This window comes from Pteronotus mesoamericanus, unplaced genomic scaffold (genome assembly GCF_021234165.1).
Source record: "Pteronotus mesoamericanus isolate MK-2021 breed Mesoamerican mustached bat unplaced genomic scaffold, CSHL_Meso_final contig_22, whole genome shotgun sequence".
NCBI classification, from domain to species: domain Eukaryota; kingdom Metazoa; phylum Chordata; class Mammalia; order Chiroptera; family Mormoopidae; genus Pteronotus; species Pteronotus mesoamericanus.
Window position 1 is genome coordinate 8,120,755 of NW_026555090.1, and position 71,166 is coordinate 8,191,920.

General features: G+C 44.4%; 3 protein-coding genes across 4 annotated transcripts; 2 read left to right on the forward strand and 1 right to left on the reverse strand.

Annotated features, from left to right (window-relative positions):
* Positions 1-5,192: 5,192 nt before the first annotated feature.
* TMEM220 (transmembrane protein 220) lies at positions 5,193-18,520 on the forward strand. Its single transcript, XM_054571240.1, has 6 exons — positions 5,193-5,377; positions 6,132-6,161; positions 9,910-9,970; positions 11,068-11,191; positions 12,358-12,417; positions 18,369-18,520. Exons 1-6 carry the CDS (start codon positions 5,267-5,269, stop codon positions 18,502-18,504), a joined length of 522 nt encoding a protein of 173 aa, XP_054427215.1. The 5' UTR covers positions 5,193-5,266; the 3' UTR covers positions 18,505-18,520.
* Positions 18,521-19,213: 693 nt separating this feature from the next.
* On the reverse strand, positions 19,214-42,380 carry ADPRM (ADP-ribose/CDP-alcohol diphosphatase, manganese dependent). Of its 2 annotated transcripts, XR_008528952.1 has the most exons (6): positions 42,293-42,380; positions 34,195-34,261; positions 26,202-26,819; positions 25,254-25,370; positions 21,094-22,275; positions 19,214-20,992 (listed from the first exon to the last, which is right to left on the reverse strand). XR_008528952.1 is itself a non-coding variant. In XM_054571238.1 (5 exons), exons 3-5 carry the CDS (start codon positions 26,800-26,802, stop codon positions 21,965-21,967), a joined length of 1,029 nt encoding a protein of 342 aa, XP_054427213.1. In that variant the 5' UTR covers positions 26,803-26,819; positions 34,195-34,261; positions 42,293-42,380; the 3' UTR covers positions 19,214-21,964. The 2 variants fall into 2 exon arrangements, 1 of the variants encoding a protein (XP_054427213.1); XM_054571238.1 differs by having other exon boundaries at positions 19,214-22,275.
* Positions 42,381-42,439: 59 nt separating this feature from the next.
* Positions 42,440-54,869, forward strand: LOC129068805 (protein SCO1 homolog, mitochondrial). Its single transcript, XM_054571239.1, has 6 exons — positions 42,440-42,734; positions 43,691-43,781; positions 45,835-46,032; positions 46,820-46,912; positions 50,386-50,501; positions 53,977-54,869. The coding sequence occupies exons 1-6, from the start codon at positions 42,450-42,452 to the stop codon at positions 54,109-54,111; spliced, it is 918 nt and encodes a 305-aa protein (XP_054427214.1). The 5' UTR covers positions 42,440-42,449; the 3' UTR covers positions 54,112-54,869.
* The last annotated feature ends 16,297 nt before the right edge of the window (positions 54,870-71,166 follow it).

A 71,166-nucleotide genomic window follows, 5' to 3' on the forward strand; every position in this document is an offset into this window, starting at 1 on the left:
TCCCTGCTGACACCTTGAATTGGGGACTTCTGGTCTCCAAAACTGTGAGAGAATAACTTTCTCTTGTTTTAAGTCTTCAGTTTTGTGGCAGTTTGCTAAGGCGTCCCACCCAACGAATTGAATAGTAACTGAAGATGTGACAACACCATTCACAGAGGAAGGGAGCCCGGGAGGGGGAGGGGGCGGGGCTCACGGGGCGGGGGAGGGTGTAAGTTGAGGTGTAGAGATCTAGGACTGGTGGGATCATCAGACGTCAGGGAGGTGAGAGGGCAGCGGCTGGGCTCACGAAAACACTCAATACTTGATAGCCATTATCGTTATTGTTTACTTTTGGAATGCTCTAATAGTACAAGATTTGATTGCTCCTCTTAAGCATATTTGATTTCCCTGTAATCTTGGGACAACACTTTGAAGTTCTTCCAGCACCACAGCAAAGCTCAGCTCTTTCCCTGCTACTCCCCTGTTTGGACACAAATGTTTCCTGGTACAAAGTTCTATTTGCACTTCTTCACCTCAGGCTGACACCTGCTTTGCGCTCACCCAGCGAGTCTACATCACCGTCTTCCAGAAGGAGCCTTGGGAAGTACAGCCAGCCCCCTGCGCAGGCCCCCCACCCCTCCCTGTGCGCGGCTGAGCGGTGCTGACGCCATTGGTAGCAGAAGTCTGCCATCTTGTGGACAATGACAATTCCAGCAGCCTGGCCGTAACAGCAAGATGAGTGCGACTTTTCCTACCTCTAAACATGGCTTCAACTAATCAGGCCCTCAAAGTCAGGGGCACAGGTGTGAAATCCTCCGGGTCTTTAAAATGGCTGAGAGGTCAGCCGAGTGGGAGCAGTGGGCTCCAGAGTCTCTTCATCGCCCTGGGGGCAAAACCAAACATCTTAACCTGCACCTGCCCAGCCTCATCTTCCTCCAGCCGACCCAGCCCTGGTGAGCGCCAGGATCCAGGGCCCCCTCCTGTGCCCCTCTCTGGGATTTAGGCCATGGCCCACACCTTCTGCACCCACAGTGTCTGTGAATATTGTCTAGTCTGTAAGCTCTGCAAGGCAAGGACTACATCTCTTCTGTTCTCGGTCACGTTCTCAGGCCTCAGCATAGTGCCTGACACATAGAATGGCCTGATAAATATTTAGTGACTTGATGGAATAAATAGCCCATGAGTGTTACACATGATGCGGGGCTTAGTGATGGGTAGAAACACACACAGGGTGTGCACTGAGCCCTACATATCCTCCCCCGGAGATGTGCGGGCACATCGAGGATATCGAGGGCCATTGTTTGAGCCGGGTATCTTTCATCATCCATCAGCGAGGATGCTCTAGGGCTTTCATGATATGGGCTGAGTTTTGCTGACAGTAGAAGCCCAAGTCCTTCGTGGGGACTGGGTGGGTTTTGCAGAAACCAACCAACCCTTGCTAGGGGTGGGGTGCATGTCCGACTGGAGAGACTTCAGGAGCAACCGATAGGGCCCAAAGCAGAATCCTTTGCAGTCCTATTCCAACCTGCCTTCCCCCCAGCTTCCCCAACACAGAATCGGCAGACCAGAGAGAGGGGGAACCTTTGCTCATCCAGTACGGTGGGCAGAGGAAGGACAGTATCTGGCACAGGGCAGGATTCATGTTCCCTGTCATCCCTGCCCCCGAACATGTCGCCGGTGGGCATCACCAACACCCACACTCGGGACACCCTGCAGGGAGAGGGTCCACTCACCATGATGACCCTGCCGCAGGCTTTGTTCACTCTCCCTCCCCCGACCCCATCCCCAGGAGCAGACCACACCTGGCGTCCACGGAGACAGTGTAATGGAGACGGCTGCGAAGTAAACCAGTCTGTAAGAAGAGGACAGCGTGCTGTGAGCATATCCTTAGAAATACACCTGCTCGCTGACCAGGCTGTTGGAGCCAGCAGGTCAGCACGCTTTGCACTCCGCAGGCCAGCTGGGTGCGGAGCCCCGGCCTCTGGAATTGGAGCCCCAGGGCCACAGCAGGAGAGGGATGAGCTTATGCAGCGCTCCATCACTCGCGTCCCCAGGGGGATGGCCTTGCCAGTGGAGCACCATGTCCAGGAGAGCAAGGCACCTCTCCAGCCTGCGCTGGGGTGGGCGGGGCCTGGCCCGCCCCCAGGTGGACACGACTCTGTCCCGCTCTGTTGATGCTCCTCTCCTAGATATGTTCACACGCTCGTCAGCCATCTCGCAATCTGGTGGCCCTGCGAGGCCGCCCGTGTGTTTCTGTGAGCATGCCAGTCTCTGTTCCATTTTCTGGCCTGGAATTGGTAATCCCACCCTCAGAGAACAGGCAAGCACCTCTATTCCCCAGCTCATGGGGGGCGGGTGTGCACAGGCGGCCCAGGCACTGCTGGCTTCCGATGGGGAAGCGGGCCCTGCCACCCGCGGCTCTGATTGCTTTCCTGCCCTGTCACTGACCTGGGGGCTGGGGCAGCACAGCAGGATGAAGGCCCCGGGCACCGCCCTCTCTGCAGGCAGAAGCAGCGTTGACAGTCCCCTCCGCCCCACCAACCCTCAGCATCCCTGCGGTAACTTCTGCTGCAGTGAAAAAGCACAACGAAGTGACGCTGCCAGCAGAGCTCTCTGGGACGCTGGATTCATTTAAACTTATTTCACATTATGGTCCAGGTGAAGACTTCTCTCCCCTATCTTTGCAAAATCTGGACAAACATACAGCAGACGTGGGGGGGAGGGGTCGAGGATTTGAAGCATTGGCTTAACGACTGAATCATGATTATATAAGTCATCGTTCTGTGTCACAAGCGACAAAAACCCAGCTCACGCAACTGAAGCATTGAGAGGTGGCTCCCGGCTTCAGGTGTGGCTGGATCCAGAGCCTCAGGTGACGCCATCAGCCTTCTTTCTCTCTGAGTTCTGCTTCCTCTCTGCGAGCTCCCTCTCAGGGAGGCTCTCCCCTGGGCGCTCCCGCCTACATGCCGCCAGCTTAGCACGCTCAGCTAAAAGAAAGCTTCCCTGACAGTCCAGCTGGGGTTCCCACATTTAGCAAATATGCGGGACACACTTGTACTAAAAGAGATCTGGAATTCGAATCTGACTAAGCATCCTGCATTTTATCGGACAACCCTCAGCCGGGCACAGGTCCTAAGGCTGAATCTAGGCAATTTGGATCGCACACCATCACGGACCCAGTTGGGAGGATGGGCTATGCCCCTGACAGGCCAGGGTCCCCACCTATCTCCAGAAAGGGGGGTCACAGTCAGCCGCCTAGTATGCATGCCCTGGCAGAGGACGATGGGGTCCCTTTCACAACAGTTGTGATGCCGGCCCCCGAAGAAGGGGAATTGGCCCGGCGCAGGCAACTACAACAGAGGGCCACACAGTGAGCCTGCCAGTCTCAAACAACAGTGAAGATCGTAAAACCCCATAGTGGTCGTAGAGCACATAATAATTCACGAAGCATCTTCACACCCTTCCTTCCTCATCACCTCCACAGCTCCTGGTTGGCAGAGCAGATATTACGATCACTCCCTGGATTATTTTGCTCAGGCTGCCATAACAAAAACCACCCACAAGGGGTGGAGGTGCTTAAACAATAGGCATCTTTTTTCTGACTACAGTTCTCGAGGCTGGAAGTCCAAGATCAAGGTGTCAGCGCTGTTAGTTTCTTCCTAGGCCCCTCTCTTTGGTTTGCAGATGGATGTCTCCTTGCCGTGTCCTCACATGGTCTTTCTTCTGTTCATGTCTGTGTCCAAATCTTCTGTTCTTATAAAGACACCAGTCATACTGGATTAAGGTTTACCCTAGTGACCTCATGTTAACCTAGTTACCTCTTTTAAGACCCTATCACCAAATATAGTTACGTTCTGAAGTGCTGGGGTTAGGACTTCAGCATACGGATTGACAAGGGGACAAAATTCAGCAGGCAACACTCTTTCCCTCCCTCCCTCCTCCCTCCCTCCCTCCCTCCCTCCTCCCTCCCTCCCTTCCTCCCTTCCTCATTTCCTTCCTTCCTTCCTTCCTTCCTGGACAGTGCGAGCGGTCTCCGGCTGTCCCCAGGCGCGGGGCTCATTTCCTGGTGGAACCCGATAAGCAGCCTGGTCCAGCTGCCAGCAGGGGCAGCCCCTGCCGTGCCCGCCCGCCCTGTGCGCAGCCCGCCCGCCCCGCGGTGGCCACTGTGCAGACAGGCGCCCGCCTGCGGCCGCAGGGCACGCTCCCGTCCTGCAGAGCCCACAGCAAGCTTGTCTCCGCGGTCCCCACCCGTCCCGCAGGGCCAGGCGCCCAGCCGGTGGTGCTGTTGAAATAAGCGTTCCTTGAAAGGAATGAAAACCGCGAGAAAACATTTCTGAAGAGTTTCGGGAGATTAGTGCAAAGAAGAGGAGGACCCGATCCGAAGTGGTAAAAACGCTAGAACAGCAAAAATGATCAGGCCCATGGATATGTAAATGAGCCCGGGGAAGAACTAATCAGAAGGGTAAATTACAAAACAGAAAAAGATGAAAGCAAGAGAAGAACAGTGAATACTTCAGTGTTTTTGGTTCATAAGAAATTCATGAGCAACGCACGTGAAAATGTTGTTGGTTTTGGTGGTGGGGAAGAATTGTAAATATGTATACTATGTAAATACCCTTTATAATAAAAACCCATGAAGATGAACGAGCCTGACTGCAGAAAAGCTGTGAACTGTGTAAGATGCTAATATAGCTGTCGCCCCTGTAGGAAATTACCATAATGCTTAGAGGGATTTGAAAGTTCCTGAGCTTTGAAAAGAAATGCATAAAAACTAATCAGAAAACACACCGAATACCCACTCATCTGTCTCACCCTCTTTCCTTTTTTTCTTCCTTCCTTCCCTCCCTCTTCTTTCTTTCTTTCTCTCTTTCTTTCTCTTTCTTTCCTTCCCTCTTTCCTGTTTTCTTCTCTCCCCCCCTCCCCACCCCCTCTCTCGGCTTTAGTGAAAACAAACATTGGCGTTGGACCTCTGTGGGGTCAAATGCGACCTCTGTGGGGTCAAATGCGACTTCCCTCCAACACCGATGACCTGCGGGGCCTGGGCAGGTCGTCCAGTCCCAGGGGGGTCACTTTGGCCTTCGGTGGTGGGAACAGCGACACCCCACCCCCGCCGCGTTTTGGGGCAGAGCGAGCGGGGGAACGCAGTGCGGCTCCAGCAGGGCTACGGCCCAGCCAGACGCGCGCCCGCGGGCGTGTCGGGGACGAGCGAGGGCGGAGCGGGCGTCGGGCGGAAGGAAGGGTCCACGGGACTGGACTCCGACCGCCCCGCCCCGCACTCGCCGAGCCCATGGCCCTCGCCGAGCCCATGGCCCCCGCCGCGGGTCGCTGGGCGCCGGCCCTGTGGAGGGCGTGCAATGGGCTGATGGCCGCCTTCTTCGCGCTGGCGGCAGTGGTGCAGGTCAGCGGCCCGGCCCCGGAGGCGGGCGGTGGGAAAGGGGCCCGCGGGAACCACTCGCGCCCGGCCCCCAGCTCCGCTCCCGGACCGGCGCGCAGTGCAGACCCGCGAGCCGGCAGGGTCGCAGAGGCGGGGAGTGTAGGTGGAGGGCAGGGTCTGGATGGTGCTTCTGGAACCCCGACCTGCTCCCCACCTGGGACACCGGTGTGTTCCTAGGGCCGCCACAACCCTCTCTTTGGTTTAAAGGCTGGAAGGACCTGGGTCAGAGTGTGTCACTTGGAAAGGGACGGGAGCAGAAGCAGCCCGGGCACCTTTCTTGATATTCTGCTCGCGGATGAGACTAAACGCAGTTCGGGGTCTAGGACAGGAATCAGAACAAAACGTTTTAGAGCACAATTAGGCTTTCACCTCCGCGTTCGGCCACCTTCCCGGTACCTCTCCTCATTCCCTGAGACCGGAATGCCCTAACAACACTCATTCCAGGTTTGGCTCACCCTTTTCAGAGTTCCTTGCAGTTCTTTACAAAAATGTGTGGGCTGCATGTTCAAACCATCTGCTATGTTCAGTCAGAAACCCCTTTTCCCATCACGATCTGCTAGACTATGTCTCATTCCTGCTTCATATCCCCAGTGTCTACGGGTGGCTTGTTGCAGCGCCTGGCCTGTAACAAAAGACTGGGACGAATCAAAGAGCAGACCCAATGGGGGAATGGAACCTGGCAGTGCGTCTGCTAACACCTGATGTTTTCACATTGCAGGTAAATGATCCCGATGCAGGACTCTGGATGGTGAGTATGAGCTGCTCTCCTCTGTCTGAAAGAAATGTGGGCAGCACCAAACACAGCGTTATCTACTTGCTACCACCGCCTGCACTTGGTGTACTTACAGACAGAAATCTAATCCTTTTTATGGTCTTTTCCCTAAATTACTACAGGGGAGTGGGTCAGAGCGATACGGTACTGTGTGTGTGTTAATTCAGAATTTTCCAGAGACATAGGCGTCTTTCAGCAGCATTCCCCTTGAATAAATGGTCCAACTGCGGGTACTTTTTTGAAGACACAGAGTAGAACTCCCAAGGTCCCCATGCATGAGTCTCTACCCAGACACGCCAGCAAACACCTGGCCAGAAAAGGCAGGCTTACGGTTTGTGGCTCTGCTTATTCAGTGAGCTACATTTATAGAAAGTAACTAAAGCCCATGAAACCTACAGTACACATCAAACCAGTGCTCTAATTAAACCATTTGAGGGGACCATGCTATACATTTTCTGAAATATCTGGGTTTTGCCCAGTTTCTTTCACTACAGATACACAACACTGTACAGTATCACTGATAAACTTTGGAATAATGTCTACCATGTACAGATGCAACAAGTGAAAGCATTTGGAATTATAATGCAATATTCTAGTCATTTTTTTAAGTGTAGTAGAACTACAGTCTCATATTGTCCAGAGTCACGTCCCTGAATCAAATAAAATCGCCTCTTGCTCAGCACTCTAGCTCGTATCCTGAGATCAAATACTACTTCCCTGCAGACAAGTCTCAGATATACAGCTCAATGCTGAACTCACCAAGGACTGCGAGGTAGACCCGCCTGTGTGTCACCCCAGTTCCCAAGTACACCCAAGGTCCTGCGCGGCCTCTTTCCCTCCAGAACCCACTCCGCCTGTCGTCAGCAGGATGGTTCTCTGAGTCAGCCTTGCTCAAAACCCCAGTCATCTCTAGCATCTCTCTCTTCCTTACCACTGTCTTTGAGATCCTGTAAAAAAAAAATAGTACCCGAACAACCACCCCAAAAAACCCAATGTAGGTCTAATTGCTTATTGCTTATCCATACAGTACCTTGTACCTATTACCTCTCACTTCATGCTTAGAGGACACAATATGAATAGTAAACCCCATGTCCCTCATCCCCAGTTTAACTCTCCATTACCTCCCACAAGGACCCTTGTGACAGCTTCCTAACTCTTCTAGCTGCCTCTCATCTCTTCCACTGAGAACACTTCCTACATAGAACGTTCGTCATCTCTCAAGATGTCTAAATTGAAACACTCCAACTTGGCATTCGAGGCCCACCGCAATATGGCCCCAGCCCAGCTTTTCAGCGTGGTCTTGGAAGGCCAGTCCATCTATGAAAGTTACTGGGCCTTGCCCCTAGAATTCCTGTGTCATACTCTACTCAAGCTTCAAGGTCTAACTCAAATGTTATCTCATCCACAAAATTCTCTGCCTCTTTCCTGTAGGCTCCAACCACCCGTCCTTTGAGCCTTTAATATGGCACTAATGCATTTTTCTTTGCATTAGAGTTGACTCTACATTCCAGCTCCCAGGGGGACAGGGGCCAATACCTTCTTGGTTCTCAGGCAGCCTAACGTAGTGCCTTCCCTTACCGACTCTTGAACAGAAAGAATGAATGAATGCACTGGTCCTTGGAGGCTTGTCCTGCACCTCACTCATGTCTGAGTTCCCTACTTCATCTTACTCAGGAAGCATACTTGTATCAAGATGCATGCAGGAACAAACAATAGAAAATCTGACTAGCAGGTTGTAAAAATACAGATTATCTCAACAAGAAGTTCAGAGGCTTCATCTTCAATGGCGTCGCCAAGGGCCTATCTTTCTGGCCTCCTTCTCTCATGTTTACAGCCCGGCTGCTGCTGCTGCCAACGTCTCATCCCCAGACAAAAGCATCCCATGTAAGAAGAAACAAGGCAAGAGCAAAATGGGTTTTTCTCCTCTGCTTTCTCCCCTTTTATCAGGGAAGAACCGTTTCCCAAGAAGCACTTCAAGCCGGCTATGTAGTTTGTACACACAAATGGGCTTATGGGCTGGGATCCATTCTGTTTAGTCAGCACCCGTGCATGTTGGTTGTTAAGTACTTTGAGTATCAGCTTTGCCCCTAGAACACTTTACATTTCATTGCCGAAGTGTGATCATCCCTTGTTGCTAAACGAGGCTGGAAAAACAAACTGGCTTTTCAGTTTATACAGTGGCAAGGAGACAAGACAAAACAGTAGTATTTGGAATGACTGCCTTGGGACTCAATGATTATGTGCTGAATTAAACTAAATATTGTAAATAAATATTATGATACCCTTAGTTTAAAAAGTCCACCAAGAGAAAGACAAAGGACTATCAAAATGGGTTCTACCGAGTTCATTATTATTTTACTGTGCATTGTTCTTGTTTTACTAAAAACAATTATTTTCCATCTCTCTGCCCTCAAAAATTCTCATTCAAGGCAGAGAAAAGAATTTAAATCAGGATTAACATGGCATGGTTGCCATGAAAACCATTACTTAGTGTTAAGGGCATTTTTGTTTAAATGTTTACAATATACTGAAATAAGGTCTTAGATCCTTTAATCCATGGTCTCTGTGTGTATAACTTCTGTCCCTCTCCCTCCCTCTCAGTCCCTAAGTCAGGGAGCTTTTCCCCGCCCAGGATATGGAGGGGGAACTACCTCCTCACTACTCTAAGTGGGGTCCTTGGAACAGCAGCAGCCTCCCCTGGGAGCTTATTAGAAAAGCAGTCTCAGGCCCTACCCCAGAACTCTGGAATCAGAATGCATTCTAGTAAGATCTCCAGGCAGTTCATATGCACGGTGAAGGAGGGGAAGCACTCGTCTAACCCGCACTGGCATGGCTGAGAGTCGACCTGCCTTGCGGATGTCCTACTGGCCAACATACCAGTAATCATGAGGGAGGGAGTGGGAAGTCTAAACAGAATCTGAATAATCCAGACTCCAGGGCCCCAGGGCCAAGACAGCAACTCCCTTAAAGTGTACGGCTTTGACAACTTTCAAATAAAACTTTTCTGACATGGGACCACAATTAATGTGGTTATGCAAGTGCATTTCTGGTAGGTATAAACCTACCGTCTCCTTGCTTGACCTCTTTCCAAAACACACATGCAGCAATGGCAGGTGAGGCTGGAGTCTGCTGTGAATGAGGCTTGAAAATAGGGCCTCTTCCGGGCCAGCCTTCCAAACTCCAAACCAACTTACAACGGTTTCCCAGGTGAAGAGCCCGGTCTTCTTCTTGAGCACCTCTGATCCGCAGTCAGCAAACTCTGCGGTCTCACTTGCGGAGATGGGATACTGGGCTGGGAGGCGCGCGGTGCCAGACCCAGCAGGGCTGCCCAGCGGGCTGTGGCTACCCCCGCCCTGCTTTGCAAAGAGCATTTTCTTTCATGCAAGTGGGGAAAGGCCATTTGCGCATGAATGTTGCTTGGGAGAGATGAGGTCAGTGTGTCTTGAGGCCCAAACTCTGCTGACTGCTAGAGCTCAGAGAGACATGAGCCTTTCCTGGGACAGCCTACAGTCTAGGAGGAAGGCAGGTGAAATGACAACTTGATATGGTTAGGTGCCATACAACCAGAGATTACCACTTCCTCAGCTGTTCCCGAACCCTAAAGTAGATCGTGGAGTGCAATGGCCTCCGATGTCGCCTTTCCTTCCTTCCTCGATCTTTCTGAACATCTCCTATGTTGCACGTACTTCTTAACCCCCGCAACTTCCTCCCTTTTTGCCAACAGGCTGTGTATATGATTCCTGCCGGGCTGACCTTGCTCGTTGGACTTGATCCTCTTGTCACAGGTAGGAACGTTGGATTCTGAGTGGAGATAAAAAATGCTTATGAATGAGTGAATGGCTGTAAAACAGAGGGTTTATCATATATTTATTTTGTAGCCTGCTTCTTGGACTCCATACTTACATATGTATCCCAGGCGAGTATGTGTGTAAAAAATTCACACAAAATAGCTGGTCTGTATTGCCCGTAGGATACCTGCCTCAATTATGGGTAAATGTAGCTGCTTTGCCTTTTATGACCCTAAAAGCTCTCAGCAAACCTTTAGTTGGGCAGTTATATACTATAAAACAGTGCCGTAGGAAAAAAACACATTTTACAGTATTTACTAACATTTTCTTATTAATGGGGAATATTAGTCCTGCAAGTTATTCTTCATTCTCTTAAAAGCAGCTTCTACTAGTAGGGCTTCAAAGTTCTCAAGGTCTTAGAATAAAGACTGGTTCCCACCTGGGAGGGGCAACTCCTGTCCGCTTGGTGCTTGGGCTCCTTGTTTGGCCCCTAGAACTCTGTCTGCATCTTCAAAGTGTCTAAGTTGGGGCTCCATTCATTGCAAGCAAGGAAAAAAACTCAGATGGTCTCTAAGCTAAAAAGTAGATGTAATGGGACACCTGGCTGGAGAGGCGAGGGGGGCGCTGGCGTCGGGCCCTGCTGGGCTGGGACTTAAACCTCCCTGTGCATTCAGGTCCACCGTGGACCGCAGGCTTCAGTCCTGGGCTCCCCGAGGTCGTCTTGCAGCTCCGTTCGCGTCTTCACCACAGAATATAGAATCCACGATATCTCCACCAAAGTCCCAAGAATTGAGCCATTGGCCCTGATTTGTCATCTCTTCATCCTGAGCTAAACTGCTGTCACGAACAGATGAAATGCATTGGGTGACCCAGCTTAGATCCATGTGACCGGTGTGTGGGAGGGGTGGATTCCCAGAGAAAACAAGGGTAGTCTCAAAAACAATAAATGTCCACTTAAATTTATAATTACTGCCTTAACATCTGTGACGTCCCTCAAAACAAGACAAAGCCCAGACTGTTCTGAATGCTTTGTCTGAAAAGTCCGTACAAGATCGTTTTCCTCTGGGATGTGATTCTGTGATTTCCATTTTTAGGTAACTTGATTTGGAAGAGTGTCTCTGCGATACACATCTTCCTCTGCACGGCGTGGGCTGTCCGCTTGACACACTACCTGGTGCTTCATACGCAGTGGAACCTCCTCCATGAGGAGGAAGGCAGGTGGGCACTGACGGGCTCTCCGCAGGGGTGGGAAGAACCGGAAATCGGCTCCTTTCCAGCATCTCATCTGTGCGCAGGGACTTAGTATCTCCAACTGCGCCATGAAAGGCAGGGAAGGTGTTACCTTTTTTACAAACTGAACCTGAGAAATGATGGAACCACGGCCACTTCTCTGGGCAGCCATCGCGTCCTATGTTAGATAGCCATCAGGCAGTGGGTCCTTGTGAGCAAGGATACTGTGCATGAACAGTCCCGTCTAACACAGTGAAAACTCCGTCAGCACTGATTCAGTTCTGCCTCAAGCCAAAATCTGACCTACAAGTGTGATCAGCCACCTCAGGGGTCAATTTCCCTTTGTCATAGCCATTCATTCTTACCGGCTCTTCCTTTGCTTCCTCCCACCTGTCTCACTAGGAGCCCAACTGCTTTCCTTTCCATCCCATTGCTAGCATTTGCCAATACGAAGATTTAAAGACCTGTAAGTTAAGCGTCACTGCTGAGGCGCTGCTACAGTGTAGGATCAGGTTGGACCAGTCAGTGGGGGTGTAAAGCCAACAGCTTGAATCACCTCCACCGACTTGAAGCCTACAAGCCATGGTGAACCCAAAGTGGGGCTTCCAGGGGTACTGTGATCAAATACAGTTGTCTTCTACCTTATGTAAATGATGAGTGCTTTTAACACATTTCTAGCATGAACCCAGCCCAAAATCATTAGTCTGGCTCACACAGCAAATCATTTCTCTCCGCAAAGCTGTGACCCAGTCTTCGCAGCATGTGCTCAAATTATTACTCAACACCTGAAACAATGTAAAAAAGTGTGCTTGATCAAATTGAAGTTGTATTCTTGGTTGCAGTATTCCACCCAGTGACATGAAATGATTTAGCTGTTTTTGTTTTATTGGTTTCTTACTCATTTCTAAGTTGGGGTCAGTCATGGAGTTGTGTATTTGCTTCGTAAGGCGGTATTTGTTTTTATGTAGGGATTGTTAACTATCTGTGGAAAGTAAATTATGAATCCGGCCAGACTTGAAAATATCCTAGGGATGCTATGTATCTTGAGGGAAGCCATCCAACCATCAGCAGAACCAAGCGTAATGGAGATAGTGGGATGACGTGGCTCTCATTGGCCGCCGCTTCAGATGTACGCACTGCCTGCTATTTTACAGGGAGCTGTTTGGCCTGGTGATTATCACAGCGTGGATGAGCCTGTGCCACCATTCATCAAAGTAAGTTTTCAAATCGGATGTGTTCAAGGTTGATCAGGATCAGACCAGGTAGGTTAAATGAGCTTTTTGAAACACAAATAAGAACAGGAATCTTTTGAAATATTTCTAAGGAAAGTTCATAGTAGTTGACTCAGTATCTCATGATCATTAATACTTTCATGAATACTATGGTTCCCCACACGGCCAGGAGTAATCACAGGGTGTTGCCCGTGGAAAGGGTGTTCTTCAGGGAGAAGGAAAATGATCTCAGAAAGAACCTTGGAGATTGAGGGAAGAATAAAGAGCAAATTTTTTTTTAAGTGTGAATACATATAAGGAATATTAATGTTATAAACAATAACGATGTTTTGTGGGGCTTAAACATACAGGGGAAAAAATACATGACAGGAGTAGCATGTAAGTCGGAAGGTACAGTGTTCTAAGATCCTTAAATTGTCTGGGAAGAAGTAAAAGTAGCAATTTATATTTGACTTTGGTAGGTCACAGATTCATGTGGTAATCCTCAGGGTAAACACTAAAAAAGAAGAATGAGTACAGGCAGCAGGAAAAGAGAAGAGAAAAAGAACAGATTAGGAAAAATAGGAAGCAGATGTTAGGAAAATAAACCCATGTATGTGAGAAATTACATTAAATGTAAATGTTCCAAATATTACAATTGAGTCAGAGATTTTCAATGTGGATAAAAATATTAAAAACCCACTAAACAAATGCTTACAAAAGATAACCCTTAATTATATAGATACAGAAAGTCAAAAGATAGAAAAACTACACTTTACAAATACTAACTAAATGAAAGTTAGCATAGCAATTTTTAATTTAAAAAAATATAGACTTTAAGACCAACATTACAGAGAAAGGACATTTTGTGATTATTTTAAATTTTTTATTTTAAAATATTCAGACATACAAAAGCAGAGACTAATACAATGAATGAGACATACCCATCACCTAGCTTAAACAGTATTTGTCCAGTCGTTTAATCTGTATCACTGTCTTTGCCACACTTATTTTGAAATAAATTCCAGATATGTTTTATGTGTAAATATTTCAGTATGTATCCTTAAAAAAAAAACTGCTTTACCATCATCACACACAGAAAATAAAAGAATTCCAAAAAATTGAGTTTTCCAGTCAATGATTATCTTTCCCAAGTTGTTTCTCTGTGTTTATTTCCAATAAACTGGTGGTTAGATCCATACAAAATTACTTCATCGGTGGTATTTATGTACTTCCATCATAATATACATAATGCCCGGCTGTTTCTTCATAATGTTAGTCTTTGATGATCATTGCCTAAGTCCATTAATTCATTTGCGTTTCAAAACGGTGCTATTCTAATTATACCATTCCTTATTAGCTGGAAACCTTCTATAAAGGGAAACTTCCACTTAACAGTTCTTTAAGATACAGATCATAAGAGGAAAAGGAAAAATAGAGTTGGTTCTTAATTTTCCAAGTTTTCAAAATAATGAGTCTTTCGTGCCTGGGAATCTTCCAAAAGTGAGTCTTGTTTATGTTGTGTGAGCAGGATCATTGCGAAGTCGTGGATTTCAACAGAGCTGATCTTGTTTCAGTCCCTAGACGTCGTCACCTTTGTTGATGCTGCCGCTGCCTGTCCTCCCCAGTGGCATTCCTTCTGGTTTGCATCCTGAATTTTTTTCTTCCATAACCCCAGTTGTCTTCTATTGCTTTCTGGTATGACCAAATGTTCCAAGATAATGTCGTACATGTAACACCCCAGACCCGGAATCAACCACTTGTCCAAGCAGCCCTGGTTACTTCTGGAGGGTAACGGTATTTAAAGGTCACAATCTAGGCACGAGCAGCACGCGCTGCTGCTGGATTGGTCGTTGGTTCTTTTCAGTGAACAGAGCTAGGAAATTCACATACGTGTGCAATATGTGTATATATAACATATAGAAAGATAATTTTACACGTGTACTTAAAAATAAAATGAGTTCATATTGATCCTAGCAATTCAAATGGAAGGACACAGATTTTCATGTAACCTTATCAGCAATCTTTTATTTCCTTTTAATCATCTCTAAAAATCTCTAATCATCTTTAATCATCTTTAAAAATCTCTAATGCCAGCGCCCTTAACATAACTCATTTGACTTACCCCACAGTACACGCACAGTCTCAGAAAAGCAGTGATTACCGGAAACAGATTGCTGGGGGGTTCGTTTGTCGTCGTTGTTAGGCAGCACTCCTCTAAGGCAGGGTTCGGCACCGCCTGGGCCCTGCCCTCTGCCCACCCACACCCGAAGCCAAAAAGGGTGGGGACCCTGCTCTAAGGGATATACATTCAAATTACTTGGGATCATGAGCCTGTGTGCCAACCAGTGAATACAACTACGTTTATTTTACTTTCATTTCCAAGGATAACTTTATTAAAATGTATTGTCTTATAATTATGTAAAATAGCTACCTGGTCCCAAAGTCAAATCTCCAAAACATATTCAAAGAACTCTAGCTTCTTGATCTCCCAACCCTACACTCTCCCTTTTACAGGTAAAACTTTTTTCAATTTTATGGTTTATCTTCCTACGGTTTCTTAATGGAGCAAATATGTGCATTTATTTGTACTCCTGCTTATCTTAAGTAAGTGGAGGCATAGTATACACAGTTGTCTTCTCTTTGATTTTTCCCTGACTACATCCCAGTGATCATTCTGTTGTATATAAAGACTTCCCTTATTCTGCTGATAGGTCTACAGTGTATCAGTCCTCTGTTCAGATTATAGCCAATCTTTTGCTATAATACCAACAGTATATTGTCAAAATTTTGAATTTTTACTAATCAGTTAAGAAATGGGTAGTTTTAATTTGCATTTTTCCTATTAGGATCAAAGGTGAGCATATTTTCATATCATTAAGAGTCATTTGCAATTCTTTTTTCTATAAAATATTGGTTCATCTCTGAGATACAGGTTTTACCTGTTTTTAAGGCTGTTAGTCTTCTCTTTTTAGAATCTCTTTATATACTATGACTATTAACCCTTTGTGACATAAGCTGAAAAAATTTTTTTTGCAGTTTCTTATTGTCATTTTACTTTGCTTATGAAAAGTATACTTTGCCATGAAAATGTTTTGTTTTTAATGTAACCAAATCTATCAGTCCTTTCCCTTACTGCTTCTGGATTTGGAGTCCTAGGAAATCTTTCCTCTCAGCATTTAAAGAAAAGTAAGTTTTCTTCTAATACATGTATTTACATTTAAATTTTTGATTTAGTTAGAATTTATCCCAGTGTGACAGTATAAAGAATTGATCCAAAATTACCTTTTTTCCTTTCTGCTACACTGTAATCTCAACACCACTTGTAAAAACTGGATTTAAGATGCCAAAGAAAGACACCTTTTAATGACTAAGGATTCATTAAATCAGGAAGGTATTATAAACCATTATATCAGATATAATAACAATTCTAAATTTGTATACAACAACATAGCCTCAAAATAGATAAAACAAAACTAAAGTTGGATAATCTACAGCTATCTTGGGAGACTTTATCAGACTTCTTCCAGACACTAACAGTCAAAGAAAACCAACCAACCAACCCAGGAGAGATGCAGCTGATCTGTGCTACCAGGCACATGCGAACACTGGCACCAGGAGCGGTGGAGCACACGTTCTTGTCAAGCACACGGTGCAGACCTGCAAAAAGACTACGGTGGGCCATGAAATAAGACCCCCAAAATTTCAGAGAATATCCTTTCACCACAGTGCAATTAAGCTAGAAATACTTGACAAAAATAATTAGACAATCATTTATGTCTGGAAATCAGGAAATATACTTCCAAATAATATCTGGGTAGAACAAATCACATGGATTTTAGAAAATATTTTGAATGCAATGATAGGAATACTACATATTACATTTTGTGGAATGTAGCTAAAATTATGCTTAGAGGGAAAAGTATAGCCTTCAATATGTGTATTAAAAAAAACACACAAGGGTGAAAATTAATGAGCTAATCTTCCAAGAATTTAGGAATTCTCCAATTCAGGAAGTCAGGAAAGTACATCAAATTAAACCCAAAGAAACAAGAAGAAAGTAAACATAAACATAGAAACCAATGAAATGAAAAGTCACCATAAAAAAAAAATAGAAGACTGAGTAGGTCAGGTATTCATTCTCTGAAATGATTTATAATACTGCTAGCCTGGGTAAGACTAAAGAGGGAAAATAATAAGAGTGAGAGCAAAGAAGAGGAGGTACAAAGAGCCAATATCAGGTATGCAAAACATCGTTATTATCTAGTAGATATTGCAAAAATCATTAAGACACTATGAATAACATTTTGCCAGCAAATTTGAAAATGCAGACATAAATGAACAAATTCATTAAAAAATACAATTTATCAAAACTGAAACAGGAAATACTCAGAACAATCCCATAAATATTAAAGAAATTGAGTCCATAATTTAAGTTTTTCCTAAAAAACTCTAAACCAAATGGTATAATTGGAGAATTCTACCTTATATTTAAGGGGGAAAAAAATGCCAGACTTCAACAAACTCTTCCAGAGAATGAAAAAAGAACAAACACTTTCCAATTCATTTTATTAGGGCAGAATATTCTTGATACCAAAACTTGACAAGATCATTACAGGAGGAAAAAAAAAAAAGGAAATTACATGACAATCTCACTTATGACCACAGATGGAAAAATGCCTTTATTCTAGGAATACAACCAGTTTAATGTTCAAAAAGCAACCAATGTTTTCTACTACAGTAACAGAATGAAAGAAGAAATCAAACTATCTTCTCACTGTATACAAAAAGAGCATCTGATAAAATTCGACATCCACTCATGACAAAAGCTCACAGAACAGAGGTGTGCACGGGAACGCAGCCAGATGAGGGCATCTATGCCAAAGCATGATGCTCCCCAGTGCGCAGGAGAGGATTTCCCTGAGGTCAGGAACGAGATGAGGTTGGTCACTACTGACATTTCTACTCAACGCTGTCCTAGTTACTGTCCTCACCATACAAGAAGGCAAGAAAAAGGAATAAAAGGCCCAAAGGTTGAAGAGGAAAAATTAAATTTTCACTATTCATGGGTGATATGATTATAAAGAAAAGCAAAAAGGATCTAAAAAGTTTTTTGAATAAGTGAGATTAGCATGACTGCTGGATACTAGGTCAATATACTAAAATCCACTACATTCTTATGAGCAAGTAATAGAAAATAACAACCAAAAGTTATGATTTATAGTAACATTAAAAAAAATCAACTCCCTAGGAATAAATCTAGCAGAGACATGCAAAATATCTATATTCAAAACTGTAAAATATTATGGGAGAAATTAAAGACCTAAATAATTTTTCTGTGGCAGTATAGGCTAAACATATTATTGGCAAAAGGATAAATTAGTGAAACAAAATAGAATTTAGAAACAGATCCATCCATCCATCCAGAGACGTATGTCATAGCGGCACCGCAGGGCAGCAAAGAAAGGCAGTCTTTAATAAGTAATGCTGAAGCATTTGGATATCCATGTGGGGAAAAAGCCAAACCACCCCTACCTTACAACTTTCAGAAAAATTAATTCCAGGTGGGTTACAGATCTAATGTGAAAGCAAAAAGTAAAACTTTTAGAGAAGGTAAGATTTTTGAAGACCTTCGGGAGGGGAAATGTGTCATACAAGACTCTCAAATCATTATGAAAAGATAAATTTTAACACTGCTTAATCAGTCAATGACTTCAGTTCCTCAAAAGACATGACTGAGTGGAAAAAGCTATTTGCAACACATATAAACAAAAAGGATTTGCCTTTAGAATACATAAAGAATTCATAAGATCAATGTTATATTTCAATAAAAAATGTTTTTAAAAACGGATCATACCAAAAAATGTTTTACCAAATTCTATCTTTACACTTGTTTCGAAAGCAATCTGTAATTTTAACTGGGTTTTTATGTATAATAATTTCTGTCTCTACAGGAACCCGGGGGGTGGAAGAATCCGGCTGGCCGTGGCCACTGCCGTCGCCCTCCTCCCCGCCGCGGCCTGGGCCTACGTGTACATTAACACAGAGCTGCGGTCCTCCTGGCCAGCCCACTGCAGGACAGTCATTTGAATGAAGAATCCTGTTCTTAAAATGAAAATTTTCAGTTTTATAAACATGGATTATTTTCTCAATCCTAAGAACTGTTTGAGGCTGACGACAACACATCGATCGGGCTGGGTGGGGCTAGTAAGAGACGGGGTCTGACATTCCATTGGGTCCAAGGGAAGCAGAAAAGGCAGTCAGAACAGAGCTAAGAAACAGGGATTCTAACTCAGCTTCCTCACTGTCTGTGTGACTTGGGCAAATATAAAAGTCTCCTGGTGGGTATTTCTTTCTCGATAAAACAGGATCAATACTATTTATATAGTTGCAAGGATTAAACCAATAAAATAAGAGCACTGTGAAAACGTAAAGTGCTTACAAAGGGCTGCACATAATTAAAACAGAGGGAAGCTGGGTTTGCTTAGTTATGATAGAAATGGAGGCTCCTTCCATTTAACGGGTACAGTGCCATGAACTAAATGAGGACTCCAGATGAACTGGCAAGCATATCTTAAAAAGAAAGTTATATAAAATAAAAAAAAACTGGAAACCAAAAGGACAACAGGGAGTATTAATTACATTGTAAATGAAAAATAAGACCAAAATCTACACACATTTTTTAAAACTGCAAATTTTTTTCAACTGATTTTATATCTAAATACAGATCAAGTGCTTCCAATGAAGTTAGTGCCCAAATGGAAAAGATCTAAGTATAAAATATACACTAGATTTTAAAGACATCGTATTAAAAATGTAAAATTTTTTGATTACATGTTGAAATATTTTAGATATACTGGGGTAAATAAATTATTAAAATTCATTTTATCTGCTTGTTTACTTTTTAAACACAACTGCTAAAATATTTAACCCCCCCCCTCCGGGGGCACGCGTTGTATTTCTGCGCATCAGCGCTGCCGAGTGCAGATGGGGGGCCGCGCTTGCGCACAGGCTGCCCTCCAGCTTGGCGGCCAAGGCCCTGCTTCGCGAGACCTGGGAACTGTTTCACCAAAAAGCGTGAGCACCAGTCGTATGTCAGGAGAGCGGGAGTGCGCCTGGTAGTCCGTCTCTATTAAGTGTTCTATTATAAATGTTTGTTAAAGGTATGCGTGTGTTCTGTTTGGTTTATGCAATGGCCACCGGTCAGAAATTCTTGATTTAAAATTTGGATAACATAAAATGAAAAAAAAATCTTGTTGATATGAAAGCAATTGAAGTGAAATTTGAGAGTCAATAAAGTATTTCAATGTTCCAGTATACACTTAGGTCGTATAGTATTTATGACTTTTATACCTTCTAGTATAACTATGAAGGTCATATATGAAGAAATGGACTTACTCGCAAATGCTACCTATATGGGACCCGCCCGTCCTCCGAGTAATGCTTGATTCTGTGCTTAAGAGATGGTAATGCTCCAATTTGAAAAAAAGAAGTACCACACTTTCATCATACCTACATCGCCCGTAACACACTGAATTCTGGAAATATATAGTTCCTTTTAAATCTCCATAGGTATGTAAAAGGAGAGTACTGCCTTTAATTGCTTTTAAACTCTACTTTTCAGATGAATTTAAGTATTATTAGTAAGTTTAGTATGTCTATTATCAAAGCCTGTCTCTCACCCCCAGTCTTTTCCTGCCATTGTCACCGTTCCACACCAGCCTCCCGTTCCCTGCGGCCTGGACTGAGACGCAACCCTGATCGCACAGCGCCCCACGCAGGCGCCCGCGGGTCCTCGCACTGGAGGACGAGATACATCCCAACTCTGGGCTGGTCATTCGAGGCTGCTCCCCACACAGCCGAAGCTTAACCTCTCCCTGCTTGCTCTTCTGGAGACCTCACAGCAGTACGTGCCGCTCCTAGATGTGGCATATCCTTCCCGGCCTCCGCCTGCGCTGTTCTGTCTACTTGAAATGCCCCTCCACACCCATTTAAACCATTTTTGTTTCAAGTCATCCCTTCAAACAAAATTAAACTTCTGCCCCACATTCCCACAGTCCTGTCTTCACACACGTACATCCAGGGATCTGTCTGTTCACAAAGTCGGCGAAGCAGGGAGTACAGTACAGCCATCGCTGAGGTAAGCCGAACGGCAGCCCTCGAGATATCCAGGCCCTCATCCCCACGGTGTATGACTGTTACCTTTTATAGCAAAATGGGCTTTGCAGACGTGATCAAGTCGAGGCTCTGAAGATGAGATGGTCCTGGATTATCTGGTGGGCCCTCAATGTAATCACAATTGTGAGACAGAGAGAGAGGAAGAGAGACACAGAGACTTGACTAGATAGAAGAGTAAAAGGCAATGTGACAACAAAGCAGAAAGAGATCTGACAGCGTGACCTTGCTGGCTGTGACAATGGAGGGAGGGAGCCATAGGCCAAGGAATGCAAGAGACGCAGCTCCAGAAGCTGGAAAAGGCAAGGAAACGGATCCGCCCCCAGGCCCCCGAGGGAGCACAGCCCTATCACCATCTTGGTCTCAGCCCAGTGACAGTAATTTCAGCCTTCTGACTCCACAACTGTAAGAGAACAAATGTGTGTTACTTAAGCCACCCAGTTTGTGGGAATTTGCCACAGCAGCCACAGAAAGCGCCCGTGCCTGTACCCCCACCACGCACACCTGTGTCGACTGGCACTGGTTTCTCTCTTGCTGGTTTTAAGCCCTGAATCAGACTTCCTCTCCACTTCAACAGGCCCCCTTGGCCGCCCAGTGCGTGTTTCTGCAAGTAAGCCTTAGCAGCTACGACAGCGGAGTTAACGTGTCCCGCTTATCTGTGAAGGGAGTCAAAGGTACATTCACTTGGCTGCTGTCCTCACGCAGCACTGGCCGGTGGCCCAGACAGGCCACGGCAGCAGGCACAGAGCTGCACTGGCACTTGCTTCTGCTTTGGTTGGAGTCACGAGAGTCACATACCTTCCCTAAAGGCCCTTTTTATAGCCTCACACGGGAGGGCACACATTCACCCGTGTGAATGGGAGCACCATTCAGTCACCTGTGAAGCAACTTGATAGCTTTGGTCTACAATATAGGAACGCAAGTCTGTAAAAGTACAACATGATGGATATTCTGAGCAAAAATATGTCCAAGGCTCATTTGCATAGCAGGGTTAAAAAAAAAGCTTTACCTGAGCTTACTTTCTTTTTTTATGAATTTTAAGTTTCATAGCTACTACATGAGCATATTTTCCTTGTACAAAGGAAAAAAATTTTTTTAAAAACTCAGGTAAGGCTACAATACAGTCTGTTTCGAGGACTCTCACCACCCTCCCCGCCCCGCCCCCCGGTCTCCTCCCTGGGTCACATTCATTCACCTTCTTTCCGATTTTCAGCGCTAGATATATGATCCAGAAATGACATTTCAGAACGCCTTGTGAGCTGACACACGCTGAAGCCAGCAGAGTAACAAGGACACTGAGGATTTAGGGGTGGGGTAGGGGAACAAAAACACAAACCAAAGCCATCCTTTTTCTATAAAGATAAAACAAATCAGACTAAAAATGGAAAAGGTTTTTCCTCTTATAATTCATGACCCTATCTGTGACGCGGCCACTCCCTCTCAGCACCATCCTGTCAGGATAGACATAAACGGTGCCGAACGCCTGGCTGTCTGGAGCGGTCTCGATGACGCCTTCCACGTTGACGTGGTGCACACCACACGGGTCCTCGGAGTAGCCACCATCGTGAGTGTGACCGGCGAAGAAACACACCACACACTCATGAGACCAAATGACTGCAAGGGCGTCCCTGAAATTCCAGGCCAGGCACACGGCGTCAGAGGCATTTGGGTAAATAGGAAGGTGGCCTGTTTGTCAAAGAGAAGAAGAGTTAGGAGCCAATTAGGATACACCCCTTCCACCAAAATAAACGGCTAAAAGCTAATACTCAGAAAAACATGTGTACTACTACCTCGTTACAGACTGAGACCAGCAAGAGTTCACACACGTGAAGAACCAGATCCTCTACAGCCATGTCTCCAGCGTGTGAAGGGTGAGACAGTCCACACGCAAGGGCAGAGAGGCCCCAGGCGAGAGAGAGCCCCGAGAGTCTCAAGATGTTCAAACATCAAGGGAGACCACGGGCGCCCTGCACGGCGCCGTCTGCAAAGGCAGCCAGAGGCAAGCCAACGCCGTGCGCGAGCCCAGGCCCGCCGACCTCCTTAGGTATACCCATGGTGTATGCACACACGGCAGACTCCTCAGGGAAAAAACACTTTAGGGACGGGCCAGTGGCTCAGATGTCATTTTTATAAATGGTCAATGTTTTATAAAAAAGTGATTAATGCCACTTTAAACACCTCCAGGAGAGCAAGGTAGCCACAGCCACTTTACGGATGAGGAGGCTGAGCTAACGTGAGAAACACTCACACTGGGCCCCACAGGTCATATGTGGAAGTGGAGCCAGAAGACTTTCAAATTCCTGATGCCAAGACACGTATGAGGCCACGTCATGGATCAGGCCACATGTGCACTCTGAAGTACGGGTACAACAGCTCCCTGGGCTTTGCTTCCTCTCATTAAATTACTTTTCTCTCTGTTACTGTTTATTTTTATTCTAAATATTTTTATGCTGCTTAGTATCTATTAGTTTGTATTACAAGTAAAAAAAAGAAAGGCGCTAACAGTACTTGCACTGTTACTTGCACGCACGCACACACTGAAGCAACGCAAGCTGCGACGAGGGCTAAGGGCGCAAAGGGGCTGTGCGGCCTCCCGGGTCTAGATACCAGAGGGGATCGTCTGCCAAGTCCTGGCTGCTCCCTTCTCACCGAGTCCAGGACAGAACCGGTCCTCTGAGCTTCCCCGCAACCTCAGGGTCTACTAACTAAGCCTCACTCTCCTCGGCCGGTTCCTCGTTTCCCCTGTATTAGAAGGGCCTGCATGCTTGGTTCTTGGGCTTCACTTCTCTGTCTACACGTGAAGACTTGGTGATCTTAGTCATGTACGTACATAGTTTCAAACATCATCTGCAGTCTTTCGATTTCGACATTTGTACACCCCGCCCAAACTTCTATTCTGAATTTCAGATTCATTATCTCCAGACTGCTTGCTCAACATCTCCACTGATAGGTAACAGGCACCTGAAACTTAGTATTTTCAAACTTGAACTCCTAACCCTCCACGCAAAACCTCCTCCTGCCGCAGGGCTCCAGAGCTCCACTAAGAGCAATTCTGTCCTTCCAACCTCATGGCCAAAACTTGAGAATTGGGCAAAATAATATCGGAGTAGCCAAAAGGACAGTGAAAAAGCAAAAGAAAAGAAAGTTTCTATTAGTCATTTTAAACTTTGCTAAAGAAAGTCGGAGACACTCAGTTGTTAAAGGTTGTTCATCCAGTTTCTAAGGTTACAGACGACAGAAGAAATTTAAGAGATGGATACTGCTGATAAGTGCACTGACAGAAAACACGAGAAGACTATAGGACAGAGCGGGAAAGGGGCTGGGAATCAAAACACACTCTCTAGTCTCAGTTCTGTCAGTAGCTGTGTGATTTTAGTTTAACCTCTTTTGGTTCAGTTTCCTTATCTTTAGAATTAAAAGGTTTGACTATATGATCTCAAGGTCCCTTTTAGCTCCAGTACTCTCTAAAGTAACAAGTCCAAGCTAGCAGTGAAAAACTTAAAAGCAGAGACAGTCAGGAGGTATCTCAGTTTCTGAGACCACTCATTGCAAAACCAAAATACTGTCACATCATGCAAATAACCCCCAAGGGTACCTTACAAGTTCCAAGCCTTGAGTGCCATTTGATACACTGATGGTAGTAGAAACACCTCTAACTCCGTCTACATGTTTTTATGACATCAGTGGAAGATAGTAAGTAAAAAACTACATATATAGATAGACACCTAATTTTTTATCAACTATTTGGACAGCTTGTCATTTTCAAAGTTTTCATGTTCACAATTTCATTTGATGCAATACTGCGAAAAGCAGAGTTTGTAGGCTGGACATTTGTCCAGAGTCACACAGATCACAGACGTAAGAGCCAGAATGGCATTCTGTCCTTGTCCAGTATCCTCATCTGTTATGCCACATCAATTAGATCCCTCAAACCACCTCAGGATCTAATCCTGTGTCCACTGAACTACTCCAGGATCTAATCCTGAGGTTCTAAAGGCATCTAGTCTCAGCCCCCAAACCAAGTGCACCAGCCACAGTGCAAATTCCAGTTCAAGTCTTTGTGTATACGTGAACGTGCACACACTCACATCTGGGTGGATTCTAAGCACTTGGATTCCTACAATCTCTGATGGCAGTACGTCTGTAAACATGATTCTGAATGAAAATAATAATGACATCCGGGCTCCCTGCCAGTAGGGTCTCTAACACTCATGGCCATTGGACCGGCTTTGCTTTCATCCTGGCGGCAGGGGCCTCTGGCTGGTGGCCACTGCACTCACAGGTAGGTCTCCGAAGGTTGGGATTTGGGCCGGGGCCTGAACTGAATTTTTCATTTAAATTTCACTATGTAAATGGATCCCATTTGGGGAAATTCTACTATGAAACCTAAAAGGCCAACTCACAGGCTCTAGTATATGGCAAGATATGTTTGCTATTTTACAATTCAATTCTTCCCTGACTCGACCTTAAATGTTAATCTCATACTCAGATTGTTTTTCTCAATAAAATATCAGACTTTTTTCAATAAAAAAATATTTAAACTAAGCATTCATTTTATAGAAAGAAGATAGCGCAGTATAATAAATGTTATTAGTACATTTTAAAAATCTAACTTTTCTCATTCTGTAGAATGCTAGTAGTTAACAAATCATTTAAGTACTTACTCACGATCACCACCTTTTCCTGGTTTCTGTCAGAGAATGTAAGGACTTCATTCAACCAGTTCAGTTGTTCTTGGCTGAATCCTCCATTAAACTGGACAAACTGAGGCTCGGAAAGCCCTAAAATGAATTCTGTAAGTTAGATCCATCAAATATCATTTTCTTCTCATTAGGACATTCAAACTTGGCTAATATGGGTACACTGCTCTTTAGGAACATTTGGCAGCAATTGAGTTAAAATAGGAAACCACCACGATTTACAGTGATATACAAATAAATCACACTGTATCTTATTCCTAGTCTTGACATTCTGCTTACTTCATTAGCTTCCTATCACACTGAAAATAAAATAGACTCTTTAGTGTCCACTGAACTACTCCAGAGCCCTCCTGCTGACTCTTTCCCGCGTTCGGCAATGCCGAAGTCCTCCTATGCTCAGTGCCTCTGCATTCGTTTCTCCCTGTCGCAGGTGTTCTTCCCAAGGTCGACTCCCTCCTAGTCATTTAGGTTTCGGCTTAAGTGTTTTGCTCCTTGGAGAAGCTCTCTCTGATCACCCGAGCTAAAACAGTCCCCCTTTATTTTCTTGGTAGCATATATCATTGTGGAAATAATCTTGTTACTCTGTCATTAATTACCAGTCCTGCCTGCTTCCTTTTCTTGTTTCCTCCACTCTATGCCTTAAAAAAGCAGCTCTGTCAATACTGCTTACAGTTCTAAGCAGCTAAGCTCTAGGAAAAGCGCTCAGCCCCAAGCAGGCATTCAGGTATCTGTTAAAGAAATCTTGAACCAACTGCAACCAATCCATGTGCCATGAGGCCTGTGAGAAATCCTGACCCTGAACGACAGTGACAATATACTTTTACCTTAATCATCCATCTTCCTGCTGAATAAAAGGTAGCTGGAGAAGTTAAAGACAATGTATTAGATTCTCAGCTCAAAGGAATAATTCACCTTGAGGACTATTCAATTCCAAATTTGGATTGTGCTCCTTCAGCATCTTCAGACACTGCTGGTATTTTGGAGAAGACTGATCCACGCCCAAGACACTCAAGTCATAAGCATCGAGTAAAATGAACCGGAATTTAGGGAATGGCACAAAATGGTAAGCGTAGTAACTCCCTGTAGGCACAGTCTCAGGATGATGTACAATGTGATCTTCTAGAAACTTTGTGTTCAGTTTAGAGTTTGTTAAATACTCTCTGCTGAAGTTATAGAATTCATGATTTCCCCATGTATGATGAACTGGGACTTTAAGCATTTGAAACACATTCATAACAAGTTCTAGTGACTTCTCTGACGCTTTATACTGCGCATTATAGCCATCAATGATATCTCCGAGCTGAAGTACACAACAGGGCGGGCTGCTTTCTTTATTCCAGTGTTTGATAGCATCCTGTAAGTGAATGATACTATGTCTGTAGTATCTTCTTCTGTTTCCTTGGTAATTATAGCCGTCTTCTAGGTTAGCATATTGAATATCTGCTATGACTCCAAAGGAGAAAAGCAGCTCTGAGCTCTCACTTACAGTGCCAGGATGGGGCTTCTCATCCATAACCTCCAAGAGGGTTTCTAAATAAAGCAAAAAGGTAACTAAGTTATAAACATCTTAATTTTCCAATGGTAAAATGGATATTAAATGTAATAGTCAATCCACTAGGAAGCTTGTTATAGAGGAAAGTACAAGGGCTTCATAGTCTGATGGTCTTAGGTCCAATTACCAAGTCCTTGAAATGCTTCAGTTTTATCTGTGAAATACACAATAACCTGTACTCTTTAGAAGAGTAATAATTTACAAAAGAACATTATCCTATTAATGAACGGGCATTTTAATTCTAGTAAAGTCAAACTCAAATTTGGAATAATTTGTAATTTTTAAGAAATATACAGTAGTTTTACACACGCGCGCGCGCGCACGCGCGTGCACTTTCTTCCACAAACATCAATAATTTTACCGAAATTTCAGGGGTTTTTTTTGTTTGTTTGTTTTTTAAGTCATACATTACACTCACTCATTGTACTTTATACATTAGATTCCCCACTGTGGGTCATTCTGTGTCTAGCTAGATCCTTTCTTTGTTGGTGGGTAGGCCACCTGAAATAAATTTCTCACATATTATATCTGGAATAACAGGGTAAAGATATGAGAATAATTTTAAACAAAAACATCTGGCACAGAAACTATGATATTGATGTAATTATTCCCATTTCTGAGATTTCCTGGTTTTTCAATAGTTGGATATTAATCTGAACGAGCTTTTCAAAACCTGAGTATCAACTCCTCTTCTTTACACCTAAAGCTGACCTGTGCAGTCCCAGCTGTCAGAGAGCCCTGCCACAGGTGGGGGCGACACCTCCGCAGCTGGCAGAGGCCAGGCTTCTGGGGGACTCACTGGAGGAGGGGCTTCCCCTCTGTAACTGTGGACCCTAAGGGCACGCTTTCCACCTGATCCCCCCAATCAGGAGCTTCAGCTACTTTCCTTTCTTCCTTCATCTGGTTGGGTATAATTATCCCTAACACAGGTAAAACAGCACCAGAAAAAGCGATGGAGATCCTAAACATGGCTTGGTGTTCTTACTCTGGGTTTTTGTTTGGTGGTTTGCTCCTTTCCCCCTGCAGTCCCTGCTTGGAAACCCCACTAGATAGCAAGTCAGTCTATATACAGGAGGGGTGGTATGCTGGGGTCGTCTGATTGGGCCGGTAAAGAACTCAGATACCATTACAGTAAGTACAAAACTCACCTAAGTTAGCTGAAAATCTCCAGTTCCATGAGATTTCAAGTATTTGCAATTCCAAGTACAGATTAACAGAAGAATCAAACCAGAAGATAATTTAGCAAGGGTATCAGTCGAACATTATATTACCAAAGCTTAAAAGAAAACTTTCTGGGAGTTCTTTTATCCCCTGTCAAATGAGCTTTCATTTTTGTCTTTGAACTCAGAGCCTTTAGGGTGTAATGTGTACTGAGGAACTCCTCCGAGAGCGCATTCAATCCCAGTTAGTTTCATCTTCTCTCCAGCGGAGAGTGGTTCTTCTGCCGGCCCGGCACCCGTTCCCTGCTCTGCTGGTGGCAGCACCCCAGTGTCTCTTCAGGTATCTGTCTACTTCCCCGCCTTCACGCCATGTGACCTGAGAGGCAGGGACACAGGACCCAGGCTTGGCCTCTACAAACCTGGTTTCCGGTCTGGCCAGTTACGGGTAGGCACGCAGCCTAAGCTGGGCCACAGTCAGCCCTGGGACTTTTGCTGGAACTACTAGCAAAATCATCAGAACTACCTCTGCGAAGCGGATAACTAAGACTAGAACTGCTGGGGAAATTAACTGAGGAGAAACCTGACTGATGAAAACAAGTAGAGTCCTGAGAATTTGCTTTTGAAAAGAAAGGAAAACACCAAGTTTTTGCTCTGAAAGTTTTGCCTGGGCCATTTATAATATGCTAAGTTATCTAAGTTTTAGTTAAGAGGTATTACACTGAACTTCTGAAAGCTTTGAAACTGAGAATCTGGAACTGAATTATAGTCCCAGTTTTTCCTAGAGCAAAATAATCCTCATCAGTTGCTGGCAGAGTCAACTGAGTTATAATACACAGTAATCTACTCTGTAAATCATAAAGCACTATATATTAATATTATTTTTTTATTACAATCTGAAAAAATATCTGCCTGGTGAACCTCAAAATACATGACGCTTTTAAAAAAATGTTATTTATTTACTTTCAGAGACAGGGGAAGGGAGGAGGAAAAAGAGGAAGAAAAACATGGATGTGAGAAACACTGTTTGGTTGCCTCTTGCACACTCCCAACCAGGAACCTGGCCTGCAACCCAGGCATGTGCCCTGACTGGGGATCAAACCAGCAACCTTTCGGTTCACTAGCTGGTGCTCAATTCAACGAGCCACACCAGCCAGGGCAAAATATATGAAACTTTTCATGGAACAGAATAATGCAGAAAGCTTTTCAAGTTTTTCTCAAAAATTCCTATAAGTCGTCACGGTGCAGAATAAGCAGCCATCAGTTTGTGAAAATCACCGGAGGCATCAATGTTTTTTTTAAGAATAAGAGGAAATATTTAGGGATGCTTAATTGCTGAAACCTTGCTCCAAGATGATACTAATAAAACTTCCGTGAATAACTAGGACAGGCCAGAGGCTGAAGTTCCTTAAGCATGTACGATGACCTCTGAGGACAGCCCTACATTGAAAAGAGTATTTCCTTCCCACTACTGTCAAAGAAATCAGCAGGGGTGACGAATCCAGAAATGAGGAAGGACAGACGTTGGTAAGGGGAACTACTGCAAGAGAGATGCTCTAGGAGGCTGGAGGAGGGGAAAGGCAGGGGGGAGGGGCCCTGGAACTTACCTGAGCTGCATACTGCAGGGCAGCCAAGTGCAGGGGGAAATTTTTGTGGTGAGGTACATGGGGCGGGTGTCTCAACTCAAGATGAAGCAAAAAAGCTACAGTGCTGAGGTTTTCTGAAAATTAAGCCTAATTGTCCTACTCAAAATAGCCTAAAGCAAGCATAAAATTTGATTAGCCTTGTCGGATGATATTATGTATCCTATCTCTTTCAAAAAAGTATCTAAATTGAAAGAAAATTAAAAACCTCATTTGGGAATCTTGGTGGTTTGATAGTAGTAATAAAAGTGACAGGTTTACACTAATGTTTTAGGTATCTTTTAACACTGAAAGTTTCACAGGTCCATGAAATTGGGCTCAGAGGTGTTACCAGCAACTCATATGATGTATAGTTATAAAATGCCTGCTTAGAGTCACAAACCGTTTTAGAAGCTAATGTTTTATTTAACATTACAAATCTGATATGAAGAGGTTGAATAAAAATGCTCTGGAAAACAAATAAAGGTAAAGCTATTAAAAGAATCACTCCAGAACAAAATTTAACAGACCAGCTAAAAACACCACTGAATTCAATTTTAATTTATATGATGTGTGTTTGATGAATTAACCTACAACTGAAAATGATGAACAATAGTTTTATATGCTGACTGCCTGGATAAGCAAGGTGCTTTACTTGGCTTTCTGTCAATTTGAGGAAAAATTTCTCCCTGGGTAAATACAGAAACATGAAGGTAAAAAACATCCTACTACCCACAGGCAACTCCAGACAGAAAATTTAGTTCGATTAAAAACCATCTGAAGTGCTGAGCAAAAATTTACTTTGAGCAGAAATTCCAGAGAATTCTAGTTCAACTCCGGAATCAAGACACAGGTGACACCAGACTACAACTGGTGTCTTTTGGAGAGACAGTGTCCAAGAGGAGCACGCTTAGCTAGTTACGCCAGCTCACAGGAAACGCCTCACTTCGGTCCCGCAATCACAAATGCCGACTTCTCCCGTTTCCTATCTTGGAAACTCTGGTGGAACACTGTGGGGCTCTCCAGGAGCCTGGGTGTTTGGCAGGGAACCCCGTTCGCTGCCTGGACGGGGGGGCCCTGGGCACGGATTTGGAGGCTCCCTCGCAGATGCCATGTGATTTCACTGGGGACTCTGCTTCTCTGATTCCTGGCACTCCCCATCGCCTTCACTCTTGAGTGACTTGCGCACATTCTGCTTTGGAACTGCAGCCCCCGGTTAACTAAGGTGCCTTCTTGTTTTTGGGACATTACAAAGCTCTGTCTGGCAGAATGGGGTGGGGAGGCACCTCCATTCCGGGAAAACAGTCCTTTCAGGCGAATGCTGGCTGACTGGTCGGCCTTGGCTTACAAACTTAAGAAAATGGTTTTTCATTGTAATACTGCTTAGCTTATGTATAACCTGGACTCAGAAGAGCGCTGGCTGCTGAATGGGTATTTAAACTACTGTACTATACTGCAATTAGGAGTTGTTTTGTCAAAGATCATGGAAACGGGAAAATAGTCCAGAGGAGAGGGAATCGCCTGTGGCAGAGAGCGGCAGCTCAGGACAGAGGGATGGGAATGGCAGGGTGGCTGCGGCGAGCATGGCCCCGCTTCCCACGGCCCCTCCAGCCCTGGGGGTTCTCCTCCTCACTCGGCCGAGGGAGCCAAAGCAGTGAGCCCGCACTGGCCTCTCCGTGCTGAACCCATCAGGGAACCAAATTCAGCAGAGGACAAGCCCCTACTGGGGCAGGGCAATCACACTGCAAAGGAAACGGGCGCTGGAAACATGAGAGCCCAAGTGAAGGAAAATGAAGCCAGAGCCTGAGACGCTGGGTAAAGCTGATGGTGGGAGGACACACTGTAGACTTTCATGACTGATACTGGAGTGACATATTCCGTGATCAACAGACCGCTAACTAAACTGTAAAACTGGGATTTCTGGACACCCTGGAAGCCAATTTTTCTTGAAGCCATTAGAATGTGCTGTGGGATATATGGTTTTCCTCTCCCTGGAAGGGATTTGTTGTCGAAACTCCATGTTCAAATCACTTTCTCTCCAAAAGAACAGTTGCACCTACAGGTCCCTTCAGAGCACACTCGGCAGTTCCTTATGAAACCATGGGAAGGAGGAAAGCAACCCTGGACAGAAGAAATTGCGAATCAGGTAAACCCCATTGTGTGGGCGGCTGGAAGGCCGAGGAAGGCTAAGAGATCCTCCCCTGTGAAAGCTGACCTCAAACCAGCAGCAGGGAGCAGGGACTCTCAGTAAGAGGCAGTGTCTCTTGCGAAAGGAGGCCCTAGAAGGAATATGCCCAATAATTCAGAAGTTTCAGGAATATGGACTCATTTGGTACTGCTGCTCCCTGTAAAACACAAGATTTAAGGGCCACAAAGGATGTTGTATGTAGCAGTACACCCGGGGACAGCCTCTGGTTTTCAGTATTGGACTTAAAACATGCTTTCTTTTGCATTCTGGTTGACCAACACTCTCAACTGTTGTTTGCTTTTGAATGGCAGGACCTGGAATATCAGGTCAAGACTCAGTACTGCTTGACAGTCTTATCACACGGGTTCAAGAACTCCCCCATGATTTTTGGGGAGATCCTGAGCCAGGACTTAAAAGGTCCAAAACTAGAAGGAGGAACTGTTATAATACGTACATGCATCATCTAACTAATATGACAGCTACCTTGAACCATCTGGCATCTTGCAGCTATAAATTATCAGCACAGAAGGCCCAGAGTTGCCAACAAGCAATGAGGTCTCTTAGGTTCCTGCTTAAACCTGGCAGAAGTCTTATCGGGCTTGTCAAACAAACTAGATCACACTGTCCAGGGGTGGCCAGCCTGCGTGAGAGCTGGCTACCTGCAAGCTTCTACAGGAAACTGACGAGTTTTCCTTGGGAAGGTAGAGCAGATGAATCACATCTTGAGGAAAATTAGAGCCAAACTGTGTCCAGAAATTCATCTCCATTGGAATCAAGTATTACATATCGCCCTGCACAGAATAAGGCTCTTTGAAATGGAATTCAATTGAGTCCTTATGAAGCTGTGTACGGGCATCCATCTTAGGCTATGATTGGATGAAAAGATGTGTATATAGATCAAGAAGTGAAGGTACAGAACTATGTACCACATTTAAGTCAGACTCAGCTGTGATTCATGACGTTCGCTGTATTAGAGAGCTCTTCCCCACAGGTTTGCTACATTCCTTTGAGCCTGGAGATAGGTGTTACTCGACTTGGAAGATAGGTCTCAGAAAGCCAACTGGAACCTAAGTCGAACAAACTTTCACTTCATGTCTTGTAGGCATTTGTACTCCCCTGGGAACCTATGACAGCTCTAAAGGACAAGGAGACATTTTCTTTAAAACACTAACGTAGCCCCACCTGGAAAATGCACAACTGTTGTCAGCTGCACTGAAAACTGTTTTAGATGGATTGCAACACCACCACTAATGTACCGTCTGCCTTTAGTCATCAAACAGCCTGCAGAATGGTTTCTAATATATGGAAAGACTGTTTATTCAACAGCAAAATTATTTTTAAATGATCTTACCTGCTTTTATGTTGTTTTAGTTTGTATTTAATTAAACTGATCTTATTGAAATAAGATGAATAAAAACTAACGGCAGGGGGAAAATGATAGGGGAACTCAGGGTTAAAGATTTTAGCCTTAGCTATAGTTGGTAGGCGTAAGTGACTCATGCCCGTGGAAGTGGTTACTGCAGGAACTGGAATGCAGAGCTGGAATGTATGTGACTCCAGGAAGTTGACTAGGAATTCAACCTTTGTGCCCCAAGAAGTCTGCAAGCCATTGAGAGAGCACTTGAACCACTGTGTTCCAGGGAGGAAACGCAGATAAAGAGTTGTTGATCATACACACTGAAGACAGCAGCTGAGCAGGTGGAAGCTGAGTCACTTGCTCCTGGCCCCAACCTGGATTTTCAGCTGAACTTCCAAACAACCTGAAGAATCAACTGGATCTCAGCTGATATGAAGTTTTTCAGCCAAGAAGTACAGAGGATCCTTCGTGCCATCTGGTAAAGGGATTTTTATAAGTGGTAGAGGAAACACCCTGTGTGTGGCTCCTGTCACGGCGGAGAGACCAGACAGAAATCGCAGCTTTGGAGGTCCCTCGCCCCTCGGAGCCAGGGGCCTCCGTCCCACATGGGGATCTCCAACCTAATCAGGGATACTTAGGGGGATCCGCTGAATCTGTGAGATTCAGGCTGCACTCACAATGAGCAGAGCTTCTACTGCTGAGGCAGCCACCTGGAGAGCTCAGAACAGAGACTCAGACTGCTACAGGGACCAGGCTGCCATTGCAGGTCCGTCAAAGGCACCTACCGGCTGCAGCCAGCCATGACTGTGAGGGACATGTACATCTCACTCCTTGGGAGGGGGTTTATGCGCAGGGGGCCAACCAGTGACGCAGTGCTGCAGTGTGGGCGCTACATACAGACTTTTTCAAAGGAACTGAAATGTGGCTGGCAAGGACCCTGTGCACAGTTGCTCTACAAACAGAGTCCACACTGGAATCAGAGCAACAGAGCTCCCCCTCTTTGAACTGTGGGGCCATAAAAATACTCACAGCAATAGAGAGGGAAGGGGAAGCTGTGGGGTCTCTGGTGGCGGGATACAGTGAGGTTCCAGGACACCTGTGAAAATGAGAGATTGCAAATTCAGCGTGAAGTGCAACTGTGGTTGGGGCACCCGACACAGAAGAGTTCACTATATGAGATCAGACTAAGGGAGAAACCACACAAAAACAAAAGGGCTTCCGAGGGTGGCAGACAGCAGTGGCATAAAGGTGACCTCTGGCTGCAGGAGAGGCTCAGGGGGAGGCCACAACAGAGAACTAGTTGAGTGGTATGAGAAAAAAACCCAGCTTTCCCACTCTCAAGGCTGTGGGTGGTGCCCTGACCCCCTCCCCGCACCGCTGCGAGCAACCCCTGCTGCTGAGGCTGCGGAGAGGTACCTAGCAAAATGGGAAAGTAGTTTTTTGGCCCATTCTAAACTTTTCTCAGCTGTGCCAAGACTCACTGGATCTTCAGGTCCTTTCCCACTGAGACCGGTTGGGCAGAGAGATCAGAAATTTGTGTAACCAGGGATTTTTGAGATCTGCCTAGCTCGGCTTGCAAGCAAACCGGGGGCTGGATGGAGCAGAGAGTTCAGGACTGTGTCTCCTACAAAGGCTGTAGGCTGTGAGTTAGAAAGGTTAAAGCTGAGTTCCTGGGATACTTTGCAGCAGGCAAACCTACTCACAGCCTGCAATCCCCTGGGAAGGGAAGGGAATGCCCATTCCCCTCCTGCAGGGTTGCAGGCATGACCTCCAAAGGGGGAACCGCAGATCAGGTCTGCTAGGTCCAAGATGCCCCCACTGGGTGCATTTCCAAAGGAGGAAGAAAGAAAAACTTTGAACAGGGACTTTAAACTGTGAGACTTTTAGGGGATATCACCTGGGAACTGGACAGAGAGCTTTGCTGAGGTCTTAGAATGAGAGAGTTGAGCCCCGACCTGAGGTCTGGTCTTGCCCGAACCCCAACAGGAGGCTCCCTTGATCTACCCGTGAAGTCCAGAGCTGCTGAACTCACTCCTGCAAAGGGAAAAGTTGAATGTACCCATCCCGAATCAGCAGTGAGTGGCCCCCGAGGAAGCAAGTGCCGGAGGCTCTGGCAAAGACTGGAGGGGTTGGCTCTAAGTAGGGGCCACTCTCCCCTCACTGAGGACCTTACAGACTGCAGGGCCAACAAAGTGGAAGTCTGCTAGTCCTGGTATCTACTTACAGACCCTCATCAGAAGGCTCTGGAGAAAAACCAGGCAACCTCAGTGAAGGGCAGAGTGGCTGAAAGAGGCCGACCTCAGGGAGTCTCAGCTCCTTTCCAGGGCTGCCATCAGCTCCAAGCAGGAAGAAGCTGACTCTTTTATACAGACTGGCCCCTCACATGCACAAGCAGGTCCAGTGAACACAGAAAGGAGCAGCGAACAGCCTGGCAGCTGCAGAGAGATAGCCTAGGGCCAGATTCACCCATTGTCTAAAAGCTACCTTTTCCTGAATCCCACCCAACTGGACCAAGAACCAACAAAACCAGTGGTGGCCTTCCGCCCACACCAAAGCCTGAACCAACTAGTCACACATTCAGTACACCCCAAGGGGGACTGCTGCAGGCTCCAGACCCTGCTGGGAACAACGCCTCATCAAGGGGCAGCAACCACACAACATTCCACACACGGTCTATGGTTTCTCCTACGGTCTCCCCAACTGAAGGGATAACTCTACCCACAAAAGAGGCACCAGCATTTAAGATGCAACTACAACAAGGGTGTCAAAGAACTCAAAAGAAACACTCCTGGACCACAGAGTTCAGGTGTTCCTAAGGATTGGGCAACTAACCCCAGCAAGACACCTATATCATAAAACAAGCAAAGTAGGTTCAGAAGACATAGCACACCTACCAAACACAGAAATCAAATGGGGTAACAATGAAAAATGCCCCAAACAAAACAACAGAAATCCCTGCAAAAAGAGTTAAAAGATACAGATGAAATGGAAGCAACACAAATACCAGGTGCAGAGTTTAAAATAATGGTTATAATGATACTCAAAGACCTTATGGGAAAACTAGATGATCTCAGTGAGAACTTAAGTAGATAGTAAACATTAGGATATAGAAACCCTAAATAAGAACCAGTCAGAAATGAAGATTACAGTATCTGAAATGAAGAATTTGCTTGAAGGAATCAATACTAAGTCAGTTGAAGCAGAGGATCGAATCAGTGAATTAGAAGACAAGATGACAGTATCCACTCAAAGAGAAAATGAAAAAGAAATGAGGAAAGCCTCAGGGACCTTTGGGACAACATCAAGTGTAACAACAGCCGCATCACAGGAGTGCCCGAAGGAAATGAGTGTGAGAGAGGGATAGAGGACCTGTTTGGAAATGTAATGGCAGAAAACTTTTCCAACCTGGTAAAGGGAAAGGGCACACAAATCCAGGCAGCACAGAGTGTACTGATAAAGATGAACTCAAAGAGACCTACACCAAAGCACATCATAATTAAAATGGCAAAGCTTGAAGGCAAAGAGAGAGTTTAAAGGTAGCCTGGGAGACAGTCAGTTACATACAAGGGCTACCCCATTAGAATCTAAGCAGATTTCTCAACAGAAACATTACAGGCCAGAAGAGAATGGCAGGAAATATTCAGAGTAATGAAAACTACGAACATGCAGTCTAGACTGCTCTACCCAGAAAGGTTATCATTTAAAAACTGAAGGCCAAATAAAGAGTTTCCCAGACAAAGTAAGTTTAAAGGAGTTCATTACCACCAAACCAGCATTGCAAGCAATGTTAAAGGACATTCTGTAATAAGAAATTGAAAAACATACATACAATATTAAAAATGGCAATAAGTACTTATCTATAACCTTAAATATAAATAGATTAAATGCTCTACTCAAAAGACACAGAGTAGCCAAATGGATAAGAAAGCACAACCCATACATATGCTATCTATGAAAGACCCACCTCAGAGCAAACAATCTCCACAGGCTGAGAGTAAAGGGATGGAAGAAAATATTCCACACAAATAGAAACAAAAAAAAAGAAGTGGGTGTAGCAATCCCTATATCTGAAAAAACAGTCTTCAATACAAAGGCCATAAAAAAAGATAAAGAAGGTCGCTTCATAATTCTTAAGTGTTCAATCCAACAAGAGGACGTAACCCTTTTAAACATATATGCACCCGATACAGGAGCATCTAAATATCTTTTAAAAATCTTGGTGGACCTTAAGGAAGATAGAGACAACAATACTGTCATAATAGGGGATTTTAACATCCCACCATCAACAACGGACAGATCTTCCAGACAAACTATCACAATATAGCAGCATTAAATGACACAGTAGATCATATGGATTTAATTGATATTGACAGAACATTTCACCCCAAAGTAGTATATACCTTTCTTCTCAAATGCACATAGATCATTCTCAAAGACAGACTACATGTTAGGCCACAAAACAAGCCTAAACAAACCCAAGAAAATTGAAAAGATATCAAACATTTTCTCCAATAACAATGGCATGAACACCAATAAAAAGATTCAAAGACATTCAAATACTTGAAGACTTAATAGCATGTTATTAAATAATGAAGAGGTAACCCATAAGGTCAAGGAGGAGATCGAAAAACTGGAAACAAATAAAAATAAATACAAAACAACCCCAATTCTATGGGACATAGTAAAAGCAGTCCTGAGAGGGAAATTCATAGCCCTTCAGGCTTACCTCAAGAAACAAGAAAAATCTCAAATAAACAATCTAAACCTGTACCCAAAAGAACTAGAAAAGCAAAAACAAAGTCCAGGGCAAGTTGAAGGAGGGAAACAATCAAGACTAAAATGGAAATCAATGACACAGAGACTAAAAAAACAAATATAGGAGATTAATGAAACCAGGAGCTGGTTCTTCAAAAAGATAAACGAGATTGACAAACCTTTAGCCAGACTCTTCAAAAAAAATAGAGGGCCCACATAAATAAAATCAGAAATGAAAGAGGTAAAATAATAACTGATATCACAGAAACACAAGGTATTATAAGAAATTACTATGAACAACCAAATACCAAGGAATCAGTAATAAAGCAAAAGAGATTCAAACTGTATCATTAATACATAAATTAATAGCTATTGAACTTATATCCTGCAAAGATTCTTTCTTAAGTGTCTGTGACTTTTACAAAACTGATCATATACCAAGACCCAAATCAAACTCTAGTGAATTCCAAATAGTAGGAAGTATACAAGTCACTGTCTCTGACCAAGTCAACCTGGGCAAAATGGACAAATTTCTGGAAACATACAATCTCCCAAAACGGAATCAGGAAGAAGCAGAAAACCTGATTAGACTGGTAACAATGAATGAAACTGAGGCAATAATCAAAAACTCCCAACACGTAAGAGCCCTGGACCAGGCTTCGCAAGCGAATTTTGCCAATCACCCAAAGAACTGTGACCAATTCTTCTCAAACTATTCCAAAAAATTCAAGAGGAGGAAAGACTTCCAAGTTCTTTCTATGAAGCCAGTATTATCCTAGTTCCAAAACACAACAAAGAAAGAAAATTATAGGCCAATTTCCCTGATGAACATAGATGCTAAAATCCTAAACAAAATATTAGCAAACCAGATTAAGCAATATATCAAGATCATACACCACGATTAAGTGGGAGTTATCCCAGGAATGCAAGGTTGGTACAATATTTGCAAATCAATAAATGTGATTCATCACATAAACAAAATGAAAGATAAAAATCACATGATCATGTCAATACAAGTAGAAAAAGGATTTGATAAAATCCAGCACCCATTCATGATGAAAACTCTTAGCAGAGTGGGTATAGAGATCATACTTCAACATAATAAAGACCATATATGAAAAACCTACTGCTAACATCATTCTCAGTGGCCAAATCTAAGAGGGTTCCCACTAATGTCAGGAACAAGACAGGGATGTCCGCTTTCATCACTCTTATTCAACATAGTACTAGAAGTTCTAGCCACAGAAATCAGATAAGAAATAAAAAGCATACAAATTGGAAAGGAAAAAGTAAAGCTGTCATTATTCACAGACAACATGACATTGTACATAGATGGCCCTAGAGACTCCACCAAAAAACTACTAGAATATATAAATTTGACAAAGTAGCAGGATACACAATTAATACCCAGAAATTAATGACATTTTTATACACCAATAACAAGGTACCAGAAAAAGAAACTAAGAAAACAATTCCATTTACTATTGTAACAAAAAAAAAAAAAAAAAAAAGGTACCTAGGAATATATTTAACCACAGTGGTAAAAGATATGTACTCTGAAAACTATAGGCCCTGCTGAAGAAAGAAATCAAGGAAGATACAAGTAAGTGGAAGCATATACCATGTTCGAGGATGGAAGAATTAACATCATTTAAATGGCTACTCTACCAAAAGCAATCTACACATTCAACGCAATTCCTATTAAAATACCAATGGTATACTTCACAGAACTAGAACAAATACTCCAAAAATATATATGGAACCAAAAAAGACCCTGAATAGCCATAACAGTCTTACAAAAGAAGAACAAAGCTGAAGATATCACGAATCCTGATATCAAACTATACTATACGGCTACCGTAATAAAAACAGTACTGGCACAACAGACATATAGATCAATGGAACAGAACAGAGAGCCCAGGAATAAATCCATGTCTGTGTGAGCAACTGATATTTGACAAGGCAGCAAGAGCATACAAAGGCAGTCTCGTCAATAAATGGTGTTGGAAAAATTGGACTGGTACATGCAAAAAAAATGAAACTAGACCACCAACTTACACCATACACAAAAATAAACTCCAAATGGATGAAAGATTTAAATGTAAGTTATGAAATCATAAAAATGCTAGAAGAAAATATACGGAATAAAATCTCAGATATTCAATGTAGAAATATTTTTGCCACTCTACCTCCTAAAGCACTGGAAACAAAGCAGAAAATAAACAAATGAGGCTATTTCAAATTAAAAAGCTTCTGTACAGCAAAAGAAACCATCAGCAAGATGAATAGGGACCTCATTCTATGGGAGAACATTTTTGCCAATGATACATCTGACAAGGGTTTAATCTCCAAAATATAAAAACAATTAATACAATTCAATGCCAGGAAGACAAACAACCCTATTAAGAAATGGGCAAAAGACCTAAATAGACACTTCTCCAAAAAAAACATAGAGTAGCTCTAGATATATGAAAAAATGTTCAACATCATTAATCATCAGAGAAATGCAAATTAAAACCTCAGTGAGATATCACCTTACATCTGCCAGACTGGCTACCATCAATAAACCAACAAGCAAGTGTTGCTGCAGTGGCGTAGAAAAGGCAACCCCAGTGCACTGTTGGTGGAATGCAGATTGGTGCAGCCACTCTGTAAAACAATATGGGGATACCTCAAAAAATTAAAAATGGAACTCCCTTTTGATTCAGCAATTCCACTTCTGGGAATTTACCCCAAGGATTCCAAAACACCAACACAAAAAATACATGCATCCCTACGGTTATAGCACCACTATACAAAAGCTAAGATTTGGAAACAGCCTATCAGAAGATGAGTGAACAAAAAAGCTGTGGTACATTTACACAGTGGAATACTATGCAATAATAAAAAAGAAGCAACTTTTATATTTTGCAACAGCATGTAGAGACCTGGCGAAAATTATGCTAAGTGAATTGTGCCAGTCAATGAAAGAAAAATAACACATGATCTCCCTTATATGTGAAATCTAACGAACACAATAAACCAAGGAACAAAATAGTAACAGAAGCTTAGAGTCATAAAACAGACTGACAGCTGTCAGTAAGGAGGGGCGGGTGGGGGTGGGATGAAAGTTGGTGAAGGGATTAACCAAAGAACATTTACGCACAACCCATGGACAAGGACAACAATATGGGGGATCGACTTGAGATTTCAAAGTGGAGAGGATGGGGCTGGGTGGAGGCAGGGAAAGGGAGAAAAAGTGGTAACAACCGTATTGGCATAAACAATAAAAAAAATTTTTAAAGCAATCGATGGAATTATTTTAAAAAAGAATTATTGATCACCAGATAAAGAATTACCAGGAAAATCACAGCAATTCTTAACCCATTAACCTTTTTTTCCAAACCCCTTACCTACTCTTCCTTCTCCTTATAAAAAGGCTGGCTTAGGATGAAACGTTAAGACAGTTTTTGAGGGTACGCAACCCGCTGTCTTCTGAGATCACTGGCATCTGAATAAAATACCCATAAAGACTCAATCCTTGTCTCTGCTTATTGGTCCTGGTAGTGACAGACAGCATGAACACGGACTTTTCTTTTTTCAGTGGGATATAAAGTTATGGAAGAGAATTAGAAGGGATTCTTTTTCCTTTTTCTGAATTTTGCAAATCCATCATGAAAGTAGGGAGGGGTTAAGATCGCAGATGAGGAGACAAACAAAGGCAGACAAATAAATGCAAGTGAAACTTTCAGAAAGAATGAAAAATAAACTTTCATATGCCCTTAGTCTATTAATATGGCGCTATAATTCCCAAACAACAAAGACGAAAAACTCATCAACAAACTTTAAGCAACAAAACTGAAGAGGCAGGAGAGTCAACGAGAGCACTTTAAGAAACTGGGACCCAGGGAGATGAAGTTAAGAGATGGGATAGGACACAGTACATACTACTTCGCACTGTGTTATTTACAGTTAGGTTACAGTATAACCTGTAACTGAACGCGCCAGGCACTTCAGTCATATTTGACTCGCCCTTGCCACCCTAAACACTCAAATTATCCTTATTAGCAATAAAAAGTCAAATTATTTCAAGTGCAATGGGCCGGCTTGGAGGTGCAAGGCGGTCAACAGCCTAGCAGTTCCAACTGGCCGGCCTCCACCCACGGCAGGAGGGCGCCGAGAGTGGGGGCGGGGGCGGCCAAGTCTAGAGGGTCTGCCGACAGTGTTTCCTTTTTTCTGAGGCTGGGGGTGCTCAGCCAAGCGAGGAGCCCCCAGCGCTCAGGACCGCCCGGCCTAGGCCCCACCGCGCAGCCCGGACCCCTAGTAATCCCCTCGTCCGGGCCGTGCTGCCCAGCCCGGGCCGACCCGCCCCCAATCGCGAGGAACCGCTTACCGCGCGCCAGCGCCTACGAGGAAGGGCTGCCAGACTACCAACCAGGCGACGGCGTCACCATCGAGCCTAACAGAGAGAGCGGCTCTTCTGACTTCCGGAGGACGCGAAAGGGCGCCGGAAGTCTAGGGGCGGGGCAAAGGCGTGGTCCCCTAAGCTAATGGCGGGTCTGTTACCGGTATTGGGCCGGATCCTGAGGATTCCGGGTGGTCAGCTTTGGCTTCACTTGCCTCGCGGTTTCGGGGTTTGGGGCCAAGCAGCTGGGACCGAGAGGGTCTTAGTGAGGCAACTCTGCGCGCAGCGAGAGAACCGGTGGCGGGCCTCAGGGCTCGTAGGCAGCTTCCTGGGATGCCGGCTGCTGGGCACCGCCATGCCGCCACCCCCGGGGACATCAGGACCCGAAGGGAAAGGCCGCGGAGACCCCACGCGCCCCTCGCAGCCCGGGGTGAGTGCACACCTGGAGCAATTGCTTTCCTCATCGCGGCTGTCAGACCACCCTGTGGTCTTCCCATCCCACTTGGTCGCAACTTCAGAAGTCACTCGGTCTGGCCTTAAATTGTCCGCGGTCAGCCGGCTTACCTGGGTCAAAGCGTCAGGTATTCTTAGAGGTCTCTACCTGACATCAACCATTATTGAGGAGTCAGAGCAGTTTTATAATGTCTGACATTTGGGTCCCCATTAGAGGTTCTGTGTACCGCTGAAATTGTGCAAAATAAGGACCATAATTGCATGCCGGGTATGCCTTTTTGTTTTGTTTTGTTTTATTTGTTTCTGTCAGATTCTAGTCCTGACCCAAAAAGACAAAAGCCACTACCTTCTTCTCGTTGATAGGTAAGAGAAGTGGTTTTCGGAGCTGGGAGAGAAGGTTAACGAGTTAGGCCCAGGTGGCCGACATCTTACTTTGGGACTTAAAAAGAGTACAAAGAAATAACTTGATGCAACTTGCAAGAAGCTCCACTTTTAGATCTCGTCTACCTTGCCTTTATTACTTTGAAAGCCAGAGTTGGTTTAACCTAGATTTTATTTGGTTTATTTTTATTCACGATATCAGCCCAAGCAGGTAATTTACTGGTTTTTAAACCAGCAATTGGAATCACGGTCACACGTAATAACAGTCAGGGTGTTTGAGCTTTGAGTCGTTTTTTTCCACGGGAAAAGAAATTGACTTAGCAAACCTTCCCAGGGAAACACATCTTTTCAGTTGTGTTAGGAGCCCAGATGCAACCGCATCCACAGAAACTTTCAGTGTTTTCTCACCCTAAATAACATGAAACGTTCTGCACATTTAACAATATCAAGGCCTCTCTGTATATATATATTCAAAACAACAATATAAGTTTAGTATGAGTAAATGCTTGCATGGTACTAGTGTTTTTATTTTTGAAATTTCTGACCCAGTAGCCTGTTTCCTGGAAGTCTTTAGCAGTCACATTTGCTATCGGAGGAGCGTTACTGGCAGGGATGAAGTACTTCAAGAAAAAGAAGATGGAGAGTAAGTAGATGTCATTTGGTCAGCTCAGCTCTGAGTAAAATCCTTCCTAGGTACAGACCAGCATCTTTTTGTTATTTTTAGTCTTTTTGCCTTGGAATAATTTTAGATTTGCCAAAGAGTTGTAAATATGGCATAGAGATTTCCCATATACCTTTCACCTAGCTTCCCTTAATGTTAACATGTTATAGAACCACAAACACTAAGAAGTTAAAATTGGTGTGATACTACTCACAAGCCCCACACTTTATTCAGATTCCACCTGTTTTTTGTGTTGCCTTCTATCTGTTCCATGATCTCCTCCAGGATAGCACTGTCCAGCAATATGAAATGACTTACTTTTGGACAGATTTGAGTGTGGGTAGTCTGGGGTCCAGAGGGTACAGAGAGGACTAAGATGCAGCCCAGCCATTGAGACCTACCTGTGATAGGGAAAGAGACTCAGAAGATTTTACTAGATGCGGTTCTGTCAGGCCAGGGGGAAGTTCAGGGGCTCTGGGGGCCAAAGGGAGGCCCAGCCTTCGCTGTAAACCACGGAGCGTCCGCAGAAGGAGAAGGGCCAGAGGCTGACACTGCAGGCGGGGCAGAGGGAGGACCGCGGGCAGGAATGCTGGAAGCCGCTTTGGATAGACACTCGAAGTATTCAGAAAGTGTTACAGGAAGTTTATATTTTAGTGACTATTTTAGGACTTAAAAGTTTTGGCTTAGACATTTTCTGTAAATCTTTAGAAGTATCACTTAAGTCTGTTTTGATTACTTCAGAGTCTCTTTTGATGCCCTTAGACCAATGATAATGTTTAAATCTGGGAGTGAGAATTCATAGGCTTTAGAACCTTAGCAGTGTAAGATCCATAGTGGTCCTTTGGTATACCCAGCAGTATTTTGTTATGACTTTCATATTGTAATAAACAGTTAAGTTCCTTTAGATTCACAATGAAACAAAACTTAAAACCCAGGAAGGTGGTCATAGAGTCACAGAAAATGCAAGCTTCTTTTGACTTCAGTTTGGAATTTCACCTAAGATTAATAACATTTTTTATTAAAAATGTATTATGATACAATATTCAAAGTGTTCCTAAATCATTTGAGAATATTTGCTGACATGACGCCTCATCATCTCCAAATAGTTTATTGTATACTTCTCCAACATAGTCACAGTACAGCCATCAAACTCAGGAAAAGAACATTTGATATGTTACTACTGTTCAATGTTCAGACCTCATTCAAGTTTTGCAGCTTGAAGCCTTTTATAGCAAAAGTTGTCCAGAACCACACCTGATACCTGGTTGTTCTTAGGGTCTCCTTCAATCTGTAACAGGTTTTCAGTTTTTACTTGACTGTAAAACCTGGTATCAGCCATTTCTCTAAAAAACCCCATTTCATTTTTGTGGAGGATGGTACCTAGAACTCAGGGTATTAGTTCATTGTTATTGAGATAAGTCTGCCATCATGTACTCTCAGTAGAGAAAGCTTTGAAGGGGCCGGCGGAGACGGACACACACACACACACCCCCACCCCCTCGCCCCCCAGTTGTTTTTTTTTTCTGGAACTGCAAGTTTCGTTCTAGTTTCCTTTCTTTCCATTGGTCTAACTCCGTGTCTGTTTGTGACCCTCTCATCTCTAATATAGCTAAGATCCCGTTGCCGCTGCCCCGCCCCGTGCGCTGCCGTGCGCGCACTCAGGCTCGGGCTCCTCCGCCAGCCCGCGCTCCTTGCCCGCTCGGGCTCAGACATCCTGCTCGGCTGTGTCCCCGTCCCACCCCCGTCATGGCACACCTGTTGGCTCAGGTCTGAATTGTTGTAGAAAAAGGAATATTTTTACCACTTTCCTTACAGTGTTTACTATATGATGTAGCATTTAATTTGATTAATTTAATTTTATTGTTTTAAGCTTATTTTCCTTAAAAGAATTTTTAAGCTTCTTGAAAACTGAGACTATTTCTTCTACATTTTACACATAGTCATTAGCATAGTATGGATGATCTGTCTGGCATTTGAGTGCCTGTGGTTACATCGACATTTTTTTATGTGGTGTGCGTATTCATGTCTGTTTAAGAGCTGGAGAAGGAACGGCAGCGAAGCATCGGAAAGCCTCTGCTTGGGGGACCGTTTTCCCTCACAACTCATACCGGAGAGCCAAAAACCGACAAGGACTACCTGGGTCAGTGGGTGCTGATTTATTTTGGTTTCACTCATTGCCCTGATATTTGTCCAGAAGAACTAGAAAAAATGATTCAAGTCGTGGATGAAATAGGTAAGAAAGTCATCACTTGTACATATGTTTACTTAATGTTGCTATGCTTTTCAGTTTTATATTACTGTTGGGTGGAGGGTCATAATTACTTGGTTTGTCAGAACATAGAATCTCAGTGTTAGGTTCATTTGTTGCTTAGATTCCGTGACCTGTAAGTTCTCCGCCAAAAGAAGCTTGTTATGATGCTAAATACAATATTAGGTTGCTTAACAATGTCGGTGTGGTCTGGGTCTCCCTTAACTCTGCTCCGTGTCCCTTCCTTTAATGCGGCCTTCCGTCACTGACACCGCCGCTGCCTTCTCCCAGGGGACTGTGGGCTAGACTGTGAGACCTGTGGGATGGCCCTTGATGTGCAGGCGGGGGCATTTATTAGGACCAATAAGAAGACGGGGCACATCCTTTTTAAACTGACTTGTCCAGGATATCCAATTCTTATGAATAGTTTACTCTGCCCTTGATGTTTGGTGGGCGGGGGGAGGTGGATAACCTACACATAAATACTGGATTAGGAGACAAGACGCCCGCATGGTGTGATCGAGATATCTGCATCCACGCACTGGCGCAGGTGTTTGCTGGGGTATTTATCCGATTCTGCCACAGGTAGCGGGCAGATCTGTTCCCTCTGCAGGCCGCCACCTGCTCCCGTCACGGTGGAACACCGGTGTTAGCTGCGCCGTTGTGTTTCTTCACGCCTTGCTGTCCGGATTACTACCCCCTCCTGGCATTGCCGGTTTTCTTTGTTTTTTTTCCCTTAGAATGTGAATAATGGCTTACAACTTTCTTTCAGATAATATTCCAACTCTGCCAAATTTAACTCCACTTTTCATCACTATTGACCCAGAAAGGGACACAAAAGAAGCCATCGCAAGTTATGTGAAAGGTATGTTTCATTAATAATACTGTGTATCTGTTTAGCTCTACAGTTTTTGAAAGATCAACTTATGTGACTCTTTTAATGCCCTGTGAAATAGGGAGGGCAAGTGTTATTACAACCAGTTTTATAGACCAATAAAAAGATGAGGCTCAGAGTTGTAACTGGCAAGTAAGTAAATAAATGAAAAACGGGTTTCCTAATTCCTGGTGCAGGGAGGGCTCTTTTTATTTTGTCACAGCAGATGAACTGAACTTGGCCTTCATGTGTCAACAAAGTTAACAGAGCCTTGAATTGAGAGTAAGGACACATTGCTTCTCATTCCGGCTCTGTACCTCATTCTCACCTTTGTAAACCTAGCATACATGCATTCTGGGAGCATGTACATTGGGAGATTAAAAATGAATTAGATGTAAGTACATTTTGAACTCAGCACATGTTTTATTGTATAAATCTAAAACACTCATTATGACAGAAACACATTACTGTTAATGGAAGAATTTCAATCCAAACATCTCAATATGCAAGTTAAAACCTATTAGTAGGTACTTTTAAAGGCCGTAAATTATGGTAGAGTTAAAGATGAAGACCTAGGTCTCCTGAGCTTCAGTGAGTGGCTTAATTTCTCTGGATTCAAGTTTTTTTTCAGCTGGGTGCTTAAAGACCAGGAATTTAAATTTTAATTATGGTGAAGTCTCCTTAAACTACTGGACAGAAGGACTAGTTAATAGTCTTATTTTTTTTTTTATTACATGACACATTCTAATGAACGTGTCCTCCAAAGCTTTGCAGTTATTTTTAAATTGTGTCCTGTGAAGGGCCTGCTATGTATTTTATTATTAAACAGATTTATTGAAATGTAATTGACCTAAAGTGTACATATTTAAAGTGTACAATTTGTTATGTGACGTATGTGTGCGCTGCGAACCATCACCACAGCAGCAAAGTGACCGTACGCATCAGCCCTGCAGTGTCTTCGTGCCCGCCCGCCCCCGCCTTCGGGCCACCGCTGGTCTGTTCTCTGCTGATGCAAATTAATTGGCATTTTCTAGAAATTTATGTAACAGAATTGTAGAGTATATACTCTTTTTTTTTAATGGCTTCTTTCAGTGTAATTATTTTGAGATTCATCCATGTTGTAGAATGTATCAATAGTTCATTTTTATTGCTGAGTAGTATTCAGTTTTTGACTATTACAAATAAGCTGCTGAGAACATTCAGATGCAAGTCTTTGTATGGACACGTGCTTTTATTCCCCTTGAGTAAACTACCTAGGGGTAGAGTAGCTGGATCATATGTAAAGTATATGTTTACCTTTTGAAGAAACTGACAAACTTCTTTCCCAAAGTGGTTATACATTTTTACCTCCCTCCTATCATGGGCTTCCTGGCCCCTCCACATCCTTGCCCCACCGGGCATGGTTAGCAGTCCTTTTAAGTTTAGCCACTTTCGCGGGTATTTAGTGGTGGGTACCTCATTGTGGTTTTAACAGGCATTTCCCGAATGTTAAGCATCTTTTCATGCTATTCTTTGCCATTTGAATGTCCTCCTCAGTGAAAAATGTCTCTGCCCATTTTTATGGGACTGTTTTGTTTTTTTTTTATTTCTATTTCTGATACAAGTCTTATTAGGTGTGTGATTTGCAAATAATTTCTATGTGTCTTTTCAGCCTTGTTTTTTGAAGAGCAGTTTTGCGTTTTTTTGAAGTCCAGTTTATAAGTTTGTTCTTTATAGATAATTGTTTTGGTTTTGTATGTAAAAAAAATCTTTGCGTAACCCAAGATTACAAAAACTTGTTTTCTCTTTTAGAGTTTTTGTATGTAAACGTAGAATTTCTGTCCACAGTTTGTTAGAAATTTGGGCAATAGCGTGTTTTCTAAAGTAATAAAAAGCAGGTATAACTCACTGGGTGATGAACAATCTTCAGTTGAAATGTATGTTATATTGGCAATTATTTTTCATCACATATTAACCAAACTATAAATGTCCCCAAATGAACAGCTATCTGACTTGCTGACCCTAACTAAAATACCAAGGCCTTATGGTGATATTCATCAACATCACCTGTGTACAGTAATTTATAAGTAATCATTATTAATTGTATTTTGGGGGGGATTTTTAAATATTTAAGTTGATTTAGAAAATTATTGCAATTTCGACAATTTTACAGAAGGTCTGGATGTGCACCTCAATCAGGCTTTTTTTTTTCTTTTTTTTAAGATTTTATTTATTTATTTTTAGAGAAAGGGGAAGGGAGGGAGAGAAACATAGATTGGTTGCCTCTTGCGCGCCTGCAACCCAGGCATGTGCCCAGACCTGGGAAAGAACACGCGACCTTTCTGTTGGCGGGAGGGTGCCCAGCCCCCCGAGCCACACCGCTCAGGGCCGATTCAGGCTTCTTTCACCTTCTTCTCCATTTACTCATAGAGTGGAAAAGAAGGATGAGCCATCTTGCCTCTTCAGTACCTGAACAATTTTTCACTTTAGAATAAATTAGTCCAAGGAATGATACTGGCTTTCTCCATCTTTAGTAGATGATACTGCTGTTAAATGGTGGACTATCACTCTAGTAGTCTGATGCGTCCAGGTGTTTTAAGTGACTTTTACCAGCTAACTTACATAAATTCCAAAACCTTAACAGCAAATGCATGCTATGAGATTATTTGCTGGAAAATGAGATAGATACTTTGACCTGGTATAAATGAATTATGCAGGAAACTTTTTTCTCTTACAATAAAAACTATAGTGCTTAATTCATGATTATATTTTTAAACTTTAGTGTGTCTTAGAGCTACATCTAAGTATTTAAAACAGCTAAATTAATTTAAAAATATGATTTAAATAATTAGAATATATTCCATCTTTACTAGATAATCATGAAAGGATTTGACGGATAGGTTACTAAGAACCAACTTTTGGTTTCGTTGATCTTTATTAATACACTCTTTTCAGTTCCATTTATTTCTGCTCTAATTTTTTTTTTTCCTGCTTGCATTGGGTTTCATTTGCTCTTCTTTTTGTAGTTCTCTAATGTGGAAACTTACCGATTTCAGATCTATCTTCTTCCCTGGTATACGCATTTAGTGCAGTAAACTTCCCTCTTAAGCGCTGCTTTTGCTTTGTCCCACAAATCCGGGGGAGTTGTAGTTCCATTTTCATTTTTCAAAATATTTCTTACTTGAGATTTCTTCTTTGACCTATGTATAATTTAGAAGTGTGTATATCTCCACATACTTTGGGATTTTCCAGATATTTTTGGTTACTGATTTCTAGTTGAATTCCAATGTGACTTACATATTACAAAGGAGAATCTTCATTTGTTCTCTGTAAACTTGCTTTCTTTTAAATCAGGAGGAAATGTGTAGGAACTCACTGGAAGAAAGGCAGTAGGGCCCCTTTATAACTCACACTGCGTTTTGATGGCGGCGTGGTGGTTTTCGTGTGCCACTCGCTTTTCACTGTCTTTCTCATTTTTTATTTAGAATTTTCTCCCAAACTGATTGGCTTGACTGGCACAAAAGAAGAGATCGACCGCGTGGCCAGAGCTTACCGCGTGTATTACAGCCCGGGCCCCAAGGACGAAGACGAGGACTACATAGTGAGTCATTGCCCAGGCCCGGCCCGCAGGCCCGCTGCCTGCTCCACAGGGCGTCGAGTGACGGCTGTCTTCAGGGAGGACAGAGAACCTGACGCCGTTGCAACTGCCCTAGCAGTGACAGGTGTCCGAAAGTAGAGTAGAAGTTCAGTTTTTTTTTTTTAAGGATGCTCATTTAATATGTATTCACTGTTCCCATAATTTAATTGCCTGTTTTCCTTTTTTCTAGTAACACGTAAGAGTATAGGGCAGTATAAAATCAGCGGTGCCATTTCCCTCCTAGATTTAGGGAAACTTGGATTCATGGGGAAAAAAGACAAAAATTCGCATTTTTTAAGCCCTAAGTTTAAGGAAAGAGAAACCCTGCGGCGGGTTCCTCGTGCTGCCCGTGCAGCCCAGCCCGAGGAGAAGGGGAGAGGAGCCGAGGGGAGCAGGGGCCGAGAGAGGGCGCCGTGGGAAAGGCTTCCCCACTGCCTCACTCCTGTGAGAGAGCTGCGTTAACTGCTTTTGAGTTTGAGCACTGGGATTTGTCCTGTGTACATAATCCAGATTGTGGGTATTAATTTTTTAATCTTAAATATTGAAAAGCAAGTGTTTACTTCTTATAGAGACTACTTGGACCCTCTTGAAACCATCCTAGACCCCTTTTAGAGAAATACTGGTCCCCTACTGTAAGAAGTTGACATTCGATAAGAACCAACGTGGAGTTCATTGCTCTACATTTGCCAAAGCATCCAATAGGGGGAGACACTCTCCAGCTTCTGGGTTTCTCATTAGTATGACTTCTGTCCCTTGAGGTCACAGATTTTCATCCACGAGATGGTGTAGGAAACTTCTGTTAAGATTTACGGACCTGCAAGGAGTGAGGGAATACCCTGAAGTTTGAGACGTAATGGAATGAGGCTTTCTTAATCTGCAAGCACCACGGCCAAAGGCAGGCTTCTGGCTCTTGAACGCGCTGGAACCCTCGCACTGGCAGTGTATGCGAACCGGGCGCGCCGAGCATTTAGGGTTCCACTGAAAGCTGCGTGTGCGCATCATTGCATTTTATATATGTGATACTACGTTATTTTGTACATATTAAAAACTATTTTTGACAAAGGCTATAAGTGGCTTTCAAACCTAAAGAAAAAGATGTTTAGTTTCACTCAAAAGAAATATGAATTAAGTAATGTGATACCATTTTCACCTGGTAGAGCAGCAAAGTCAGCAGTTTGAGCTATTTTGTCAAATGGATTTGGGGCGAGAGCCACGTGGTTGGAACAAGGGGCTGGTGTGTGTTGCTGGTGGGGTCGCCCTCCCCGGGGGCGGTTCGCCAGCCCATCGACGCTCCAAGTGGAACGCGCGCAAGGCTAGGGACCTTACGTTTTGGAATTTATCCTACAGACACAGCCTACAACATTGTTCATAAAAAACACTGAAAACCAAACAACCATTTTTTAAAAGGTTACTCTGTATGTACTGATGTACAACAATGTCCATATCATTAAGTGAGGAAAAAAGTATAGTTTATTGTTACTTGTGGGAAAAGAAATAGGTGGTAGGTGGTAAAAGAAACCCGTGGCTATAAACTCACACTAATAAACGCAGAGAACGTCCCCAGGAGCGTGCAGAAGGCGCCGGCAGCCAGCTGCCCCGAAGGGGAGAACAGGGGACGCGGCTGGCAGGGGAGGGGGACTTCCACCACGCGAGGTCACTGTGTATTCTTTTGTCCTTCTTTATGAGCATATATGACCTTCTAAAAACTTGAAAGATATGTGTGTATAAACGCACATTAGGGGAAACTGAGTCGCTGCCACCAGTAGAGACAGTGGCATCGGGGCGACATTGCAAGACTGCAAGCTTTGAAATCGGACAGATCTAGGTTCTGAGGTCTGGTGTTCTCCAATTCCTGAACTTACCTCCGCGAGCCTATTTTATTGTTCGTAGAGGTGTACGGTACCTACCCTCTGGGTAAAGACGGCACAGGAAAGGGTTTGTCAGTACGTGCTGGCTTTTTTCTCTGCGAGGATCTGCTAGAGCCTTAGAGCACGTTGTGCTAGAAACAGCTGGCAGTTTGCTCTGCCCGCGCCCCGATGGACGTTGACGCTTGACCATTGACAAGTTTGACATAATGGATAGAACATTTTTATTGTGTACTAGGAAGTAATTTATATTAAGAACTGTCATAAAATTAGCCCAGTACACTGAAATTCTGTTTTCAAAGGAGGGAGAGAAGAGAGAAAAGGAAGAAATGGGGAGACAGAGGTGCAAGCTACAGGACAGGGTTTGGAAGTGAACTGGGGACCGACCTCCGACCTGTGTGTTGCGAACGTGTGGAGGGACCCCCTGCCCCGCTCCGGCAGCAGCAGTTCCGGGGCGGGAGCCCACCAGCTGCTGTGCCCGGGCGGACATTCTTTCCTTATGGCAGCAGGCAAGTGGCTCATTCCATTTGCTGTGTCTTCATGGACGCGTGTGTATAAAAGAGCAGTGACCTCACAGGCATCTAATGTGCGTTTGGCTCTGTTTGGGGGTGTCTCCAGTGTGGCATGCGTGATCACATTCCTGGCTTTCAGTCTCGCCAGGCAGCAGGCAAGCCTGCGGTGAATTCCAAGGAGCCTGAGTTCCAAGTCCTCTGCTCATTTAAAGTTGGATTTTATCTAAGCATATAACTAAAAAAGACTGACGACTAATCTAAACCTAAGGTAGAGCTAGGACTGTTTCAAGAACTTTGCCTCGAAAATGGACAGTGGATTTCAGGTGGTTCTTTGGAGGTGTAGCATTTGGGGCTCCTCAGGAGTTTCCCGGTGATTCACTTCGGGTAGGATAGTTCAGAGAAAAACAACTTGTTTTCATGTTTCCCTTGAAATTGCTAATATAAGAACTAAATACTGTGCAACAGTTCATGAATTATATATTTAGTAGTTGGTTTTTCTGGTTTCTTACCAAACTTGGGAAGCAGAATTTAGGGAGTAATGAATGACCACCAGTTCTTCCTAAAACAAAGGACCACACCCAAGAACGTATTGAAGAAAAGTGACTTCTCCCCAGCATGCCTAACTCCATGTGATATATCTTTACAATATGGGCAAGGGGCCGGGTGAAATGTCTTACTCACGGGTGTCAGCTCCGCCCCAGCGAGCATTCCTGTTCCACAAGCCTGCACCGTTGTGCGAAGATCGGCAGTAACCATTGCTTAGAATTGGCTTCTTTTCTCATTGGGTGGGTAGGTATGTTAAGGATTGAACCAAAAGAAAGCCACAATCTACCTGCTGTTTCAAGTAATGGTCAGTGAGGGTTTCTAGAACACAAAATATTATAGATCATTTGTTGCTGTGAATTTACTGTAATAGGCTTAGGCCCATTCCATAAATAATAAATGCCACAAAGATTATTTAAGCATTAATGTGAAGTTCTCTGATCCTGTAGCATTTTTTCAGCAAAATAAGCAGCTTATTTTGGTAATCTTTCTATTATCCCGCCCCCCCCTTCTCTGCAGGTGGATCATACCATCATAATGTACTTGATTGGACCAGATGGTGGATTTCTAGATTATTTTGGCCAGAACAAGAAGAATGCAGAAATAGCGGGTTCAATTGCTGCGCACATGAGGGAACACAGGAAAAAGAGCTAGCCAGGGCAGCGTTGCCAGGGCAGTGTTCTCCTGCTAAAGAGGAAGGAAGCTTTGTCTCCCTCAGGAGAAAACGTATATGTACATTTATATATGCAACCTACAGAATGGCCTTAATACCATGAGAACATCTGCGTTTTGGATAGGGCACGCTACCCTTGGGATCCGCCAGCATCAGCGCTTGGAACTGTAATGATTACAACCAGAAGTCTCCCAAATAGCCATCGTGAGACCAGAGGACCAAGTTAACATGAAGCCAGTGGCATGGGCCTCGGGGAAGACACTCCGAGGGGGCGCAGCCTGTGTGCTCCTGCGCGTGAGCGGGCCCTTGGCCAGCGTCGCTGCCTCGCCAGTGTCATGGCCCCTTGCTCATCAAGCTGTGGGCCTGGGTTTCCAGGAGGACTGTCATTTCCCCAGCTGTGCTGCTTCCCCTTCGAGCACTGGTGGCTGATGCGTTAGGCTCCTGCTGTTCAGTTAAGCTCTGTGCTTGAACACCGAGTGTGGGCGTCCTTAAGGAATATCACCGTCGGGCTTGTGCTGGGGTTTCCTCTCAGCAGGTGCTGATTTGACCGATGAAGAGGGAATCTGCTGTTTGGGGAAACCATCAGATTAATTTCTGTAGGAATCTTTCATGTGATGTTTGGCCAAAGGATGTGTTAGGTTTTTAATGACATATCAAATGGGAACAAGGGAACCTTGATCATTAGTGTAATGCAGAGTACTTGTCTGTCTATACTGGATTGCACTGTGTGAAAAATAAATGTGTGTTCAGTTTTGCAACTTGGACAGGTGTGACTTTTGTCATGGGTGGATGGCAGCACACAGCTCTCGGGGGGACACCCATAGACGGGAGTGGCCGGAGAGGCTCCCAGTCCCAAGGCTCCCAGTCCCAAGCCTCCCTGTGTCCTAATCTCTTTTTTGAGTCTCTGAGTCGGGTAGGATGTGGAGACCTGTGTTCCTGACAGACATCCAAAGCATCTCAGATACTGGCGGCCTGGGACCACGCCTTGAGACAATTGTGTGAGGACACACGGTTCCGATCTGGCTGAGTGAAGACTTAAGCCATCATTTAGTGTGTCAGTAAGAGTGTACAGACAGCCAGGAGCTGATTGTCAAGTGAGGGAATGGATCTTTTGTTCTGAATTTCCCTTTTTCCACCTGAAGCTGCTGCTAGGGCAAACTTCTCTGAAAGTTTTTCAGCGGATCCAACCACAACACGTGTAGTGCCCAGACTGCAGATTCTCTTTGCACATCAGGTAGGTTTTACGTGCGCATGCAACAGGCCTATCTTTTGGGTTTTAAATGTCTTCCTATAATATCTAGTTAAACCTGATATAAGGACATGTCAAAATAATGTGAAAGAGAAAAATTAGGAACTCTATAGTGGTTATGAACTGAATTATGTCCCCCAAAATTCACACATTGGCATGCAAGTGCTTAATGCGTCCAGCTGTCCGAGGGGCAGCTGGTGGCTTCGGCGTAAGAGCCGAGATGCCCTGAATACCAGTAAGACACGTGTGAGTTGGGAGGCTAATGTGAACCCAGTAAAGTGATTTGAAATTGTCAAGGCATCTGTGTAAGATATTTTAAAATTTCTTGTTTTAAATGTAAGGTTAAAAGAAGTACGTGCAAGTCCTACCCCCAGCGCCTCAGGATGTGACTGTTCTTTGGAGACAAGGTCTTTAAAGGGGTGATTAAGTTACAATGAGACCGCCAGAGTGGGCCCCAGGCCGCTGTGACGGGTGTCTTTTCAAAAGAGATTAGGACACAGAAGACCACGTGAAGGCACGGGCCTCCAGAGGAAACCAGCCGTGACGGACACCTCGATCTGGGACTTCGGCGGGCCTCCAGACGAGGAAAATAAATGCCCTTTAAGCCACCAGGTCTGCGAGCCTTCATTACTGCAGCCCTGGCAAACGAGTACAGTAGCCATCCTTTGTTGGGGATGCCACCGTATTCCCTAATAAACATCCTTAGTAAGCAGCTACCAGATTTACGGTCGTTTATGTAAACTTGAATGCCTCTCCTAGGAACCATATCTAGAAGGTGAGGAACTTACCGAAGGACTAGTCTCAGGCAGTAAAGAAGACATAAGTAAGTATCTAGAAAGCCAGCCGCTTTGAAAGATGGTCTGTTTTCAGCCACCACTGGAGTGGGCTCTTCCGCAGTAAGCTGGCTTGGTAAGATTGGCCGCATTCTCAGCTGCTGCAGGCTGGCACTGTGGAATGTTCCAGGGAGCGAGCGGCCGCTTTTGAAGACACCTTTGATTTGCTCTCCATTCCAGTGTCAAGTTTAAAGGCTTAGATCAGGGTGTGAGAAGCAAGGAAGGGGCTCAGAGATGACGTCCACGTGGCTGTGTGTGTGAGAAGACGACCCCGGGGATTAAGGTGTGGCCCTTCTGAGCCTAGATTAGAATTCGGGTCCCAATTTCTAGTCAGGTCCCTGCTTGTGTGCCACTGCTGTGGGGTGCTTGGGTGACCGTAGGAATCCAAAATGGCAGTGTCGTCCTGGTGAGGCACCTTTTCAATGGGGAACCTTGGGAAAAATTGAAATCAAGGCTGCCTTTCCACAAGGTTCGTGCTCATCTTTCCCTGGCTGGGTTTGAGTTTTCTTTCACTGGACTCTTCAATAGAATTAATAAGAAATGCTGTTTGTTTATTTGAAAATTATAAGAATTCTGTCTTCAGTTGGCACGCAAGTGCCTTATGCGTCCAGCTGTCCGAGGGGCAGCTGGTATCTTCGGCGTAAGAGCCGAGATGCCCTGAATACCAGTAAGATGTGCGTGTGAGTTGGGAGGCCAATGTGAACCCAGTATAAAGTGATTTGAAATCATCAAGGCATCTGCGTAAGATATTTTAAAATCTTTTCTTGTTTAAATATAAGGTTAAAAGAAATATTTCAAATCATCCATAATCCCCCAAATAACTTTCCTTTTTTTGCGTACATCACTATTTATATTGTGTGTGAGTTCCTTTTAAAAGAGCAGTTACACAAGCCTTTTTTACTCATTTAACATATTTTTTACTCATAGTTTTGAATTACATTACTGTGTAATGACATGGCTGGGTTACTCCTATTTATTAACTAGATGCAGTTAATAACCTCTTCAGCCATGTGTTCCTTAATAAAGCCTTTAGAACTTAGGAGGTAATTACTTTCTATTCATTTAAAAATATATTTTAAAATGTGTTGGTTCTTCCATAATTATACCCTCAGAGAAAATTTATAATATACAGAAAATTTGAAGGAAGAAATTTTAAAATCACCATCGTTTCACAGTTGTTTCAGGAAACAATTTCTGGGTGCATTTCCTTTCAGTCTTCAACAGTTTAAAATGTTTTACTAAACCAGAAATTCACAAACATATTCCTTTAAAAAACATTAGAACGGATCAAGCTCATGCCTCTTGCTCACCACTCCCCACCCTCCTCACGGGAGCTACTATTTCATGGTGGGTGGGTGTCTACTTGGGGTGTTTCTGGCTCAAGGTATGAATGTTAAAAGTTTTGTTACCGTGGCTAGCATGGATCTTGCTCAGTTTTTATGCGACCTTATTTTTATTATGTTTTTGTGTATTTTTTATATTATTGAATTTGGTCAATATTGAAGGTAGTGCAAAGTGGCTACCCTTTTCCCGTGCCAAGGTTAGGTGGCAGATTAACCAGATGAGCATGTGTCCAGAGACGGTGCTGATGTCATCCCTCCTAAGGGGTCTTACAAGTCTCTCACCCTGTGTCTTATGTCAGGAGAGCATCTCTGGATGTTTAGTTGAAAGAAACGAGTTCTCATTTAATTAAAAATAATTGTAGAAATTTTAAAATATACTGAATGTAGAATAGTTTAATGAACTTGATATACCCATCACCAAACTTTAATAATTATCAACATATGGCTAATCTTGCTCCATGTCTACCTCCACTCACCCCCGGCCCCACCCAAATCCTGCATATGAATGTATCTCTAAAAGATACCAACTCTTCTTTTTAAAATCATAACTACAATTCCATGATTACACAATTTTTATTTTTATTTTTTTGCTTAATATCAAATATCCAGTCAGTGAAAAACCAAGTTTATATTTTGGCCCTTTGCTGTCAAGAAGCCATGACACTGTTCATTGTGGGGGTGTATTCTGCCCGCGGCACATGGGAGACTGCGTCCACATTTGTACCCCATTCACAGAGGACATGAGGGTTCAGCGGGAGACAGCCCTGCACATGTCCCCTCCCTCCCCACACACAGGGGTGGTGGTGTTCAGGTTGAACCAGACTAGAAAGACCAACCAATTCATCTTGTTTTTTTAAGTTTATAAATGGGGAGAGAAACAAGATGGCAGAGGGGTGAGTAGAAGTCACACTGACCTCCTCCCAGGACCAACCTGAAATTACAACTAAATTGTGGAGAAATCACCTGGAACAAACAACAATAGTGAGAGAGGAGCCTTGTAACTTGGAAACATAAGAATCAGCTTTAGTGCAACCTAACTGGTAAGGAGTGTGGTAGAGACTCAAGAAGGCGGGCCAGGTGCCCACGGGCAGCAGCACCAGAAGGATATTGAAACAACCAGTTGGATCCCCTTGAGAAGAGCGGGGTCTGAACCAAAAGTGGGGAATCTCCAGCTTACAGCACCAGAGCCCAAAAAGTACACAGAAAACAGCCAGCTGCAAAAAATGTCAGGGTTGCTCTCTGCCAGAGACAGGTGGCTGGAGATGCAGAGCTGTTTAAAGGGCAAACACATAAATTTTTATTTGCAGCCACTTACCCTGGACTCTGGCAAAGGTGGGGGCAGAGTGGGCTGGAGACACCTGAGGAGAGACTGGGAAGGAGGTTTTAGGGGGAGAACTGAGAGAGGAGCCGGCCGGATCTCTGCGCTGACTCTTGCCCCATGCAGCAGCAGCCATCTTGCTCAGGCAGAGACCACTCCCCCTGAGCGGCAGCAGCGTCAGAGGACCCAATACCCTCGCCCCCAGGTGGGATTCCACCCTGTCCTGTGCTGTCTAAGCCGCCTGCTAAGTACAGAGTGGCAACCACAGATAGTAGATCCCTTGCTAAAGGAGGCTCAGAGACGCCTGGCAACACTTGAGGAGAGACTGGGGATGGAGGCTTGGGGGGAGAACGGAGAGAGTAGCTGGCGGGATCCCAGTGCAGACTCCTCCCCCATAGGGCAACGGGGTGAGAGGACCCAATAACCCCACCCCCAGGAGAGACTCCGCCCCACCCTGAGCTAAAGCGGCCGGCTGAGTGCAGGGTGACTAGATTAACAGCTGAAGGAGACACTACAAATAGTAGATTCCTGGAAGTCTTGAACCGACTGCCTAAGGTCAGGCAGGGACAACATCTGACATCATCAGAGGCAGATGCAGAAAGTAAAAACATCAGTCTTTTACCATAGAAGTTCACACCACAAAATCAGGAAATCAAGACAGATCAACTTAAGAAGCAGAAGCAAAAAAGAAGAGTCTCACAAATAATGCAAAGACAAATACCCCCCCCCCAATCGAAGGGAAAGGAGGAATCCCCAGAAAGAGAACTAAATGAAATAGAAGCATGTAAACTATCAGATATTGAGTTCAAAACTGCGGTTCTAAGGAAGTTCAATGAGCTCAGTGAGCTCAGAGAGAATTACAAAAACTGCAGGGAAACTACAAGGAACTTACTGCAAACTATACCAGCATGAGAAAGGACATAGAAACTATCAATAAGAGACAAGAGGAAATGAAGAATACAATTTCTGAATTGAACACAGTAGAAGGAATTCAAAGCAGGCTAGATGAAGCCGAGGATCGAATCAGCGAGCTGGAGGACAAAGTAGAAAAAAGCTCCCAGAAAGAGCAACAAAATGAAAAAAGACTCAAAAAGAATGAAGAGACATTTAGGGAAATGCAGAACAACCTGAAACATAATAATATCCATATAATAGGGATACCAGAAAAAGAAGAGGAGGAGGAAGGGCTAGAGAACCTGTTTGAAAAAACAATGATGGAAAACTTTCCTAATTGGAGGAGAGAAAAATTCACGCAAGTCCAGGAAGCACAGAGGGTCCCATTCAAGAGGAACCCAATGAGGCCCACTCCAAGACACATCATCATCAAAATGGCAAATATCAAAGACAAACAGAGAATCCTAAAGGAAGCAAGGGAAAAAGAGGTAGTAACATATAAAGGGAGCCCCAATACGGCTAGCAGCTGACTTCTCAACAGAAACACTGCAAGCCAGAAGGGAGTGGCAAGAAATATTCCAAGTAATGAAAAGCAAAGGCCTGCAACCAAGACTGCTCTACCCAGCAAGGCTCTCAATTAAAATGGAGGACGAAATAAGGAGTTTTCCAGACCAAAAAAAGGCTAAAAGACTACACCTCCACCAAACCAGCACTGCAAAATATGCTAAAAGGAGTGCTTTAAGATGAAGAAAAAGAGTCTATGAATACCTAGTTCCTTTCACAGTTGCCAATACTTGATATTACCAACATTTTTTTAATATGTATTAATCTGATTGTGACAATGATGTGTTATTTAATTGTTCCTTTATTATTTGTTGAAACTAAACCTGTTTTTGTATATTTCTTGCCTATTTCTATTAAAAAGCTTTAAAAGGCTTTTTGGTATTCCTTATCCATTTTTTGATTAAATGTTGGTAGAATTTTTTTCCCTAAAAACAAAACAAACCATTAACTCTTTTTTAGATATGTGGCAAATACTTTCCTATTCTGTGTCCTTTAACTTCTTTATATGTATATTACCATACAGTCTTAAATGTTTAATGTAGTCACATTGTCAATATTTTACTTTATAACTTCTGGGTTTGAATATTTTATTTTGGGGTAAGAAAAATGTTATTTTGTATTTTCTCCTAAAACTCTTTAGATACTACATATTGATTTTTAACTCACCTGAATATTTCTTGTATAATGTGTGAAACAGGGCTCTGTGTTTGTTTTATGTCAAGCAATAGTGGTCCATGCACCTTATTGTTGAATTAGCCTTATTTTACCCATTGATTTGAAATGTCAGCTTAATCATATATTACATTGTTAGGCAGATATATATGTTTGTCTCTAGAATACTCATTTTATTTCATTGATCTACTTGATTATGTCTGTGCTGGTGTCATGCTGGTTTAATTCCTGAGAGTTTATAATGGTTTTAAATTTTATAATATTTTGTAATTAACTTTGACATTTAAAAAATACATAAAATCAATCTGCATTTAGAAAGAAAAAAAGAGAGAGAGATGGAACTCCTACCTTTTGCGACAACATGGATGGAACTGGAGCATATTATGCTAAGTGAAATAAGCCAGTTGATGAAAGACAAATACCATATGATCTCACCTGTAAGTGGAATCTATTCAACAAAATAAACTAACGAACAAAATAAACCACAGGCATGGAAACATGGAGCAGCCTGAAAGTGACCAGAGGGGATGGGGAAAGAGGACAATGGTGGAAAGAAGGGGAAGGGACTAGACAAAGAACATGTATGAATGACCCATGGACACGGACAGCAGAGTGGGAATGGACTGTGGGAGAGGGGGTGGGGGTGGGATGGGTGGAGGGGGGCAAAGGGGGAAAAACTGAGACAACTGTAATAGAATAAACACGATTTATCAATTAAAATATTAAAAATAAAATTAAAAAACAGAAATAAACTTACAAATGGATAACTTAATTTATTTTTTAATTTGTGAGGGTGAAATGAGATGCTAGGAGAACAGGGAAAACTCATCGATGGTCATAGTCAAAATAGTATAAACCCCTGGCAGTAATTGGGTGGCTATTGATTGAAGAGCTTAAGGGGACCTTTTGGAACCATGGAAAATGTCCTTTTAGCTTGCTCTGGGTGACGACTTACATATCTAAAAATGGACTGAGCTATAAACGAGATCTATGCATTTTACTGTATAAAATCTGCAACAACAAAAAAAGGAGGCGGAAGGACAGAGAGCTTTGGTGCAAGGCGGGCTTGACAGACAGCAGCGTGCGGCGCGGAGGAGGCGGGCCCTCGCTGGGCAGCTCGCTGCGGCTTGGACTGGTGACACCGCGAACAGTGCCGCCAGGTCCCCAGGGAAGTGACTGCCCAGGGGTGAGCGCCGAAAGAAAGCCTGAGCAAGATCAGAGGAAGGGCGGTGTCAGAAGACAGCAGGCGGGGGTGTGAGGGGGCCTCGGGGCAGGCTGGCTGTGCTTACGCCCCGCGTGCAGCACCTTTCTCCCATCCCCACTCGGACGGGAACGAGGGGGCTCTGGCGACCCCCAAGCCGGAGGACAGGGGCTGAGGCTGGCGCAGCTTTGAGAGAGAGGTTTGCTCAGAGGCTCTCTGGCCCAGGACACGGCGGGGACAGGGCAGAACGAAGGCGAGAGCAGGCACGTTCCCCCTGGGCCTCTGCAGGGAGCGCAGCTGGCCATTGTCAGTCAAGCCGTGCGGCTGCTCTGACGGACGCTCCTTGGGCCTGGCTGAGTTCCTTTTTAGGGAGCAAGCCAGGGATAGAGCCCTTCTTGGGCAGGTCTGCAGTTGGAAGTCCGTTATCCATTTTCCATTCAAGATGACGCAAAGGGAAGGGGCCAAGCTGAACTTTCTAGACGCGTGTTAGAGCCTCGGGCTCCGCACCTGTTGGGCACCGAGGTTTCTGTGATGACTCGAGGTTGCTCTGCCATCACAGTATCAGACATGAGGAGTCCAAGTAGCAAGTGTTCACTGGTGGGGGAGGAAGCGTCCAGGTGAGGACTTGTCATCCCCAAGGGTGTCGCGAAGCTGAGACTGGAACGCCATGCCCTGCACCAGCAGCATCACGCCCCCGGGAGCTTGCGGATCGCAGGACCTCAGGCTCCACTCCCCGCCTCCGGCAGCGGAGTCCGCCGCGGGCTGCCCGGGGCTCCCCCGCACTCGGAGGCCTGCGGACCGCGGCCGTGCGCGCAGCGCGTCGACTCTGCCCCGCCCGTGCCGCAGCGCCGGCCAATTGTTCCCCGATAGCGAAGGGGAAAAGTGAACGCTAATAAAATAATTCCTCTTCCCCTGATCAGAAAGCTCTTTAATTAATGTTACTTCCTTAAAACATATAATTTGAGTTTCTCAAGAAAGCAAATTCCACTTTCTGATAATTTGATCGCCCCATTTTGAAAATTCTAATCAAAAACATACGTCGCTCCCTGTCAGCATCCCTGTTCAGCGCAGGGTCCCAGGGCTTCCCCGCTGGGCGGCCAGGATGCCGGCGAACAGCAGGGGTCGCGCCTCGCCGGTACCTGGGAGGCCTTACCGACGCCAACGACGCGCTTCCCTCCGGTCGCTTTGAAAGGCTGAACCGAAACGAGGCTGAGGACCCTGTGAGCCCCGGTTGGTCCGCGTTCATTCAGGCCGAGGAGAAGGGCAGACGTGATTCAGGGAAACCGGGAGAAGCCGAGCCTCCTGTCTCCCGGTCAGCACAGCTTCTGGTCGGGCTCTCCGGGCGACGGAGCGGGGGCAGTGGAGCCTGCCACGATCGACCTCCGTTCCTAACGGGGCAGCCATTTCACGCCTACAGCAGGCCGGGCCTTCCAAGGCCTTGCCCCTCCCCTGGCGCCTGGCCTCCGGCTGCTGCGAGCGCAGGAGGCACCAGCCCAGCCGCGCGGAAAGCCCTGTCGGGAACGAGGGTCCCAGCACTGGGGCGGTCCTTCACTGGTCCCTTGATTAATCCAACATCCTTTGACCGCCCGTGTTGGGCTAAGCACTGGGGACGTAGAGATGGACTCAGTCACTGGACAGCCGAGATGCAATGACCACCCGAGAGAGAAACAAAGAGCAGGACAGCTGGTACCTAACTCTGCCCTTTGCCACTTTGCCAGCCACTGCACCTAATATTATTTTTCTTTGAGTGTTTTATGAATCTAATCAGTTGTCATTTATACAAATACAAAATTATGTAAGTTTACTGTGTATCATAATAGTCATATAGGAAATATAGTAAAAACATTAAGTTCACCATAAGCACACAATATGTTGATATAATAAAGAGAGTAAGTATAATAATGATTCAGGATTCATAAAATGATTATAAAATTTTGGAAAAAATTTCAGATATTAAAAAACAGGCAATTTATTTTTTGTTAAGAAGACTCAATGATGCAAGTATGTTAATTTTCTTCTACTTAAATGTTCAATACAGTTTCAATATATTGCAATGGTACATGGTTGCCAGAGACATGGGGGAGTTTTGGGGGTTGATGGAAGTGATCAATATCTTGATGGTAGGAGACTGCATACATTTGTCAAAACTCATCAAACTGTATTCTTAAAAGGGACAAAGGTTAATGTTTATTCCCGAAGAAATCAAAAACCCTAATTCAAAAAGACATAAGCACTCCTATGTTCATTACAGCATTATTTACAAGAGCCAAGATATGGGAGCAGTCTAAGTGCCCATCAGTAGACAACTGTATAAAGAAGACGTGGTACATATACACAGCCATAAAAAAAAAGAATGAAATCTTGCCATTTGCAACAATATGGATGGATCTAGAGGGTATTATGCTAAGTACAGTAAGTCAGAGAGAGACAAAGACCATATGATTTCACTGATACGTGGAATCTAAAAAATAAAACAGAAACAAACTGATGTAAAACATTCTGATGGTTTCCAAATAGGAGGAGGGTTGGGGGGTGGGAAAAAAGGAAGGAAAGGAACAATGTGCACAAATTGCCAGTTATAAAAACAGTCACATGGGTGTAAAGTACAGCATAGGGAATATAGTCAATAATATTGTAAAACCTGTGTATGGTGTCAGATGGGTACTAGACTTACTTATTGGGGTAATCACTTTGTAACTTATGGAACTATATAACCACTATGTTGTGTACCTGAAACAAATATGATATTGTATATCAACTGCAATTGAAAAAATTTTTAATTATGATAAAGAAAGAAAAAGGAGTTTCCTGTGTAACACGCAAGATTTGAGCATGTGAAAAATCCGACGGAAATCTCTTGGTCCAGGCTGAGAAGTGAATAAAAGAAAAGTTAAACTATTCTTTAACTCACCAGTAAAATTTAAATTATGGAGAACTTTTAAATGCTTTTATAAAGAAAGAAAAACCTTGACTTGTGTGATTTTCCTCTTCTCCCCAAATAGTTAAATAGGTATGTATTCTGATCCGACGTCTGGGTCTTACCCTAAATAATGAGTTGGCTGAAAATAAAATTCCTGTTAAAATATTTTTTAATTGCAATGGCATTTTAAAATTAATCTGGAAAAATAAATGTGAAAAGTAGTAGAAATAAGAGCAAGGAGAAAGAACTTGCTTTAACAATCTTCAATAGATTACTAAGCAATATGACTATTTTTAAAGTGTGTTGTTTATACGACATTTAGCACATCAAAAGTATGAACACAGTCCCATGTTTATGAAACTTTACTATATACAATGGGTGGAGATTACTAAAAACTTGTATTGAAACACTGATTAATGAAATGAAGAAAAATATTCTTATTCTGTGTCTTCCATTAAAAATCATAACAATAAATGCACCAGCAGGAAATATTATTCATGTGTACAGTTGCCCGGTTTGGGGAAGGTTTACGCGAGGTGTCGCGGTGTGTGCCCTGCCCGTATGCCTGAGGGCAGCGCCCCCTCACGCAGGCTGTGGAGGGGCAGTGCCATCTACTCTACCGTGTCATCCCACCCACAGCGGCCCAGAGCTGTCCGGTTCAAGGGCCAAACCAGTCGGGTCCTCCCTGGGTGTGAGCAGAGGGAGGCCATGCTAATGAGCAGTGACAGCTGCAGCAAGGTCATGATGGCGAGGGGCCAGAGCCAGGCCAGAGGTGACCACCAGGAGCTTCGTGCAAAACGAACGGTCAGTGCGACCCAGGAGGCAGAAAGGAGGCCTGGGGGCAGGGGAAGACGCAGCGGGCGGAGGTGAGCTGAGGCCCTGAGAGAGAGGCAGGTTCCGAACTACCTGATTGCCACAGTTAATTTGAAAAATCAAAACTTTGACGTGTATCCCCCAATATACGTACATTTACTTATTTATAACTAATATACATGTCCTACTGCACAAACATATTTGGAAAGTGGTTGTCAGAGGTAACATTTAAAAAAAGGAGAAATTTGGAAAGATGAGATAACAAGTGGTATTATTAGTCTGGATGCATGGCTATTCGTTTTACTATTCTATAAACTCAACACACATATATTTGTATATCTTATATGGGTTTGCTCCATTTTCCTATAAAAGTTGAAAACGAATATGCATATAAATAACAGGGCTAGTATTTCTTTCCCAAGCACCAATGTCGTGTGTGCTCCTGGCTCTGGAGACCCCGCTTTACAGTTCCCGGGCGTCCAGTTTCACAGCTAATCGCCATCTATTGTCACGATGCTCGCCGTCCCCCACCCCCGCATCCCACCTCCTTTTTCGGGAGGCTCTGAATCAGCCTCTGTTTCTTGTAACCACAAAGGCGGTCTAAAATAGTAGAGAAAGTTTTCGTAAACATGACACTGAAAACAGACAGCAAAGAGTAAGTGATTGCTAGGCTTGATCAAAAACATATAACAAAGACTTACTGTCACTGATATAAATAGAAGGTCTGCTTACAATCCTATAAGGGAGTAGAAGATGAACACCCTAAGAAAAAGCTGGTCAAAGGACATAAACAGGCAGTTCAGCAACAAAGAACGTCAAATAGCCATACCCCCGCCCCCAAAGAAAAACCATTGCTAGTGATCAAACAACGCCAATTAAAGCTTTGGAATTTTTGTGTCTCGGGATGACACAATGCTGATCGGAAGGTCACATATGGAGGATGAGAGTGCGGGGAAGTGGCCCCTCACAGGGACCTGGTAGAACATAAAGTGTGGCGGCCTTTCTCGATGGCGATCTGTCGACAAAGAGCAAGCTCGCTGCTCCGTCTTCCTGCGTGTGCCCACGGACAGAACTGCCGTGTGTGCAAAGATCCCACCACAGCGGCATTTTCCTAATGCCAGATAATGGGTGAAGCAAACTGCATGCCCAGCCATGGGATCTGTGAGATACCCAACCAAGAGGAGAGACAAATGTGGCACGTTCATAAGCGGAGCACCGTGGAGCCATGGAAATGGGGCAGCTGGTTTCCGTTTAATGATATGGGAATATATCCACTATCTACTTTAACTGAGTAAGCTGCAAAAGTTTGGTCTCATTTTTTTTGTGTAAACAAAGAATACACATCAAAATGTTATTAGCAACGATTGTATGTTTAAGGATGATAGTTTACTTTCCTTATTTTTGAGGATCTATTTTCTAAACCTGTTTAAAGGAACATACATTAATTTTGTAATAAGGAAGAGTCATTTTTAGGAAATATATCCTAGTATCAGAAAGGCAAATAGTTTATCCTTGTGCCAGATTCCTATACATACAGAGCTGGGAAGGATCACATACTGCGAGCAGGCTCAGGTGGTGTGTGTTGCGATCCACTGATGATGTCTGTGGGATCCTGGAAAGAGGTGGCAGCTGCCTTGATCCAGGACTCTCCGGCTATGACATAGAGATGCTAATGTTTATCCATTTTGGCCTGTGTGCTTGGTTGCTCTTGACTGGGGAGAGATGGGGCCAGACACAAGCTCCTGGCTCCAGCTCAGGGAAGCAACGAAGGAAATGCTCTCAGTGACATGGTGTCGTGGACATTCACCCTGCACTTCATACACAGAGGACTTCCAGCCACCCCACCCCCACTCCACATATGTGCTCTAAGGATGAGGACAGTGCATTCACCCAAGTGGGTCTGTTGTACCTCAAATCACAGAATCGGAAGATTGTGCAACTGCAGAGAACAAACGTAAGGGATCATTTGGTTTTACTATATATTTTTTTTAACAGAAGAGGAAACTGAGGCCCGAACATTCAATATATTTTATTTTGTATAGGGAAACGTTACTTCTCCCATGATCCTAATGGGTGCCATCCGTACCCTGGGGACAGCTTGGTACCCCACACTCAGCAAGGAAACTGATGTCTTCCCACCGCCCTGGGGCCCCTGACAAACGTTCCGCTCAGTCATTGTTTCCACGCCAGTGAAGTGGGGGCAATTCCACCTGCTCTGCCTGCCACCTGGGGATTGTTGGGAGGCTCAAATGAGATAAGGAACAAATGAGAAAACACTGGCAGTATAAATGAGAGATTACTAAAATCTTTGATATGTGAAAGTTATTAAAATAGAAAAATATTAACATGTCAAGAGAAAATGGACAAAGGTTATGGAGACTATTCATAGAAGGACTACAAATGACCAGCAGCGCATTTGAGGTGTGGTTCAATCTCACTCATAATAGAAGAAAAGCATACTAAAAACATCAGTTAATTATATTTGTCACCTTAAAAATGGGCAAAAATTTGCCCTGGCTGGTGTGGCTCAGTGGATTGAGCACCAGCCTGTGAAGCAAAGTGTTGCTGGTTCAATTCCCAGTCGGGGCACATGCCTGGGTTGCAGCCAGGTCCCCAGTGGGGGGCGCGAGAGGCAACCATACATTGATGTTTCTCTCCCTTCCCCTCTCTCTAAAAATAAATAAATAGAATCTTTTTTAAAAAATAAATTCACATGTTCCTCTGGCCAGGAAAAAAAATAAACTTAAAAAAAATGGCAAAAATTAGAGCAGTGATACCCAGAGTTGGCAAAGATGTGGAGAAATCACCCTTATCCGGTGTGGGAATTGGGTGGGGGCGGGGGGTGCAGCGGTAGCTGGAAAATAGACACAACCCTTCAGGAGATTGATGTGGTTATATGAGCCAAAAGCACTAATTCACTAACCCTACTCCTAGAAATAAATTATCCTAAGAAAGTAATTACATAAATGCTCAAATACATAAGGATGTTTGCCATTATGATGATTTTAAAGATAGGATTTATTAAATTAATGGTGACGGTCCATCTGCATGATGGACTGTGCGGTGTCATTAAAAATGATGACGTAAGTCTGCAGCTCCTGACATAGGAAAGTGTCCCCAGTCCATCATGTAAAAACAAGCTGTTTCCAAATGCATTTTTACATAATATGGTTTTATCTTTACAGTCAGCATGTGTTGCTATAATAAAAAATATGTAAATGTCTCCCCTTTTTATTTTGAAAAGAAAAATATGACTAGGCATACAAAATATAATATAATGCTAGTGGTTGTTAGCTCTGAGTGGGAGACTATGATTTACCTTCATTATCTTATATGATATCATAAAATTTTATATGAATATTAATTTTATAATCAGAAAAAATCTTGGGAAGGAAACATTTCCCCACAAGGCCTGGTTGCCCAACCATTTTACAAGTATTAACTGTTCCTTCTTGTCATTCCCAGTTACCGGAAGAGCTATCTCATAGTCCGCTTTTCCAGAACTGACTCTTCTAGAGGGTGCAGATCCCTGTCCCTGCCTCAGGACCTTGGCCAGAGCCCCCAGCCGCAGCCCAAGCCAGTGCTGGGAGGAGCCTCGGTGCTTTCCACCGGGAAACAGTGGGGGCGGGGCGCGAGGGCCCATTCCCTCTGCGTCTGTGACCTGCAGACCGCAGTCCATGGTAACTGCTGGCATTTCATGTTAGAGACTGTATGGGGCCCCGTGAGGTTATTGACAAACTAACAAAAGACGTGGAAACAGGAGGGTCACAGCAGGGCGGATTTGGCAACCTGCAGGAACCCCCCCTTTCCATTGGCTGCCAGAGGGCGGAGCCGTGGCACCCGGCCTTCTCCCTGGAGTGTGATGGGCAGGTTGGGGGTGGGGTGCGGGGGTTGTCTTGGGAGGCATCTTCGGAGAGACCCTTGGTTGCCTGGCGAGGAAACGCCTTACTCCCTCTGCCCGGGGTCACCTGGGTCCTGGGTGGCCGGGCACCCAGGTTGGAGGGCACAGAAAGCCGCTCGGCGGGGCCAATAAAGGGGTGTTCAGCTCCCTGGTGGGAGGGCAGTGAGGGGAACTAGGAGGGGGGTTGACAAAATGGAGGAAGTTGTGTGTCGTCCTCCCTGCTCCCATCTTTACTGAGATTCACACAAACCGCAGAGGTTCAGTGTGAGTGGATTTCCTGCGGAAAGCAGGGGTGCGGGTACACAGAGGCCGCACTGAGGTGCTGCGGCAGGGGCGCCCCGGCCTCAGCCGGGTGACTCTCTGAGCTCCCTGCTTGTCCCCTTCATGGTACGAATCACAAACGTATGCAATTAATCAATTAATTGCACAATGTATGTCTCATGTCCATCCTACCCCCATGGGGCTCCCATTCCTCGTCACAAGCCTGGTGCATCCACAGGGCCCTCTACTGCACGCGAGGGGGTGCGGCGCGCCCACCTGCCTGGAGTCTGCTGGCCGCCGTGAGGGTTCCTGGGTGAGCGGGCACAGGGCCACTTCTCAGCAGAGACCCCATGAGCAAATGGCAAGTATAGACCAGAAGCCCCTTCTCCTACCCACCTCCCAACCAGGATGAAACCTAAGGGGTTCGCCTTTCTGAATTTAAAGCAGGTTTAGGGATGCAGGGAGGGGAGGGGCCAAAGGCAGCACTTACAATTTCATGTTTATCCAACAATACTGAAAAAATGCTGGAAGCGACTCAGTTACCTTGAAGTGGCAAACTTTAGTTTCCTCCTTTGGGGAAGAGGAGGTTTGAAAACGAAGATAAAATGAATTATAAAGAAATGACGGCAGCAGCGTCTTTGCCCCCTCGGGCCGTCGGGGAAATGGTGACTGCGTCACCAGGGCAGCCATGGCGGGCGGGGGGCTGCACGGCCGAGGGCCTGCACCGGCTGGGGGCCCTCCCTTCCCGCCCAGAGGACTGTGCTGGTGGAATGACTGTCGCGACAACTTGCAGCCCAGCTAGTCCTTCTTTGGTATCTGATGACAATGGAAAAACCAAAGAAAACAGAGACCAAAGGGGACCTAGGCAGCTGGGGAGACGCGTTTCTCAAATGAGGAGACAGGCCTGGCGAAGGGATGGGAAGAGCCAAAGCTCAGGCCAAGGCAGCGCTGGCGGAGGGGGCCCGGGCCACGTTCTCCCCGTTCTACCTCCTGGAGGGTAGCAGATGCCTTTGCTGGGCCTGGCGGCTCAAACGTTTGACAGAAACTGCTTGTATCCTGTTTCCGGT

Coding starts and splice junctions, on each gene's coding strand:
- ADPRM (XM_054571238.1), bottom strand. CDS start 26,802: ATGGATGAGAAGCCCCATCCTGGCACTGTAAGTGAGAGCTCAGAGCTG. Junction 25,371..26,201: donor GGAATTGAATAGTCCTCAAG/GTGAATTATTCC, acceptor AATTCATTTTAG/GGCTTTCCGAGCCTCAGTTT. Junction 22,276..25,253: donor GGAAAAGGTGGTGATCGTGA/GTAAGTACTTAA, acceptor TTTGACAAACAG/GCCACCTTCCTATTTACCCA.
- LOC129068805 (XM_054571239.1), top strand. CDS start 42,450: ATGGCGGGTCTGTTACCGGTATTGGGCCGGATCCTGAGGATTCCGGGT. Junction 42,735..43,690: donor CGCGCCCCTCGCAGCCCGGG/GTGAGTGCACAC, acceptor CTGACCCAGTAG/CCTGTTTCCTGGAAGTCTTT. Junction 46,033..46,819: donor TCAAGTCGTGGATGAAATAG/GTAAGAAAGTCA, acceptor ACTTTCTTTCAG/ATAATATTCCAACTCTGCCA.
- TMEM220 (XM_054571240.1), top strand. CDS start 5,267: ATGGCCCTCGCCGAGCCCATGGCCCCCGCCGCGGGTCGCTGGGCGCCG. Junction 5,378..6,131: donor CGCTGGCGGCAGTGGTGCAG/GTCAGCGGCCCG, acceptor TTCACATTGCAG/GTAAATGATCCCGATGCAGG. Junction 11,192..12,357: donor CTCCATGAGGAGGAAGGCAG/GTGGGCACTGAC, acceptor GCTATTTTACAG/GGAGCTGTTTGGCCTGGTGA.